The sequence below is a fragment of the Phoenix dactylifera genome, chromosome 13 (genome assembly GCF_051530095.1).
Source record: "Phoenix dactylifera cultivar Ajwa chromosome 13, Ajwa_hap1_PhDact_Kaust_v1.1, whole genome shotgun sequence".
Taxonomy (NCBI): domain Eukaryota; kingdom Viridiplantae; phylum Streptophyta; class Magnoliopsida; order Arecales; family Arecaceae; genus Phoenix; species Phoenix dactylifera.
The window spans coordinates 28,292,080-28,364,168 of NC_143202.1; the positions used below are offsets into that span (position 1 = coordinate 28,292,080).

The window sequence follows — 72,089 nt, forward strand, 5'->3', positions numbered from 1 at the left end:
GCCTTTTGACGTGAAGCTTGTCTTGGAGTCGACTCGAGCTGTCTGGGAGTCGACTCGAATCTCAGACTCGAAAACTGCTCTCTGACTTTTCTTTGTGTACCTCTTGGAGTCGACTCGTTGAACATTGGAGTCGACTCGCGTACTTCAGGAGTCGACTCGTTGACAGGTTCTGAGATGAGGCTTTCTGTTCTTCTTTCTATTCTCAGTCGGAGTCGACTCGTACTAGTCTGGAGTCGACTCGAGCTCGTGCCAGTGAACTTGATACGCTTGGAGTCGACTCGTGATACTCGGGAGTCGACTCGAGTCTCAGACTTTGGTTCAGCAGACTTCTTAACTTATCCAAAATACTATGAACCAAATCTAGAGACATTTGCATAGGATTTTCACTGAAACACTCAATTGAATTCATTAGTAATCACAAGATATACTCAAATGCTTTGAGCTCATCAAAATCAAATGGGGTTTTAATCAATCACTCCACAGAACTCCTGAGGCCTTCCTATTGTCGTTAAGTACACTTGCGGGGATCTAATAATAGGTCTCTGATCAGTCATAGTATGCATGTGTTCCTTGCCTTAATAGTTGCACAAACTCGATATGAAAATACATGTGCATTTGCTCAGAAAAGAAAGTAATAAATCAAATGCAAAAACAAAAGCTCCCTTTTTGTTTTTTTTTCATTCATTTTTTTTTGATCAAAATATTTCCGTCCCCCCAACTTAAACATTGCATTATCCTCAATGTAATAGATACAAGAAACAATATATGAAAGACAATAGAAAAAATAATATTGGAGAGAAGAGTAATACCTTGAGCTATTGATATCCAGAAAAGAAGACCTACAAAATAAGAAAAAAACTAGAAATAAAAGAAAAAAAATAATTCTAACTAATATACACATACCTTTGCCGTCATGCTCAGTCATAAGAAGGCTCCCCCAAGGAAAAGGAGTTCTCTTCATCTGCAAAATTCTCAAGAAAAGGTTTTAACCTGTATCCATTTACCTTGAAAGTATTACCATCCCGTGGATTCTCAATCTCAACCGCCCCATGTGGAAAAATAGTTTTTATAATGTTAGGACCTGTCCATCTCGATCGTAACTTACCAAGAAACAGATGTAAGCGGAAATCGTATAAGAGAACTTTTTGCAAAGGTTCAAAAGATTTTTTTAAAATTGATTTATCATGTAAGATCTTCATCCGTTCTTTGCAAATTTTAGCATTATCATAAGCATCTCTGCAAATCTCGTTAAGCTCGTTCAATTACAATTTTCTAGCTAGACCGGCATCATGTAAATCAAAATTCAATTTTCTAATTGCCCAATATGATTTATGCTTTATTTCTACAGGCCGATGACATACTTTTCCGTAGACTAGCCGGTAGGGAGACATGCCAAGAATGGTTTTGTATGCAGTACAATAAGCCCACAATGCATCTGATAGTTTCAAGGACCAATCTTTTCGTGATGGGTTCACCGTTTTCTCTGAAATACGTTGGATCTCCCTATTGGCTAACTCTACCTGGCTGCTAGTTTGCGGATGATATGGGGTAGCAACTCTATGGGTGACACCATACTTTTTCAATAAGGTCTCGAAAGGCTTATTACAAAAGTGCTTTCCACCATCACTAATTATGACCTTAGGTATCCCAAATCGTAAAAAAATATTTTCTTTCAGAAATTTTAGAACATGTTTGTGATCATTAGTTCTACAGGCAACAACTTCTACCCATTTGGACACATACTCAACACCAACTAAAATGTACTAATATCCAAAAGACGGTGGGAATGGGCCCATGAAATCGATGCCCTAACAATCAAAAATTTCAATAATAGTAATGGGTTGAAGAGGCATCATTTGCCTACGAGTTAGACTTCCAATACATTGATATGGATCACATGTCCTACAGAACTCGTGGGCATCTTTAAACATTGTAGGCCAATAGAAACCACATTGTAAGACCTTTGCAGTAGTTTTCTTATAGGCAAAGTGTCCACCACAAGCATCAGTGTGGCAGAAAGAGAGTACGCTTTGTATATCATGGTCCGGTATGCATCGTCTAAAGATTTGATCATTGCAATATTTAAACAAATAGGGTTCGTCATAGTAATAATTCTTCACTTCGCGCAAGAAAGTTTTTCTATCTGTCGACCCCCAATGCTCCGGAATTCAGTTCGTAACAAGAAAATTTACAATGTCAGCGTACCATGGCATAGTAGAGTGTGCAAACAACTGCTCTTCAGAGAATGAGTCCTTGATGGAAAACTGTGGTACCGAATCATGAAAAACTAGCCGTGATAAATGGTCTACGACCACATTTTTTACCCCCTTTTTATCTTTGATAGTAATGTCAAATTCTTGAAGTAGAAGTATCCATCGTATTAAGCATGGTTTGGCCTCTTTCTTATCCAGCAAATATTTTAACGCTGCATGGTCCGTGAAGATAACAATAGGAGCACCAAGGATATAAGAGCGAAATTTGTCTAATGCAAATACTACTACAAGCAATTCCTTCTCGGTGGTGGTGTAATTCATTTGAGCATCATTTAAGATTTTGCTTGCATAGTAAATGACATATGGCTTATTATCCTTACGTTGTCCTAGGACAGCTCCTATCGTATAGTCGCTAGCGTCACACATGATCTCAAAAGATAATGACCAATCGAGTGGTCGCACGATGGGTGCAGTGCTAAGCATAGACTTCAATTTTTCGAATGCCTCTTGACAGATTTCAGTCTAATTGAACGGTGTATCAAGGGATAGGAGGTTACATAATAGTCGAGCTATGATACTAAAGTTTTTGATGAACCTCCTATAAAATCCGGCGTGACCCAAAAATGATCTAACATCTCAACCATCTTGGATGCAAGTAGCTTGGCGATTAAGTCGATCTTAGCTCTATCAACTTCCATGCCCTTCGATGAAACAATATGTCCTATGACAATTTCCTTTGGCACCATGAAGTGGCATTTCTTCCAATTCAGTATCAATTTTTTTTCCATACATCGAGCTAAGACTGCTTATAAATGTGACAAGCAATCATCAAATGAGTCACCAAAAATGGAGAAGTCGTCCATGAACACTTCCAAAAACTTCTCGTTCATGTCTTCAAAGATGCTGAGCATGCATCTTTGGAATGTTGCAGGCGCATTACACAACCCGAATGGCATCTGACGGAAAGCGAATGTGCCAAAAGGACAAGTGAAGGTAGTCTTTTCTTGATCTTCTGGTAAAATTCTGATTTGGTAAAATCCAGAATAACCATCGAGAAAATAATAGAAATCGTGCTCTGCAACTCTCTCCAACACTTCGTCTAGAAAAGGTAGAGGAAAATGATCTTTTCTGGTGACCAAATTCAGCTTTCGGTAGTTGACGCACATGCGCCAACTCGTCGGGACACGAGTTGGAACTAGTTCACCTTGTTCATTTTCTACTACCGTCAAACCCGACTTCTTAGGAATGACTTGAGTAGGGCTTACCCACTTGCTATCGAAAATTGGGTAAATAATACCTACATCAAGCAACTTGAGGACTTCTGTTTTAACCACATCTCTCATCGTAGAAAACAACCTTCGTTGCATTTGCCTTGTAGTTTTGGCATTGTCCTCCAAATATATCCGGTGCATGCAAATTAAGGGGCTAATCCCCTTCAAGTCGGCAATAGACCACCCTAAGGCTCCTTTATGATTCTTTAGAACATCAAGTAATTTTCTTTCTTGGGCATGATCAAGATCGGATGAGATGATTATAGAAAAAGTGTTCTCAGGTCCAAAAAAGGCATACTTGAGTTCCTTCGGTAACGGTTTCAACTCGAGCTTAGGTGCTTGTTCATCGGATCGTACTATCTTTGCCTCTCGAGATAGCAGCTATTCAAAATCTTCTACTTTTGGTCTCCACCCATTGATTATCATGGCATTCGAATAGTCCACACTAGGTGTGACCAACAAATCATCTTCATCGGAGCCATTGGAACACCAATCAATTAAGCCATCGCCGGATGGATTGTTAAATGCTTCAGCTAACAAATATTCTTCCGCGATGGTTTCAACCCAATCAACCTCCTTATTCTCTTCGTGATCATTGGGTTGCTTGCACACATAAAAAATATTCAATTTCAGGATCATGTTACCAAAGGAAAGCTTCATGACGCCATTCCTACAATTAATCAATGCATTAGAAGTTGCAAGGAATGGACGTCCTAAAATGATCGGAATCTGAGACTGTAAGTTCGAAGCCGGATGTGTGTCCAATATGATAAAGTCGATAGAAAAGTAGAACTTGTCTACTTGGACCAATACATCCTCTATAATCCCCCTCAGAATCTTAATTGACCTGTCAACTAATTGCAAAGTGACGGAGGTTGGCTTCAACTCACCTAAACCAAGCTGCTCATATACAGAATATGGCAACAAATTCACACTCGCCCCTAAATCTAACAATGCTCGCTCTATCCTAAAGTCGCCTATGATGCATGAGATAGTTGGGCATGAGATATTTAGGGAGAATGTTGTGCTGCAAAATAGCACTCACATTTTCAGTCAAAAATGCTTTCTTCTTAACATTTAATCGGCGCTTGACAGTACACAGGTCTTTCAAAAATTTGGCATATGAGGGTACTTGTTTGATTGCATCAAGAAGATGTATGTTGATCTTTACCTGCTTAAAAAGCTCAAGAATTTCAGAATTAGGTTCGAGCTTTTGCAACGGCTTTAACCATTGTGGAAAAGGTGGAGAAAAAGGGCATTCAACTTTCTCGGTAGAAGTTGGGAATAATACTAATTTAAGTAGCATGTAGATCGCACTTTTGTGCTCCGAGATCGAATCCTCGGGGAACGATATATATAATATTAGCATAATTTTAGATGTAATTTTCAGTTGATTTTCAAAAATTAAAAGCAAAGAATAATACGAAAATTAACAAAGTTCAAAAAAATAGAGATGGTTAGGGATCTGGAATCCCCCTTGATGATATTATTTTCAACAATTAAATTCTGTGATTCTTGATTCAGGATCAATCAGATAGAATAGTTCTAATCATGGAGTATATAATTTGAAAACATAAATTCAAGATCTAAGTATTTATCGTGCCTTTTACGTCTACAACAAATCAAATATCGAAACAATCCATGCATCAATAAATATAAACCATAAAAGATCTACCTAATAGATAAGTCTGCAAGAATCAAAAACATATTAATAGATGTAAATCAAAGAGATCAATCGTTCAGAATTTACTTGAAAGAAAATAAGACATCAAAGATTCCTCCATCATCCTTCACCTAAGAAATCAGCCTCTCATTAAAGGCATTAGCCTTCCTCTATTTTTTTCTTATATTTTTTGAAAACAGAGCATTGCTCTGTTTCTTTTTCTTTTTTTTGAATGGCAGCCTCTCTGGTTTTTTTCCCCGAATGAGAGAAGATAGACCCCTTCCCAACCGAGAGAGAGATAACCCCTTGGCCTTCGACCCCCCCTGATCGCCCGCGGTGGAGAGGAACTGAGAACGGACGCCAAGGATCGTGCGTGGGAGGCTGAGAACACGGAGTGGACGAGGAGGGGAGCTGAGACGCACGTGGACGGCTGGATAGCGAAAATGAGAGATCGCAGGGCCTTGGATGCAGAGGATCGGAAGATTTTTGAAACGAGAAAGAAACAGGTGTGGGAGATTGCACGCGGGCGGATCTAGGCGGAAGAAGCGGATGGATCGGAAGGAAGCACGGATGCGGAGGGGTGGATCTGGGATCGGAGGGTGCTTCGCGGACGACTAGGACTTTGCTGGGACTCGGATGGACGTGGATCCGGATGCTTCGTGTGATGCTAGGACATACTGTGAACTGGGACGCGTGGATGGATGAACGCGGAAGCGAAAGAAGCGGACGCGGTGGAGGAGGCGGATGGCTGGGCTTGATCGTGAAGAGTGCTGGAGCGTGGACGCTTTGGCATGTATCACGGGAAGGAGATAACAGCGGAAGATTGCACACGGGAGAAGGAATTGCTGAAGAATGAGATGCTGGGACGATCACGAATCCGAAAGCAGGAAGCAGGGGACTTGGGGGATTTCTGATTATGTGGCCCAATTGAGAAGGATCAGGATCTCTTCCATGCGGGCGGACGCGTGGGATTGAACGTAGACGGCTGCATCGTGATCTTCTTCAAATGGATGCACGGGATGAGACGAGAAGGAAGCTGGACACGCTGCTGATTTCTTTCTTTATTTTGAATTCCAATGCAGAATTCCAATGCACTCTAGGGACTGTGACATGTAGACAAGTGTTGTTCGGGTGCAAGTGTGCTTGACTAGGTTCAATTCTGCTCCAGTGTAATCAGGCTTGAAGTCATAAATCATCCCAATATGTACCAAATGCACATTTAAACTCTGATTTACGATAACTTGTGCTAAATAAAAATATAATATTAAATCAGCAACTTTATCGTTATCTGTTGGCAATAATACTAATTTAAGTAGTATGTAAATCACACTTTTGTGCTCTCATCACTTAACTCAAAAGAAAATACGGCTAGATGACCGGAAGAAGAAGAGAGGAAGAGTGGCTCGGGTCTTATTTCAGTCCAGCGATGATCTGGCGAGGAATCGAAGGAGAAAATCTGAAAGAAGGCTCGAGAATCGACGGCAATATCTTAGGTTGGGATTGCCTCAGGACTCCCGATGTCCGGCAATATTAGAGGAGGAGGAAGATTGCAATCGGGAGTCTTCTCCTCCTTCGTGTGCAACAAGGCGTCCCAAGCTTGGGCCTGGCGTCTTCAGGCCAGCCCACAAGCCTAAGGGTTGGGCGCACAAGGTTGGGCTGGGTTTGGCCACTTGGGGCCAGGCCATGAGCCGCAAATTTTTTTCAGGTTATTACAAGTATGGCATGAGAAAAGAAAACGAAGGAGAGAATGAGAGTTGTCCTTCTTGTTGAGGAGTAAGAGAGAGTCTTTCTGTGTAACTCAATTTCTTACGGATCTCCGCCCGAAATCTAATGAGGCTCGGCTTCAAAGTTTAAAGAACGAGATTGGTTTTCTCAAACAAGGTAATCTTATAATCTCTCAATATATTTTGTAAAGAAAAGAAATTATTTGATGATCTTGGTATGCTTAATCCAAACTCTCATTATGATGAAAATAAACAGCATAGATTATTAGTTCGTGGTTCGAACAAAGACTATTAGTTCGGAGGGCGGGTTGGTGACTCACCTCCGAAGTCCGGGAGCTCGAGGACAAACTCCGGAGGAAAGAAGAACTGGGATTGAACCGAGCCCAGATCTTCATCACTCATGAGCGAGCCGGTCCCATACGGACCCTGGCCCACCTCGAGCTCAGCCTCCTCCACATCGGAAGAAGCCTGGGCTCGAGATGAACCTGCATCAAGGCCCTCGCAGGCGAACCCATTGCCTTGGTCACAGAATTATAAAGAAGGGAGAAGACAAAAAACTCTCCAAGCAACCGAGAGAGAGATAAAACGCCTACCGAAAGTTCGCCAAAGAAGATGATCGGGGAAAGGAAGGATGATTGCCGGGGATCAAAAATAACATTCGACATAAAGGTCGACAGAAAGCTCCCAAAACCACTAAGGAGAAGCTTGAACACCCCGACAATGGCGGCCGAAAAGAAAGAAGGTAGAGGCAGAAAGGATCAAATAGCGACCCTAGGGTCCCCTCCTGGCCTTATATAGCCCACTAGCGCATGCAGCGATCCTGGATACAAAACTGGCGGCTATGATCGGATAGCCTAAGCGATCAGACGAGATAAACTCCGCCACGTGGGAGGCCTCGAAACGACCTCAACAAATCTTTCCGGATCACAACACTAAATGTCGATCATTATGGCAAGGTGCTCCGGAGAGCAGAACATTAATAACCAGCCTCTCGCATTCCATCAGGTGAGGCGCTTCGAAGAACGGAACATTAATAGCCAGCCTCTCGCGTTCCATCAGGCAAGACACTTTGGGGGACAAGGCATTAATAATTGCCCCCTTCGCGTTCCATCCAGCAACCCCTCGAAAAGGAGCGCGCACGTGGAACATTAAGAAGCTCCCACAACGATTTTTGCTTAGGGCAATGTGGCAGCCTAAGCCACCTAAGCCGGGCTCCGAAAGCCCGACTCAAAACCCTCAGCTATAAGATACACCAAGTGTCCCCTACTCGACACGTGCATCTTCGCAAGCGCTTGGCCACACCGCAGGACGACCAATAATCCGACTACTTTCTTCGCCCGTGCCATAGACCAACTCGACCTCGAAAGTCGGGGGGCAAAATGGATCGTCCTGCTCACAACAATGGGACCACTCAATTTCGGCCAAATAGGCCCCAGCACCGACTAAGCCGGACATCGACCCCGCTAAGAGCCAATCCGAGCTCGGACTTCACCGAAGGCACGGTCGGCCTCGGCCGAATCTCTCCGCTGCCACGACCTACAACAATCTTCTGATGCTTATGATGACGTCCTGAGTTCGAGCTCGGGATGCCCCAAAAGCTTCTTCGACCAAGCTCGGGGCGCCTCCTGTATTCGCCGACCCGCCCCGACCAAGCTCGGCGCACCTCCTGTATTCGCCGACCCGCCCCGAGCCTCGAGCTCGGGGCGCTTTATTGAGAAAGCTAAGCTGACCTCATCAAATATGTGATGCGACCTCTCACTGAGCCCAGCCTCGCCAACAGCCGCATCCACTTGCGTGCTTACGTCCGCTTGTGCGGCCGTACATTGTAAACACCTTCGCGCCATGCTTTGCTTGCTTACCAGCGACAGTCAAGGACAACGCCATGCTACTCCTGCCATACCCTGCTATGACTGTCAATGCCTTATCGCTTACAAGAACGGACTACACCGTGCACCACAAGCAAGCTCTGGCTGCGCGCCATTTCCGCTCATGATGAGAACGGGCCATACCTCTGCCACCTGGGCGGCCCTACAGGGACTATAAATAGCCCCACCAGGTAACGCCTAAGGAATTTTTGGCTGGATCAATTAAGGTCCACTCTAACTTGATCATCGGAGGGCCCTCACTGGAAGCACCGATTAGGTTTTGTGCAGGTACACCGTCGCACGGGAGGTGGCTCTCATCCTCTTTCTCAACACTCTGGCAGCTCCCTCGACTCCTCCGGCATGGTCACACTCGGGCCGAATTTGAACCACAACAACACTATTGAACACTACAAATCTAGGATTGTAGCAAGAGGATTTTTACAAAAGTATGGACTTGATTTTGATGAGACCTTTAGCCCAGCTGCAAAATTAACTACTATCAGAGTGCTTATTTTCTTAGCAGCAAGCAAAAGTTGGTCATTGTGGCAGATGGATGTCAAGAATGTTGTCTTATATGGTGATCTTGATAAGAATATTTATATCTTGCAACTCCTAGTTTTGTTGACTCCTCTCATTCTAAATTTGTTTGCAGACTTAAAAAAACTATGTATAATCTCAAACAAGCGCCCATAAAAAATGCAGAGTATTTGTTATTTTGTGGTTATTCTTTATCTTATGCAGACTCTAGTTTATTTGTGAAGTAGACTAGTAAAGGTATAGCAATTGTTTGCCTTTATGTTGATAATTTGATTGTTACTAGTGATGATATTGATGAGGTCCGTAGTGTTCATGGATAACTATTTATACGGTTTGAGATAAAAGAACTTGGTTAATTGAAATATTTCCTTGGCATTGAAGTAGCTAAGCTTAAGGATGACTATCTTATTTGTCAAAAAAAATATACTCTTGATTTATTGAGTAAGTATGGATTGGCTAATTGCAAGAATATGCGGACACCAATTGAATCAAATTTAAAGTCGAGTACAGAGCATGGCAAACTTCTTGATGATCCTACCACATATAGATAGGTTGTGGGCAGTTTGATCTATTTAACTATCACAAGGACAGATATTTCTTATGCAATTGGCATTGTCGGCCGATATATGCAGTGTCCTCAACGACCACACCTTAATTCAATTTTACTGATCCTGAGATATATTGCTAAGATTGTTGATTATGGTATTTTATATACTAATAATTCTTCAATCAAGTTAATAGGTTTTATAGATGCAAAGTATGCTAGTGATGTAGACACACATAGGTCTCCCACTAGTTATTCTTTTAGCTTGGGATATGGTATTATTTTTTGGTCCAGTAAGAGATAGCCTACTATTACATTGTCTTCTATAGAGGCAGAGTATCGTGCGACCATGATGGCAGTTCAGGAGTTGACTTAGCTCACGAGGTTGCTTGGTAATTTAGGTTATGATACTAACCATATTTTTCCTCTTTATTTTGATAATGAGAGTGCAAGCCAATTGGGGAGAAATTTGGTATTTCATGCAAGGACAAAGCATATTGAAATTCATCATCATTTTATGAAAAGGTTGATTTGCTTCTAGTTTCTACGAAAGACCAAGTAGCGGATATTTTCACCAAAGGATTGGCGGCCGAGCAGTTTGAAGATTTGTGCAACAAGCTCGGCATCATGGACTTCGTAATGAGGGAGAGTGTTGAAAATCATTGCTTATCCTACTTATATTACAATTCTATTCCTAGTTTTATTTTACTAGAATTCTTATCCTTTAGTATTTGTTGCTGGAAATTGGACCCGGGGGCAGTCGTCGGCTGAGAGGGCAGAGCTCCGGTGAGAACTGGCTGGCGGCGATCCGTCGGCGGGCGGTGTCCTCCGTAGGGCCTACAAAAAAGTCGGTGGCCGGGGTTTCCGGCGCCGACCCATCGATGCCTAAGTCAGAGGAGGCAAAGATATATGGAAGAAAATATGTCCAGAGTTTCAGTGTCCAACCCCCTCTAAGGTGGGAGGGTTCTCCTTTTATAGAGGGACCTCGGATTACCTGTGATGTGACGGAGCGGAGTTTACCGTATGATTGAGCATGTCGGCTGGATTAATGCAGGATCGTGTGCATTAATGTCTTGCCGTAGGAGGTTAGGCCGGGGCCAGGGAGTTGTCACGGCTGACCAGAGGCAGCCGAGCTAATTTGCCATGGAGGGCTTGAGATCCGTAGACAGCAGGAGCCATGCGCATTAATTGTTGAGTAAGCCGGGGGTCTGCAGAGTCCATGCGATTAATTGTTGAGTAAGCCGGAGGCCTGCAGAGTCCATGCGCATTAATTATTGAGTAAGCCGAAGGCCTGCAGAGTCCATGCGCATTAATTGTTGACGGCAGTGGCAGGGGATGGTCTCTGGTTGAGCTGCAGAAGAATGTGATCGCGGCGAGTGGATGGCGAGGTCAAGCTTCCGAGGTTGGGAGCTTCCAGGTCGGGCGTTTCGAGGTCGAGAGCTCCTAGGTCGGTCGTCCGAGGTCGGACGCCAGGTCGGTCGTCCGAGGTCGGGCGCCAGGTCGGTCGCCGAGGTCGGGTGCTTCCAATCACGTGCTTTGGGGGGACTTGTATTTTTCTCAACACTACCCCCCGACTTCCGAGTCCGAGCTGCTCGCGAGCTCGGACGTGGGAAGTAATTGCTTTTATTGCAGTGGTGGGGGCTAGGGAGACTTAAATTATGCCGGCGCTCCGCGCGCTTCGGGGTGCTTTTAATGAGGGGAGAGGGGGCGACGCCCTTTCGTCCTTCGAGGCCGTTTCGTGTAGTGGGCTCATGATAAGGCTACGAGATCCGACGGGACGGCGCCTCGATTCCGTATTCGAGGCATCCGCCCAGAATAAATGCACTGCTTCGGCTTTCGGGGCCGACACGTGGCGCAATCCGGACGGGGGGCGGATTCTAGCCCTGCCGATCTGGACCGTCGGGAGGGTCTATATAAACCCCCGACTTAGCCCTAGAAAGGTCTCGCTTGTTTGTTATTGCTGTCATCCTTTCTTCTTTTTCTCCTGGTTGCGACCGAGCTTTTCCAGCGGCGTTCAGAGGCGATTTCTAGCAGTGTTCAGAGGCGATTTCCGGTGACCCCATAGTAGGTCGTTTTCCCACACTGGCTTGGAAGTCCTTTTCTTTTCTTTAAATACCTGCTTTCTTCCCCTTCTTCGTTTTCGTTTCTCGCTTTTTCCTTCATTTTCCTTTTTTTTCTTTTGAGATGGGTCTTGGTCCCGGTGAGGTTGGGTCTACCTTGACCGAGCAGGAACTAGAGCTGGTCCGTTTCCGATTTTTCTTCCAATTCGGGTTTCGTCTCGAACTCGCAGGGTCGGAAGACTGCGTGACTAGACCTCCGCCAGGTCAGATCGGGGTGTACATCGATGCACTCTGGGCCGGCCTGCGGTTCCCCCTTCATCATGAGTTTGTGAATGACTTGTTGGTGGAGTACCAACTCGCCCCAGCATAGCTCACTCCAAACACATGGAGGACCATTGTCGGATTCGCGTCCCTCTGCCTTGCGCATGGGATTCCGACCTCGGTGAGCATCTTCCACCGGTGTTTCATGTTAAAGACGAACCCGACGGACGTAGAGTGGCTGTATTTCGCCTGGAGGAGCGGTATGTCGCTCTTCCGAGGTACCCCTTCCTCGATTCATGAGTGGAAGGGGAGATTTTTCTTTCGTTCTTCCGAGCTCTCGTGGGGTTCGATCCGAGGTGGGGGCGTCCCGGGTTGAAGGCCCTGAATAGGCTTAGTGGTCTTTCGGTGGACGAGCAGAGGGCTTTTGATGCTCTGCGAGGTCTCGGGAGGGACATCCTTCTGACCGAGTTTCTGACCGAGGAAACTCTGGTAAACGTCGGCCTGAGGCGGCGCGCCCCGAGGGTAAGGGCAGTTGTACTGCTCCTTCATTCTTCAGTTTTTTGCTTTATCTGTTCCTTTCCTTTGTTCTTTTGATGTTGGTCCGATACTTAGAAAAAATTTCTTCCTTTCTTTGTTTCAGACATTCCCCACGTGCCGACCAGCAATGCATCTCTCTTCGCCCGACTGAAGAGGAGGGCGGCCGAGGTCGGCGGGGCTCTCCCCAAGCCCCGAAAGAAGGCTAAGTTGGCTGCTACTTCTGCCCCTCCTGAGGCGAGGGACTCGGGGGCCGGAGTTTCGGGATCTTTCCGGGGGAAGAGCTCCAGTTACTGAGCGTGCGAGCTCGGGTTCCGGGGGAGCGTCGAGCTCGGCGTCTCCGACCTGCCCCGCTCCCATTCCTCAGCAAGCGGGCCAGCCAGTTATCCGCCTGCGGCGCTTAGGGCCAGAGCCAAGCAGGGGCCCCGAGGTCCCGAGCGCATCCTGGCCCGCTGCCACGACCTCGGGGGGGGGGGGGGGCAAGTTCTTCGGGGGCCGAAGGGAGAGTGTCGGCCGAGCCGGAGTCCCCGATGCGCAAGGGTAGCTCGGCCTTCCGAGATGGTGATGTTATGCGCGAAGTATTCCGCCGCGCAATGCTCCCGACGGACCGGGTCGAGTTCAGAACCCTCATGCAGGAGGAAGTTGTCGATCAGACCTACCGTAATACTGTTCGAGTAAGTCACCTTTTCATTTTGCCCTTAGTCATCAGTATTTTCTTTATTTTTGCTTATCGTTGCTTTTCCTGCAGCATATCCACAAAGTCGATACCCTGGTATTCATTGCCTCGGAATGCCAGGAGGAGTCCCGGCGACTCTATAGACAACTGGAGCCAACCAAGAAGAGGGTTGCCGAGCTGGAGGCCGTGTTGGCGGAAGCCGTAGCGCAGAGGGAGGCCACTGAGGCGAGTCGGCGAGCTATTGTCGACGAGCTCGAAGAGGAGAGGATCGCACACTCTTTGGCAAGATCAGCGCTGCGCGCCTCCGAGGCGCATCTTGCTGAGGCCCGCTCTGAAGCCGCCGACCATAAGTACGAGGGCGGAGTCCTCCGCCTGAAGGTCGAGCAGCTCGAGGCCCAAGAGAAGAGGGCACTCGAGCAAGCTGAAAATGCCGTGGAGCTTTTCAAGGAGTCGGAAGAGTTCCGCGACATGCTGGAGGAGGAGACCGTGGACGGGTTCCTTCGGGGTTTCGAGAATTTTCGAAGGCAGATGGCGCGATACTGCCCCCAGCTCGACCTTTCGGGGATCCGTCCAAGGATGGGGATAGGCGCCGAGATCGAGGCCGACGTCCCCACAATTCTTGTGGCCGAGGAGGAGCTCGCCGAGGCCGAAGCTGACATGGCCGGTCAGGCGACGTTGGGGGCCCCTCCTGGGGAGGTTGCCAGGCCGCTGGCGAGGCCCTGGCTGAGGCCACTGCGGAGGGTTCCGAGCCGACGCCCGTCGAAGACCCATGGGTTATTGTTGTAGATGATCCTGAGGGTGACACTGGTGCAGCCGCCGCCCCCTAGAACTTTATTTTTCCTTTCGCTTTCCTTTTTGTAAGTGAGTTCGGCCCTTGAATACGGCCGAGCCTTAATTTTGTACTCGACCTCCAAGCCTTTATTAATTTTGTCTCGTTTTGCATAGTAGGTAAATTTTTACCTTGGCTGTTTAAATTAAATTCCTCTTTTGCAAATTTCTCTAAGGTAAATCTAAGTCTCGGCTAGGTCCGTAGACTTAGATTCTGGTGGCGTTGCTAGATTATCAGGCTTAGCTCTGATAGGGATCGCGCTAAGGCTCTGTGCTTAGATTTTAGGAAAATTCGCTAAGCCTTCGAGTTCGGGCTCCGAAGATGTCCTGCTAATCCTTCAGACTCCGAAAATTCGGCCAAGTCCTTGGGCTCGGTTTCTAGGGTAAGCTTGTTAAAGCTCTAAGGCTGGATTCCGAAGAGATCCTGCCAGACCTTCAGATTTGTCTTCTGGAAAATTTTGCCAAGTCTTTGGGCTCGGCTTCCAGAGTAGGCTTTAAGGTCAGACTCCGAAGAGGTCATGGACCGAGGTCAGGCCATTGTCAGGGCCTTCATGCCCATTAATCTCAAACTCGGTTGGAGTATCAACAGGTAGAATCCAAACTTACGGTGAGTGTTTTGGTGCCTCCGGGCTTAGCCGTAGCATCATTGGGCGGAGCTTGAAGTTGTCCCCACAAGCCATCCCGGCTTGGGTTAACGTTGGAAGTCGGCCGGTGTCACGACCCCCGCCCCGTTCCCGGCGGGCCGCCGCGACGGTCCTAGGGTGCGGGTAGGCATAAGGCCACCAGCCACCACGTAGAACCCTACTACCTATTAATCATCAATAAATTCTAAAAATTTTGGCATGATGCATGCACAAAATGATCACCTTTCCTATGGTGACCTGTCAGGATTATCTCAATACATACAACACACTACCTGTCAGAGCAGCAATCACATAATCCGTCACATAATGAACCTGGACAATATATATCAATACATCATCTCAGGCATATAACTCATCTGTATAAAAATCTGGTTCCCATTCCATCCATGGTCAAACCCATATCCACAACAGGATCTATGACTGTAACTATACACTATATACAACAGAAGGTTTATAATACACCAAAAGGGTATAAACCTCTATCTACATTGTACTATACTATACTATGGAGCGGCACAGCTAGCAGGCAACCACTAATCCTGCTCCTCTCTATACAATACCTGCCCTGCAATCAAAAATATCAAACTGGGGAGTGAGTATATAAATACTCAGTGAGTGGAGTAGAGAGTACTATGCACATGAGACAGAATATAATCATGGCTCGAGATGAAATCTCAAGATCAATAACAAGATGAACATGATCTCAACATAGAGAATATGGAGTAAATCATCAATATCACCACAATCAATATCAACTCATCTGAAGCATATATGGAATAATCAAGTCAACATATATGCTACTCATGAATATGCTCAACAGGTCATAGTACTGAATCATATAAATCAGGTGTCAATAGGCTGAATCATCAACAAGACAGCTATCGGGAGGTGGGTTTTACGCCCCAGGCGAACCAGCAACAACTCCCTACTGCCATATGCATATATCGAATATGACACCACACCAATATGTAAATCATCACTAGACAGCTGTCGGGAGGTGGGTTTTACGCCCCAGGCGAACCAGCAACAACTCCCCACTGTCACATGCATATGCAGGATAAGACACCATATCGATAATGTAAATGCTAGACAGCTATCGGGAGGTGGGTTTTACGCCCCAGGCGAACCAGCAACAACTCCCCACTGTCACATGCATATGCAGGATAAGATACCACACTGATCATGTAAATGCTGGCCAGTATCCAGAACAGAAATCCATCTCACATCTACATACTAAACGGCACCTCGCGGGAATTCTACATCCGCGGAAAGCCATACTGCACCTCGCGGGGTCTTACTATGCCCGGCGGCAAGCAGAATATAAGTCGTAGGACCGGCCGATCCTACGCCTAGGGCCGTGTCCCCCCTAGGAAGGGACTGGGCTCCGCCTACCCAGAAGGCTACTATGTGCACAAAGGCCGATGTTCAACCCCCATCGACTATAGGTGTCCTGCAGATACTGCCAAGCCATGCATAAATGCCATAATGCACCCTCCCAATACTCTACTAAAAATGAGTATAATCAAGACTACCACTCACTTGATCATGACCCAATCATAAACTAACATCAGGGTTAGGAGTGAGGGTCAAGGAAGTGCAATACAACTCAATATACCACTAAAAAGGCTCTACAAATCTTTGAAATAGAGGAAATGAAATCAATTTACAAAAGAAGTTATTTCACAATTTGGAACCAATTTAATTACTCATAAAAGAGTATAATCAAGCTACGACTCACAAGTCTTTAAAATAGAGGAAATAAAATCAATTTACAAAAGAAATCATTTCACAATTCAGAATCAATTTGATTACTCATCAACCCCTCGTAATTCCTCTCAATGTTCCCTCAAATGCATGTACAGAATAATCAAGCATGGAGAATCAAAATATAGAGAAATATACAACAACAATTAATCAATAGGCTCAGGTGGAATCAATTCACACCTGGCGACATTCATGAAAATGAATTAAGGATGCTCATGGTGCAAAGTACATGACTCCCACTCATCTGTCAATCTGGCACAGCCCTGATACGCCTCCAAAACTTTATGGTAGGCAGTAGGGGCTTCTTCTTCTTGCTCCCTAACTTCTTGCCCAACTGTGACATGCATTTATAATATATTTAGTTTTGTATCAAGGGCTATAATCTACGTGCCAATTATAATATAGAGGACTTTAATTGATTCAACTCCCCCGTTTCCTAAATCTTTTCTTTTCTTTCTCTTTTCTCTTTCTATTAATTAACTCACCATTTATGTGTATTAGGGACTCCCTTGCATGAGTACAAGGTCCCCTTAGCTTAATCTGGGCTTAATACCCTATTATAGCATGAAATCCCCCATTTTTCACCCGGATGAACAGTAATCCGGACCGACAGCCGGTTACTTCATCCCGAGTTTGATCCACTTTCAGGACTCCAAATTTGATGAAATTTTTACCTAACATTCTACACTCATAGGAAATTCTAAAGAGGTAAATGCATTGCTATCGAAGGTCGTTTGACCCCCTAAATAATTCACCGAAGTTGGGACTTCGACACAGTTTTTCCGTAATGCCAGAAAAATTTGTCAAAATCCGTTTCTTCCTCTTTTAACCGCCTCTACAACCCTTATCCGACCCCTCTAGACTATATCCACCCTTTGTATAGCCTAATGTCATCAAAAGACTAGATAGGGATGGATATTTACCTTTTTCTTTTTGGAAATCGAGGTCCTTGCGTAGAGGGGAAGGAGATCTACGTTTTTCCCTTTAGCTGGAAGTGCAACCGGAATCTCTTTCCTCCTCGAATCCCCTTCCTCTTTTTCTTTCTTCTTCTTCTTCTTCTCTTTTTCTTTCTTTCTTTCCTCTGTTTCACGCCTGAGAACCCCCTCCCTCTTTCTCTCGGTTTCATTCCAGCTCAAACCCTCCAATTAAATCACATCAAGATACTATTCACCCTTTTTTTAATATTATTAAATTCCCATTTTGCCCCTAACACTTCAACATATCTACCGTTATGCCATTAACTTTTGATTCCTTCCAATTTTACCCCTTATATCAATTTTAAAGGACTATTCTATCCCTTTTTATATATAAAAAAAAATTTTGGGGTTATTACAGCCGGGCCCTCGCTCGGAGGGGTCCGGAATAAACGAGGACCGAGCCGTAGATCGGTGCACGGGGTCGAGAAGACCTCGGCTCATAGTTGGTTCAGAAGAGCATCCCAACCTCGGTTGGGATTTTATCGATCGTTATGGTATATAACAAGTAGATGCAATAATGCAGGTGCTAGGTGGAAAGTACCTTTTGCCCCGTTGGAGCCGATCACCTTACGTTGAGGTAGGCAGTTCCGCTCTACGGTTGGTTCTTCGAGGCGTTCTTTGGCCCGTAGTTCGCTTCCGTAGGCGATGCCATCTATTGTGGAATAAGATGGCGCTTTGATCGGGGCCTCGTGCAATAGAGTAGCTCGCATCGGCCGACCGGGGGGGATGCTGTGTATTTGGTGTCCGCTTTAGGCGCGCCTGCATGCAGGGGGTCCGCGTAGGGGTCACCCCATCGTCGAAGGCCAAGGGGTCCACAAAGGTCGGGGTTTGGGACTCTACGATCGACACACGGGGCATTCCGACCTTGGTCAAGGTATCGAGCATGAGGTCGAGGGAGCTGGGGCTCGCTGTCGACCTGGTGACGCTTTCCGAGGTCGAGGAAGTTTGGGACTCTACGGTCGACACACGGGGCATCCCGACCTTGGTCGAGGTATCGAGCACGAGATCGAGGGAGCTGGAGCTCGCTGTCGACCTGGTGACACTTCCTAAGGTCAAGGAAGTTTGGGACTCTACGGTCGACACACGGGACATCCCGACCTTGGTCGAGGTATCGAGCACGAGGTCGAGGAAGCTGGGGCTCGCTGTCGACCTGGTGACGCTTTCCGAGGTTGAGGGAGTTTGGGACTCTACGGTCGACACACGGAGCATCTCGACCTTAGTCGAGGGATCGTGCGCAAGGTTGAGGGGTCTGGAAACGCAATATCGACCTGCGATGCTTCCCGAGGTCGAGAAAGTTTGGGACTCTACGGTCGACAATCGGGGCATCCCGAACTTAGTCGGGATCTTTGAGGAAGATCGAGATCGGGCTCGATATCGATGCGGCGAGGCGTTTCAGGCTCAGCTGGGGCATCCGAACTTGGTCGGGCATCCGAGCTGATTCGGGTAGTCTGAGGATCACAAATGTCCCAATATCAGGAGAGACGTAACATGATTAAAGGAGAACTGTAGATGAATTATCGTAAGGAGAGGACAGGATTCATGTTCCCAATCACCAAGGACCCCTTAGGGTTTTACTGGTGATACATCCGCAGATTCTCGAAATTCCAGCTTCGTGGGATGAGGGTTCCTTCGAGGGATTCCAGCTTGTATGCTCCGGGTCGCTGGACTCGTGCGATCCGGTAAGATCCTTCCCAATTCAGGGCTAGCTTCCCTTGCTCGGTTGGCTGAGAGGCTTCAGCTCTTCTGAGGACGAGATCCCCCACTTTGAAAAGCTTGAGCTTGACTTTGGAGTTGTAGTATTGGGCCGTTTTTTGCTGATATCTCGCCATGCGGACTCGAGTGACTTTCCTTGTCTCTTCAATGAGGTCCAAGTTGTCCTGAGCTGAGAAGAATTGGAGTCGGCGTCATAATGCTCCACTCTCGGATGACAGTCTCTGTCCCGTATGCCAGGTTGACCGATTTTCAATGGGATGACAGTCTCTGTCCCGTATGCCAGGTTGAAGGGGGTTTCGCCAGTGGGTAGTCGGAACGTAGTCCGGTAGGCCCAGAGAAAGTTGTATAAGTCCTCGACCCACTGTCCCTTGGACCGATCAAGCCTGGCTTTGAGCTCCTGCAAAATGGTACGATTTGTTACCTCGGTTTCTCCATTTGTTTGGGGATGGGCGACCGAGGTGAAGCGGTGGTCGATGCCGAGTTCGGAGCAAAATTCTCTAAAATGAATGTTGTCGAACTGGCGGCCGTTGTCGGATATGAGGATGCGAGGGAGTCCAAATCTATAGATGATCGACTTCCATATAAAGTCCCGCATTTTCTGCTCGGTGATCCGGGCTACTGGTTCAGCTTCGACCCACTTAGTAAAGTAGTCGATGGAGACAAGTCGATTCCCCACTGGGCGAATGGCCAGGGGGCACTGATCGAAGTCAGCGGGGCCGAAGGTCGGCACTGGATATTGGCGTTCCACTGGCATCGGTCGCACCTTCGGACAAAGTTCGTTGCGTCCTTTTGGAGTGTGGGCCAAAAGTATCCTTGGCGCAAGATTTTATGAGCCAGTGCTCGGCCTCCCAGATGGTTCCCGCATATCCCTTCATGGACCTCTCGTATAGCATAGTCCGCCTCTGACGGGCGGAGGCATCTGAGGAGAGGAGAGGTGAAGGATTTTCGGTAGAGCTTGCCTTCATATAATTTGAATCGGGAGGCTAGACGCCTAATTCGGCGAGCCTCGAGCTCGTCATTGAGGAGGACTTCATTTTGTAGATAGTTAACGAGCTCGTCCATCCAGCTTGGTTCGATGTCGATGCACATGGTCAGCTCAGGTTCTTCTATGCTAGGTGTTTGAAGATATTCGAGTACCATCGCCTTGGGGAGCTTGCTCATGCGGGAGGTCGCCAGCTTCGACAGTTGATCGGCCCTGAGGTTTTCTGTTCTGGGGATATGGTGATGATAAGTGCTAAATAATGCATAAATTAATATCTTATTCATAGCACTTATCATTATTTTAATTCATATATTTTATAAATTCAACTAAAAAATGTGTTACCTTCATTATTGCATTTTAATAAATTATTAAAGGTAATTCAAGTTTTACTTATTTACTGATTGAGTCTAATGTATGCAGGTTGAGTCAAACTCATTTGAGATGATCCCTGAACCCAAATTACATGCACTTCGTGAATTAAATCCTCTCAGATTCCCTCTTCGGCCGTTCATCCCAATTCTACTATTTTCGTCACATCCAATTCGACCTTTCGTTCTAACATTTTGAACCTGTATCATGGATCAGCCTTTATGTGCAATCAGTCATTCAAGTTTTCCTTCTCCTCATGTGTTCACCCATAAGGACTCTTTCCTTCCACATAACCAAACTTTCCCTGTTTTAGCTTTAAAATAAAGCCATCTTCCAACCAGTTGGAGTCGGCCCACGTCTTCCCGAGTCGACCCAATCTCCTTCATCTCACGTTCCAACGTCTCCCCATCATATCTTCATCACATGCTAATCTCCCACGGATAAGCTCCAACTCCCAGCCGAACTTCATCCAGATCACTTCACAACCACGGATCCAGCGTCATCTCCTCCCGAATCACTCGCGACCGTGTTCATCTCCCAGCGTCCTAACACTCATCCTCCGCTAATCTCACGCACGTCTCTCTTCCCTTCTGAATCCAAGGAACAGAGTCTCCCCATGTATCAAATCCCTTATATCCGGCGATTCATCCTCATCCTCAAGCTCCTCCCAACATCCAAGATCTTCTTCCGGACTCCCAGCTTCCACCGTGAAAATCTTCATCCCGTTCGCGTTCGGATATGCTTGATTCAACCATCCACATGAGAAATCTCACACGGTATCTCCCCTGTTCTTGCAATCAACCTTATCCCAACGTCTCAGCAACCATCCTTTACCGTCCACATCATCCTAAATCCCAGCATCCCCTGTTCCCAATCGGATGAACATTCCAAACAACCACTCCCAGAACCAAGTTCAGATCCCATCCTCTCCACGATAGCTTCTTTCCGAGCTTCACGGCAACCAAATGTATCCTCCCCTGTTTCGGAAACAGAACACAGTCATCTTCCCATTTCCGTGGATCACATCCCAACCAACCAACCCATCTTATTCCGTCGGATGGACTCCAGCAAACTTTGTGAGCATCGATTTCCTCTCAGCCGAATCAAGCCAGCCATCATCCAGATTAATCCCAGCCGAATCCAAACTCCCGTTCCAAGTTCATCTTTATCTCAGCACCAAATCCTCTCCCACTGCATCCACAGCAACGGCAGCATCTTCGAATCCCCTGCATCCTCATCCACCGACTGCAACAAATCCACAGCATGCAACCCGTGTTCTCGCCAGCAAGAATATCAAGCTTCAACAGTCACGGATAGACTCAAATCCTCTCCCACCGCGTCCAAGGATCAAGGGATAGAAGTCATCTGTTCATCTTAATCCTTCATTCGGAACAGAGGAGCGAGAGGGAGTTGCAGCCTATAAAAGGCTTAGGCGTGAACCGAGGAGGGGCATTCTTCTCTTCCATTCATTCCTCCCCCACCGGGGGGGGCATTCCCTCTTCCCCCACTGGGGGTTGCTCCCATCATCTCTCGGAGGCCACATCCCACGGGAAGAAGAAGAGGAAACAGGGGAGGGAGTGAGCCACGGGAACATGAGAGAATAAAAAAATAAGAGGAGAGAGAAGAGTTTTGTTATTTTGGGAATATTTCAAAGAAATAAATCATGAAGGAAGAGATGGGAGCCTGCTGCTGTGCTGCTGCTGCCGTCTCCAACTCCATGCAGGGCTGATCTCTTCTCCAGGGCCGGATGTAGCCCTAACAAAGGGCCAAGGGTTTTTATATTTTTAATTTCTATTCTTGGAGTTGTATAAACCTTATTCTGCTTCTAATGAATATTTTCATCTCATATTTAATTTCTGTGATTTTAAATATGAAGTTTATACAACTGCTCTTCATGATCATTGAAGTAAAAATAAGATAGTTCATGCTTAAGGAAGATGCGATGTGCTACCACTTTAGATTAGGGTAGACATTTCATGCTAAACTAAAGATGGATTATGCCTAAATTACTTCTGTGAAATTTTATTCGAATGCTTATTAGGCTTGTAGCCAATTTGCATGTTAATCCAAGAATGAAATAAAATATAAATAACCCTTGTTCTAATGTTAGTGGTGAATTCCTTGCCCTAGGTTCTCCCAAATTGATATCATTTTAATTGCATTTTTTTTATTCAATTGCTTAGTTTAATACTCTTCACAAATTCATCATTTTAAATATTTTTTATTTTTAAGAAAACAACTATACCCCAATCCCTGTGGATCGATACCCGTAATCACTATCCTACCAGATACGTGCTATTGCGTGGTCTTTAAAGTTGACTATCAGGTGAATATTGAAGGAGCCTAGGGCGGATGTGAGGTCTCGCACCTTTTGGAGATATTTCTGCATTGATGGCTCCTTCACTTCAAAATCTCCCAAAACCTGGTTCACGACCAGTTGGGAGTCACTGAAGACCTTCAGGTCTTCTGCCTTCAGCTCCTTTGCCAATTTGAGCCCGGCAATGAGCGCCTCATACTATACCTCATTGTTCGAGGCTGGGAACTCGAGGCGCAGGGCCTGCTCAACCACTACTCCATCCGGGCTGGTGAGGATGAGACCTGCTCCGCTACCTCCCGAGGTCGAGGAGCCGTCCACATATAGGACCCATGGCGGCCTCGGGGTCTCCTCCATTGGCATGAGTGGGAGCTCGGGATCATCTGGCAAAGTGCACTCCATGATGAAATCGGCGAGCGCTTGGGCTTTGATAGCCGGCCTTGGTCGGTATTCGAGGTCGAACTCCCCGAGCTCAACTGCCCATTTGGCAATCCTTCCGGCACGGTCTGACCTCTACAAGATTTGCTTCATAGGTTGGTCAGTTAGTATGGCCACAGTGTGGGCCTGAAAGTAGGGCCGGAGTCTCCGAGCTGAAGTGATCAAGGCGAAAATTGTTTTCTCCAGTTTAGAATATCGGGTCTCAGCATCTCTGAGAACCCGGCTGGTATAATAGACAGGCCTCCGAAGCTTGTCCTCTTCCCGAACCAGGACTGAGCTTACTGCAACCGGGGAGACGGCCAGGTACAAATAAAGAATTTTGCCTTGCTGAGGCTTGGTGAGTAGCGGAGGGGAGGCGAGAAGGCACCTAAGCTTTTCAAAAGCTTGCTGGCATTCCTCCGACTATAGGAAGTTCTTTGGTCGTTTAAGGATCTTGAAGAATGGGAGGCAGCGCTCGGCCGACCTGGAGACAAACCTCCCCAAGGCCGTGACCCGCCCGGTAAGCCTCTGCACCTCTTTGACCGTCTTTGGAGGTACCATTTCTTGCAGCGCTCGGATTTTCTTGGGGTTAGCTTCGACTCCATGCTGGGTTACTATGAAGCCCAGAAATTTGCCCGAGGTGACTCCGAACGCGCACCTTGCAGGATTGAGCTTCATTTGGTACTTCCTGAGCTTGGAGAATATTTCATTGAGGTCAGCCACATGGTGCTCTGCTATTCGGCTTTTCACCAGCATGTCATCCACGTAGACCTCCATGTTTCGGCCTATCTGATCTTTGAAGATTTGGCTGACCAGCCTTTGGTATGTAGCCCCTGCATTCTTCAATCCGAACGGCATCACTTTGTAACAATAAGTGCCCTTGTCGGTGATGAAAGCCGTCTTCTCCTCATCTTCAGGCGCCATTCGGATTTGATTGTATCCCGAGAAGGCGTCCATGAAGGTCAGCAGCTGATGTCCCGAGGTAGAATCGACGAGCTGGTCGATATTGGAGAGGGGGACTATCCTTCGGGCAGGCCTTGTTCAGGTCGGTGTAGTCCATGCACATACGCCATTTCTCATTGGCTTTTTTTACGAGGACCACATTGGCGAGCCAGTCCGGATAGGAGACCTCCCGGATGAAGCCGGCCTCGAGGAGTCTGTTTACTTCCTTGGCCGCCGCTCGCTGTCGTTTCGGGGTGGAGCCCCGCTTCTTTTGCCTCACGGGTCTGTAGGTCGGTTTCACCTGGAGTCGGTGAACCATGATCTCGGAGTCGATTTCTGGCATGTCGGCGGGCGACCAGGCAAAGACATCCATGTTGGCCCGGAGAAATTCGACCAGGCGCTCCCTTTCGCAGGAGCTCAGGCCGGAGCCGACCTACACGGTTAGTTCTGGGCAATTTTCTTGTAAAGGGGTTTGGGTAAGAAGCTCACCAGGCTCTACCCGTTTCTTCCAGAGGTCGTTCCGTACGTCTAAGGTTTCAATGGGCATCATGCGGTCCATTGCTTGAGTTGGCGCCTCGGCCAGTAGCTCCTGTTGGCTTGATGCTTCAGCCGGTGGTTTTGCTATGTAGGTCGCCATGTAGCACCGCTTGGCCACCGTCTGGTCTCCACGAGCTTCGCCTATCCCATGATCGGTGGGGAACTACACGAGCAAGTGGTAGGTTGAGACCGCAGCCTGGAGGGCATTAAGTCCCGATCTTCCCAGAATGGCATTGTAGGCTGAAAGCAGGCGGACTACAAGGAAGTCCGTCCTCACGGTGTTTTCTTGGGGGGCGAGCCCAACTGTGACAAGAAAACTGATCTCGCCCTCAACCGGGATCGAGTCCCCGATAAATCCAACCAGTGGAGCGTTCATCCTCCGAAGTTGGCTTTCTGTCAACCCCATTTTTTGGTAGGCATGGTAGTACAAAATATTTGCCGAACTTTCATCATCAACCAAGACTCGTTTTACATCAAATTTATTTACAATCATAGAGATGACCACAGCATCATCATGAGGGGTTTCAACCCCTTCCAAGTCCTCGTCCGAGAACGAGATGGCTTCAGAAGTGCGCAGGCGCTTTGGGGAAACCCCTTCTTCGGCTGGCTCTTCAGCCGAGCTTCCTCCTCCAATGACATTGATGGTGTCGGCGATGGGCCCGTTGTCATTTGGATTTCCGGACGGCACAGCATTTTTCACTGGCCTCCTTTCCTCGCACCGGTTCCGCACGAACCGGTTGAGTACTCTGCGGTGGATGAGCGCCTCGATCTCATCTCGGAGCTGGAAGCAATCCTCCGTATTATGGTCGTGGTCCCGGTGGAAACGGCAATACTTCCTAGGATTGCGCCAAGCTCCTGTGTCCCGTATTGGGGGTGGAGGTCGAAAATAGTCCCAACCTTCGATCTCCATTAGGATCTCAGTCTGGGGTGCGTTGATGGAAGTGTAATTCTCGTACCTCCCCGAGTGCATTCGAGGCCGTGGCGGGGATCTCGGTCGAGGCGGGGACCTTGGTCGAAGTCGTCCCTACTGTCGAGGTGGGCTCCTCAGCTGAGGCCGGTTTTTATTTCGGCAGGGAGATCAGCTTCTTAGGCGGCCGCACTCCTCATGGCGCTTCTTTTGCTTCTTTGAGGCCTGCTCGATCGCGCCCTTTCTGGAGGCGATAGCCTCCTCGGCCTTCGCGTACTTCCGAGCTCGAGCCAGCATTTCTGTGAAGTCAGCGGGGAAGCTCTTCTCGATGGAGAAGAGGAATCTGTAAGAGCGAGCCCTAGTCTTCAGTGCCGACATGGCTATCGACTGGTCAAGCTCGCAAACTTCCCAGGTTGCAGCGGTAAAGCGGTCGAGGTATTCTCTGAGGGATTCCCCTTTCCTCTGTTTGACATTCAGGAGGGAATCCGATGTTCGCCGCTGGCGCCGGCTGGCAGCGAAGTTGGTGGCGAACTGCCTGCTGAGCTGCTCGAAAAAAGATACCGAGCTCGGCTTCAATCCAGAAAACCAAAGCCGAGCGGTTCCCCGAAGGGTAGCTGAGAAGGCCTTGTAGAGCACGGCCTCTAAGGACCCTTGGAGTGCCATAAGGGCTCGGTAACTCTCCAAGTGGTCGAGGGGGTCGGCAGTTCCGTTGTAGAGCTCCACTTGAGCCATTTTGAACCTCGGTGGGACCGGCTCGCCCTCGATCTGGCAGAAAAAGGGAGACTTGGTGGTAAACTCAAAGTCGCCCTCACGCCTTGCCTTCCTGCTATGAAGCGCTTCAATCTGGCGCTCCAGGTTCCCTACCTTCTTGTCGAGCTCCCCAGCTTGGGGGATTGTCGCAATAGTCTGCTCCGGCTCGTGGCGGTCCGGAGCTGACTCAGCCTCCGAAGGCTGCGGCCTTCTGTCCAGGCTTCTCTCCGGTAGTTCTCTCCGGGGGGAAGGTCGTTTTTCATTATTAGCCCTGGAGGAGCCATGAAGATTTTGGCCCTGGGGGATCGGTCCATTTGGAGAAATCACTGGTTGGACCTGGACCTGTGGAGGTAGCATAGGTGAGGCTTCCTCACGCCGCAGGCCTTGGACGGCGACGGCCAAAGCCTGGACCTGTTGCACCAGGATGTTGAACTGTTCCGGCTGGACTTGGGGAACCGGGTCGGCCGGAGGCGGCGAGTTCTGGACGGAATGTCCAGGACTTGGTGGAAGACGCTGGGAAGCGTTGGAGGCTCCTTTACTTCTCAGCTTCATGGCCACGACTCGGGCCCTTCCTCTAGCGCCAACTGTTGCTGGAAATTGGACCCGGGGGCAGCCGTCGGCTGAGAGGGCGGAGCTCCGGCAAGAACTGGCTGGCAGCGATCCGTCGGCGGGCAGTGTCCTCCGTAGGGCCTGCAAAAAATCCGGTGGCCGGGGTTTCCGACGCCAGCCCTCCGATGCCTAAGTCAGAGGAGGCAAAGATATATGGAAGAAAATATGTCCATAGTTTCAGTGTCCAGCCCCCTCTAAGGTGGGAGGGTTCTCCTTTTATAGAGGAGCCTTGGATTACCTGTGATGTGATGGGGTGGAGTTTACCGTATGATTGAGCATATCGGCTGGATCAATGTAGGATCGTGTGCATTAATGTCTTGCCGTAGGAGGTTAGGCCGGGGCCAGGGAGTTGTCACGGCTGACCAGAGGCAGCCGAGCTAATTTGTCGTGGAGGGCTTGAGATCCGTAGACAGCAGGAGCCATGCGCATTAATTGTTGAGTAAGCCGGAGGTCTGAAGAGTCCATGCGTATTAATTGTTGGGTAAGCCGGAGGCCTGCAGAGTCCATGCGCATTAATTGTTGAGTAAGCCGGAGGCCTGCAGAGTCCATGCGCATTAATTGTTGATGATAGTGGCAGGAGATGGTCTCTGGTTGAGCTGCAGAAGGATGTGATCGTGGCGAGTGGATGGCGAGGTCAAGCTTCCGAGGTCGGGAGCTTCCAGGTCGGGCATTTCGAGGTCGAGAGCTCCTAGGTGGGACGTCTGGTCGGGCGCCAGGTCGGTCGTCCGAGGTCGAGTGCTTCCAATCACATGCTTTGGGGGGACTTGTATTTCCCTCAATAATATTAGTGGGCGATAGTTATCCTTATCCTTTAGTAGTGATCAAGTTTTATCTTTTGTAAATAATAGTTATTCTTATCCTTTAGTATTAGTGGGCGATAGTTATCCTTATCCTTTAGCAGTGATCAACTCGATAGTTATCCTTATCCTTTTAGTAGTGATCAGGTCTTATTTTTAGTGGGTGTTGGTTTCTGAATTATATTCTATTTAAAGGGATCGTATCCTTTAGTGTGATGTGAGAGAAGGAGAAAGTGAGAGTTATCTTTCTTGGTAAGAAATGAGAAAGAGCTTTTTGTGTGGCTCAATTTTAATAATAAAATATTTTTCTCTCTCCTAATTAGTTTTCTTCCAATATCTCTTTTCTGTTTTTTGTTTGCTTGGGCCAGGATAGTCGATCTACTTCGTGTAGCGTACCATTCTACAATCTATTCTGTCTTCCTCTTTTGTTCCTTTTTGAAATTTTCTCTGATTTAAGCATCGAAGGGTTAACCAATTCGATGAGCTCTCACTCTTTGTCCATTATTTCGTAGATCTATGGAAGCGGTCCTTCTCAGTGCTTGGAGATCCATCGCCACATTTTTAAAGGTTTTTTTTAAAATTTTCTAGGCAGGACGCACGCAATGCACTTTTTCTCGCACATATGACAAGAAATATAAAAGAAAGATGGATTTATTCCTGGGCGTCCGTTTTGGGGTCATTTTGGGTCCTGAACATCTCTTCAGCGGCGGATACATCGTCGTCTCCCTCCGTCAAGTGGGCAGACTCGATGCAAATTAATTATCTTGACAGCTGAATTACTATTTTGGCTTTCTATCATAAGATTACCGAGGCAATCCGATGCGATCCCAACTATGCTGTTTTTCAGCCATATGCAACCTTCTGCTGTTGCTCTATTTTATTATCTTCTTGGTTTTTCTTTACACATCACTCGTTCTTGTTCTAAATTCTAATTTTGATGCGTTTTGCATTCGTTTGTTGTGGCTCGGATTCCATCTCCCATTTTAAGCCGCAGCGTGAAACATGCGGAGAGGAAAACCGAGGAGCACACCCATTTAGATTTTAGCCCTTGTGACTTTCTGGCACACGTCGGAGCCCATCTTCTATTAAAATGTTAATTTCCCTGCATCTGTATCTCGTGGTCAATTCACAATAATAATAATATGTAGATGGCTTGGGCTTTTGCAGCTTTGCGATAGCTCAGTCCTCCCGTCCTTACGGACCCACCACGCCATGTTCCGTGAGCTATCTTTTGCAGTCCGAAAGGTAAGGAACGTGATAAACTCGTGAATAGTGTGGAGAAAAGGCAGAAAAATAATCTCTCTCTCTCCCCCTCTATGTATATATATATATATAGAGAGAGAGAGAGAGAGAGAGAGAGAGAGAGAGAGAGAGAGAGAGAGATTTGGTCAAAGTGCAACCATGTTGAGGGGAAAAAAAAAGGCTACAAGTTCATAAAATGCAATTTGAATGAAGCCTCGGGCTCCCTGAGCTTCAACCTGACAATGACAGCATAAAATAGCAGCCCTTTGGGCTTAATTGCTTCACATTTTTTTTATGTTTTGTTTTTAGAGGAATACATGGATCTCTTCTCTTTCCATCGCGTCACATCACATCTGAACCATTGCTAAGATATGGTATTGCAATGATACAACATTTTCTTATACATGTGCCTGCATTGTGATGATTCCTCTAATATCCAACAATCATAGAATATGCAGAAGAAAGATTGTTTTATGGCCAAGAATAATATGATGAATGCCAAGGTGCAAATTAGTGAGCTGGAGAGTCTCAGTTTTTTTTTGTTCGGACACTTAAAGAAAGAGTAGGTGGGTACTCACGGGGCAGTGGCCAAATCCATGAATGATTTGCCTTGCATTTCTTGAATCACTGGTGTTGGTCCCAAGAGCGTAATCCGCACAGCAGTCACATATGAAACGAGGGGAACAATGGACTCCTTCTAAAAAAAAAAAAAAAACACACACACTTCTTTCAATCTCCTTGCTGAAAAGTTATCCTGCTCATCTAAAATTCTTACCTACCAAATTAGATGCTTATGAATATGGAAAGTATTTTTTTTTTCCAAATCAAATCCTTGAAGTAAACACTTCCTAGATCAGATCAAATCAAATTAAATCAGATCATACAGATAAACAGTTTCCTACCATCAGATATCGACAAATATTGAACATTTTTTTTTCCCAAATTGCAGATCATTTGCAGTATTGATTTGAAAAATAAAAAAATATTCATGTTTTCATTGCCATTTATCCCGACTCTCTTCTATCGAACCTCCAAGGTTGCAAGGTTCGTCAAATTCACGGCATCTACCAAAAGAACGCAGCGACGAAGCCAGAAGAAACCCGACCGCCGCTGGAAGCATTAATTGCAATCTTACTAATTATGGCGTCCCTGGAAAATGGCACAAACCGGGCCCATCTGTCAACCGGCGAGGGCAAAGTTGGACTTTTGTGAAATTCTGTTGCTTTATCTTACAAAAGAACGAAAAGCCGTCGAATGAACCGGCCGGTTCATGGCATTGGCGGAAAACGAGATCGCCGCCCAGTCTTGGATAGTTATATTTGAGAGCAATTTATTTAAATCTTCAAAGAGATAATTCCGGAATCAGGGAGGAAAGAGTCCCTCCGCCGCCCATTGGAACATGGAATGGAGCTGCGGGTGAAGCCAACCTTCCTGAAATTCCAAATATTTTTTTTCGAACCTACTGCAAAATACGTCTTACAAGAGTTATAATGCATAAGACGGAGAAGCTCTGGATCAGGTCATGGAGGATTGAAGTATTCCGGGCATCGCGAGGAGTCGAAGAAGCAGCGGGGGGAAGTCAGGTATCCTTTTATTATTATTTTTTTTCCCTCGTTGCCTTCTGATGATGGAAACCAAAAATAATCTCCGAGCAAATCGAATTGTTTTCCTTTCCTTCTTTATTTGTTCAGTTTTTCTGCGTTGATTGACTGATTAATGTATTTAAAAATTTATTTTATTTTATTTTATTTATTTTTGGGGTAAATAGTTTTCCGGTATGGATTATCACTTCTTCTTCTTTTTTTTTACTTTTTCCCTATCGATACATCAATTGATCAATTCCTTCGATTGATTGATTAATGTATGGAGACCGAAAAGGTAAAGATATGTGATAATCTATTTTACAGCGCAAAACTTAATTTTGTATCATTTAGATTTTCTATGTAATTTAATTTTTTTGTTCTATTCTATTTCGTATTGCAAATTATGTACATGGTTCTTTAAGATTTGTTCGCGATATGAGCCAATCAGAACTTTAATATTGATTAACAGATGGTAGAGTTTTTGGAGTTGGTACGAAGGATCTGCGTGGTCGAGGCCCGCCAGAATTTCTCCAATCCTAGATATATAAAAAAAGAATGATCAATAAATCTTTGAAATTATGGACTTCATATTTGCAGCCGCATGATGTCATATGTACATGTCTAAAATTGTTAACAATCATAATAATACTTGTAATATCGATTTTTTTTCTTTTTAAAGTCGAACTTTACACTTATTTTGTTCAAATCTTGTGTCAGTTGTTACTAATTGTTAAACAACTTAGTAACAATATGTTATACAATCAACTGCTTTTGAATTAATTATTCTTTTGTTTAATTAAACTTCAATACTGATATTTTGATCAAAGAAAAATGCTGAAAATTTTTATAGTAAATATTATTTAATTTTACAAAAAATACTTAATGCAAGTATAACAATTATTTTTTATATGTTGTTGCCTATGGTAACATTGTCGTATAGATAATTCAAGGTTATGAATTACAACAATTGTTACAATCGTAGTATTGCATTATATGAACTAATGATTTTCTAAAAATGTAGAGATATTTTTTTTTTCAATGTTCAAATTCTTTGTTAGCTTTTTTGTGATGCTATATCAACTAACTTTTTAAATTCATTTATTTATATTTCTTTAAGCTGCTGTTCTATTATTACCGCTTTATTGTTTTAAAAGCAATAGCTCAATTTTCCATTCTATGACATTTCTTAGCTCTTTTATGAATGTTTCGTTATTTGAAAAAAAAATAATGATAGCAATGTTCACTCTTTTCTTATTGACATAAGGCCAACACTTTTTTTACTCGGAGTATTAATATGTGTTACTTGATTGACTTCATCAATCCCTTTGTATAGATTAGATACTTGAACAAGATCCAATTAAAATTGATCCATCATTAGTTTGAGAGAGAGGTTATGTTAGAATAATAGACCTTAGGTCAAAAGCGAGGAAAACTCAGTGGACCAAAAAGAGCCTAATTTGACTTAAGAGAATTCTTGACCAGGTTGATAAGAGAAGGAGTAAGGACTAAGGCTTGGGATAAATTGCTAGAAAGCTACACTGTTCTGGTTATAAGTCATGGGGGTGAGGTTTGGGAAATGATTTAGGCGTTAAGTAGAATGGCTGAGGATAAATTTGTAAGTTAAGGGTTTGGATCTGGTAGGGAGATTGCTGAGAGTATGATTGTCTTGTTGGTCGCTCTCACTTCTCTCCTGCCCTTCACCATAAGAGGTCGCATGGTATTTGTAATGATGGTTTCAGTTTAGATGAGGGAGCAGCTGGTGCAGTGGGTATGGTGTTATTCTAGTACTTAGGTCATGAATGGAATTTAGAGCATGTTTGGGTGCTGGAAGATCTTTTTGAACTCGGTTCGACAAGATCTTATGGCAAGGGTTTCGCGTCTAAAAATGTAAGAGCAAGAATGCGACTGAAAGAGATGCATGGGAAGCTGAGAACACCTAATTTCTATGTTTTGAGCATAGGATAAATCATCTTGAAAAAGAGATTAATTATCCTTGAAAACGCGGATTGCTTACTCTATATGATAGCCCTAATCTCTTTCAAACCTTTTCCATGGTATGTTTCTAACGTGAAGGCCCACTAAAGGACTGCTTTTGCAAAATCTTCCCCCTTTATCTTCTTAGGTAGCTGGGCTTTGTGGGTGTCAAAGATTGGCTTTGATAGGCTTTAATTATATAGGCTTAGCCAATGTGATTGCATTAACTGGGAAGTGAATTGGCTTTTGAAAGGTTACTAGGGCTATCATATAGAGTAAGAGATTAGGGCTATCATATAGAGTAAACGAGCTACTTAGGTTACTAGGGCTATCATATATAGATTAGGGTTACTAGGTTTTTTATGATAGCGGATTACTAGGGCTCCTTGAGCTACTTAGGTTAGCTTAGGGTGTAAACGAGCTGAGCCAAGCTGGGTATCAGGCTACTCATGCTCGGCTTGGCATATCGAGAAGTGGTTCAAGCTCGAGCTGAGATCAGAAAAGTCTGTTGAAGCTCAACTCAGCTAAGTTATGAAACAAGCTTTAGTCGAGGAGCATCTTTTGAACTGATTTTGCAAAATATAAGTGTTCATATTTGAACTATTTTTGAGCTGAACTCTAAAACATATTTGTGCTCGGCTCATTTCCTACCTAAGATGAGCTTAAACAAGTTCTTAGCGAACCAAGCCTCGGGTGCTCATGAGCAGCTCCGTTCGTATACAACCCTAAGGTTAAATATGATTATAAGTTTGAATCGATCATGAAAGGTTTCAGGGAATAAGATTTGGCTCAGGATTGGGGTTTTGGTATGGAGAAGAAATGGACCTAAAATGAGTGGCTGCGCTGATTACCTCATTCACATGTATCGACCCCTTTGAATTCTGATGAGTGTCCGCAATAGATGAAGAACAAACAAAAATAATTCAAAAAGGCATAAATTTTGAGCTTTGCAATGAGACCAATATGCTGATGCAGCGTCCAAGGCTTAGGGCGACGCTGTTATGGTTACATTACTACAATGACATGATCCCCTATGCGATTATTCATTGTTCCACGGGTTTCTTTCCGCAGAGATGTCTTGCAGCTGGAGGATGTAAGTTTCATGTGCTTTCTTCAGCTCTTTTGATTTCATCATTTAGCACCACTCTCCTTCCATGTTCCAGCACCTTTTGCCTGTCGTGCAGTTAAATTGTTATGCAAGACAATTTGAAAGACGAGAGAAAAAAAAATAGAAGTCAAGAGGAGTTGAAGTTCCTGTTCATGAAGCAATCAAATATTGTCTCAGCTGACAAATTGTTGTATGATGACCACTGTGCAATGCCTCTCATCAAGTTCATGAATGGCAACTGAAAATTGATCCATACGGTACAATTCAAATGGTCGAATCTTCGTTTATACTGAATGGGAAGGATGGTGAAACAACAAATCTGTCCACCTGTTATGCTTTTTTTTTCCCGACTTCCAGGAAGAATAGCCCATTTTCGAGCATGAAATGAAAAAAAATAATAAATCATGTTACAGATTAACATCAGCTTTTCCAACCAGCCTGCATTTGTGACGATCGGTAGGTTAGAGAGGTGCCATAGATACATTTTGTTTCAGGTGTCCATGCTTCAGGTGATCGATCGTTGGCTGTTTTTCCGCATGGGGCTGCTCGTCTTCTTTTGCTGCGGCTGCCGCTGCCCTTCTATTCTTAGGTGCCTTGCTTGCTGGAAGGTGCAATCTTGCATAAAGGGGCTTCGGTGCCCTTGTTGTCCGGTCAAATCCCCTCACACAAACAAACCCTGCAAAACAGTTGTTCGATAAAAAAAATAAAAATAAAATAATTTGGTCGGGAGTTACTTCACAGGTATTTTTGCTTCTGTTGGCAGGAAGTACGCTTAGTCAAAAAGGAAAGTATGCAGTTTTGTTTTTTGGGGGGGGGGCTGAACTAATTAAAGCTTAAGATGCCGCTGTCTATCACTACTAAAAGGTAGAATTGCTATGTTTTACTTGAATAAAAGCTTGCAGAAATTTTGACAAGATCAGGTCTCCATGCGCCTACTTGGAGCGCCATCTCTTGACTACGAAATGCTCAAGCCAGTTTTTCTAGCAAGCACACAGAAACTCACCCTACCATCTTGTGGTACTGTTGTCACCAATAAATCTCAATATCTTTGTTCTGCCACCTGATGCTTGTAGATGCCTTAGTGCCAGACCAGTTAAGCAATGTACATTTCTGAGGCTCTATTTTATTGTACTTAAAAAGCTTAGGTATCTCAAGAGCAATTAATCAACCCTGGATGGGGTATATGACGGAGTGCGATAAAAACTATCCACAAAGGGCAGGCCCAAGAAACAAAACACACACACAAAAAAAAAAAAAAGAGCGAGCGCGCGAGACAGGACTACGCCTTGCTTATTATTATCATGGGAAGCCCGACTTTTGAACACTCCAGTATTTAATATTTTTTTATTTGTCAAACACGGAAGCGGAGTCCTATTTGTGCAAAACATCTCTTCAATTCATCTTTTGTATACAAAGATATGTGCAAAACCCTCGCGTGTTACAATTTGAGAATGCTTCGTGAACTCGAAAGATATCCATGGGACGATTTGATTCTTTGTACAGGCCAGGGCATAATGGGACCGGGGCCTAACGCGTAGGGCCCGAACAATAAGCCTGGCAAAAAAACAGCACATCGTTTTCAGATCCCCACAAGGAGCAGCAAATGCCAGCCGGATAATTCTATGTTGGAAGTTGGAACCAATCAAGGTCTGCCATATATCGAATTTGAGGGCAAGCAGCCTCTAATTAGAGGTTGTAACTCTTAAAAGTCTATAATCCAATGCAGAAAATATGTTTAGTTACTTTGTTTCTATTTTTTCTTAACAACTTTCATAATTTCTTAAAAAAGTAGAAGTGAAAAGAATTTTTCCTTCCATTTTTTTTAAAGTGGGTTTGCATCCCTCTCTTAGCCCCTCCATCCGACCTCCCTATGATCTCCACTCAACCTCTCCATATTTGCCTCATGCACATCATCAAGCACGTCACTACCGTTAAGCACACCACTACCATCAAGCACATCACTCACTCTTATTGCCAGTTTGAGTCCAACATCGTCCTCACGCCACTCGGCCCATCTCCTCTCTCTCTCCTTCTGTTCACCTCAACATGGTCGAGTGGCTCCTCTTATTAAAAAATTAAAAACAACCAAACATATTACCTGTCGTCAGAAATTTTTTAAAAATGGAAACAGAATTTTTGTTTCCAATGTTTTTTAAAGAAAAAGAAAGTGACAATGATGCCAAATGCAGACCACTTTTTTCTCTTTCCTTCTTTTTTTTTCCCCTTGAAAAGTTGGCTTTAGAAAGCTACAGAAGTCGCTTTAACATCCACACTATAAGGATAAAGTTGAGGTCTTCGGCCCCTCTTCACCTTAGTCTTTCCCATGTATGACAAGTCTCTCTCTCTCTCTCTCTCTCTCTCTCTCTCTTCCCCCCCACCCCTGGAGAGATCTTACTGGGTTTCGGTTCTTGGCTCTCTCCATTTCATGTCCTGGTAGGTGGAATCAGCATGGAATTGGGGAACTTCCAAAGTTCTCGATATATTTCCAACATTAAAATCGGAATCTAAGCTAACACATCCTGCAATTACTGAACTGTAAAACTAAATAAAATAGCCTGCAATCTGTTCTTAACTTTTTATATATAATTCTTTTCTTTTTATTATCTTATATAATATCTATTCAAATTAATGCTCATTTTTTAAGTACACATGCATTGCATGTGTCAGTGAACATGCAGAGTTTAATACCTTAGATCTTGGTAGATCCTACTAGGATCTGAGTCTTGACAATGCTGTTGGATCAAAATTTGTCTATTTAAAGATTCATACCATATGCATATATACCTCAACTCACATGTCAGTGATGTTGATGGATGTACTTCTAGCTGTTTGTGTACATGTTGATAGTGCAAGATTCTAAGAACATGTTGCTGTCTATGACTGCAAGCTTTATTGATGTATTCTAGGATGCACAAGAATTGCTGAATGTGGCTTGAGTGCTAGACAATTTAGAAACCATAACGAAATAGCTTGGTGCTAACAAGTAAGAGTAAAGGCATAAACTTTTCTAAGAAAAGTACTTGAGGGATGGGGTAGAGCTAATCATTGTTATGAAGAATAAAATTATAGAAGTTACTGGATGATTGTTAAGCTAATTATGTAATGATACCAAACCCTAGAATACAAAAGGATTTCCAAGGTACCCTTCCTGGCAAGAGGTATCTCCAATTAGTGTATCTCTCTTGAAAAATTGTCCATATACTGGGAGGTGCACTATAAACTCATGGGAGAGGCAGGATATCAGTAACTTTTGCAGATTGTTGTGTTATATTTTCTGAAACTTTTGCACATTCATTGTTACAAATTCCATTGAAGAGTTTCCATTAACAAGAAGGTAAGGGCTGAAGAAACAAGCTGAAGAAGCCTTGGGAAGAAGCAGCAGAAAACATTTTGGAGATGCTTTCTATTGGATGGCATTGGCCTTGAATAGGAATAAATGAAAAAGGAAAGTGCATATTGCTGAGCCCTTCTATTAAACAAACTATATCTTACACCAACTGTATCTAAGACATGCATAACTGCTGAGCAGAAATAGTGATTCGTTACCTGAAGATCTACAAACTAACAATCAAATGCACAAATTTAGAATTGGCCTTTTCGTACTGTTACATGTTATTATTATTAAAAAAATTATGGATAATACTCATTCTGCAAAGTCTACCAGCAGGTCAAATTGATCTTAACCTTTCCAGAACTTTGAAATTCAACTGCTTGTCCTATGAAATTCTCATTTCATTGTATTGCATTTCTTTGCAGTCATTCACTGTAGCATGATTTATTTTCTTGAAAGGAAGAAACTTACTGATTAAAACAATTTATATTTGATCTTCAATTTCAGAATAAAAGTGCCTTGATATAATTGTTTAATTAAATATCAGTGTCTCATTCTTATCTTTTCATAGTAGAGCTAATTGTCCAGAGAGCTAAAGTTTAGTATGCGGTAGTCATATTAAGGCAAACACCTGCTGTCCTTTAAAAAAGGATTTAATTCTTTTATTTCATTTTTTTAATCTCTTCTTTCACCTTTCTATGTTCTTTCATAGGTAACATCTTAAGGAACTAGTTACCGGTTCTCATATTTAATTTCTATAGAAGCTTTGAGAAGAAAACAAGCAGTTTTCATTACATACCTCTCCAAAAGCATTGCTGTATTTCTTCAGTTGTTAGACCTAGCAAGTGTAGAAACAAGGGATCAGCATCTTGTCTTAATCATTCTACATCTGTAAGCCATGTAGACTTCAAAATGTGTTTGCCATCATCTAATTACCTCTAAATATAGTTGGTATCGAGGTTCCACAATATACTGTTCGTCTAGGCAGGCTCCATATCCATTCCCTAGGAACATCAATTGGGTTGCGGCTAGTATCATGATCTGCAAATACCTGCATCAGAGTATTGGTTGTGAGAATTGTATGGTCTAATATAGACAGGGAGCCACAATTATTTACAAGAGAAAACTCACTTAATCCTTTGAATCTGTCATCAGAATAGTACTTACCTCGTTAACTTGAAAATAGGTGCCGTTGAGTGGAAAACTTCCTCTCATTGCTGTTCGACATGGAATCTGTTTATTTTATTTGATTAATAACATAAAACTGAAATTAATCTGGGCATAAATTAAATTTGATCATTAAAAAGTAATTTACATTTTTGCTTTTCCTTTTTTTTCCGTTTTCGTTTTTCATTTTTTTGCGTCTGTAGAGTTATATCTGCTTATAGTAAACATCTGCAAATTACCGCAGAAAAGCTGTAAACATTACCAAAAGTGTGCCTCTGACAGTTTGAGCTTGTGCTTCTCGTATACTATTGCAAGCAAAACATGTTTTCCTGTCGCATAGTTTGCCCGTTTCTTGGGAGTTGCAGAATGCCTTAGGTGGCTCAGTAGATTGTGCAGTTTCACCTATCTCACATTTCACATGAGTAGTCAGACTGTGTTTAAGCACAATGCTGCAATTATAGCTATTGTTGAGCAAATATTCTTGCCTGGAGTCCATATGGCCAGAAGATAGAAACAAGGATCATCAGGCTCTCTTGTGTCCAACTGTAATACATTCAGGAGCAAATGGTCAATGTTTAAGTATTCTTTAGATGATGCAAATTGTCATCTGATTAAAAGAAATAACTCACTCCTTCCAAGAGAGGGTGTGAATCTGGAAGTTCATAGCTGCAACAAGGAAAATGGTAAGTTAGCATACACAAACAGCACCTTGCAGTATTTGACCCTATACAATGAGTTTAACTGTCGTAGCCACACTGGAGAGACTCTATCCAGATTTCTTCGCTAGCTGGTGGGCTGTATATTGGGGTATCAAATGAAATGAGGAGTGCAAGCTTTCGGCTTGAGAAAATCTTGATCCAAGATCATTCCAAGCTAAACAAACCAAGCTTGAACCAACAAAGCAAGCTCCAAATAATTACAACCCAAGCCAAAAATCGACCCGGCTCGCTCAGGTTGATAGGACCTGAATGTATTTATATTATGATATATATATTATTTAGACAATTAACTATCTATTAGAATATCTTTTGTTTCCTTGAATCAAGTAATTGTTAATTTTGGCTTGAACCAAGCCTCAATCAAGCTTTAATTCAAGCTTGAACTAAGCTTGTTTCATGCTTGAATTGATTTCAGATCAACTTAGGATTGTCGAGTTGATTGATTAGGCTCGCCATTGGGCTCAATTGGAAATTAAGCTCGAAAACTAGTGAACAAATCAAGCTTGATCTTGGGGTTCAAGCTCAAAATTAATTTCAACCAAGATTGATCAAACCCAAGCTCAATCGAGCTTGGCTCATTTACACCCTTAACTGTAAAGGAGAGGAGCATAAATACATACACTTGATGTTCTGTCCGTAGGCGGCTCACATTCTTAAGTCTCGGCATGGGAATGGAAGCAGCTTCAGGTGTTATAGCAACTAAAGCTTTTGACATATCGCCATCTTGAATATCCATATTGTTTGCATGCATATAATTCTGTAAATTTTGTGCAAACTCTTCAAGATTGAGCTTAATAGTAGGAATTTCATCAGGCTCTTCAAAAAAGGCATCTTCAATTGCACTTTCTTCGGTTTCTAGGCATTCAGCTTCTGGTGTGGCTGGTTCTTCAATGATGGGCTCGCAATTATTAAAAATAGTTCTTTCTTGTGAGAATGTGCTCCCCTCAAGTTGAGGTAGGGGTTCTAGGTTGTAAGCAGGTGTACAACCATTCTCAGAAGCAACTGGAATTGTTGAACTCACTAAACTTTTCTCTTCCAGTCCCGGAAGTGCAAGCCTTGCACTGCATTATGTATGGATGCTTTAGTAACTTCCCCTTTTTGCATTATATGAAATAGTTAAAAATACAGCATGAAACCAAAGTATAAATTTTATAATCCAAACATCATACATTTGCACAGAAGTGTCTTTCCAAGGACTTTAAGGTGAAAACATAACTATGTTTTGGACTATAATGCAACAGACCCCAGCCAATATTATTTTCAACTACAGAAAAATAGAAGTGTATTCCTGTTTGCTCTCATTTTCACATATGCAGATTTTTCTCAAGGAAAAAAGTTCAAGATTGAATGCGACTTCCAGTTGGATTGACACAATAAATGAGCTAGATTTTCTAAATTCTGGAGACATTGGTAAGAGTGCTGCTTCTTTCTTGATCAATGTCAATTATGGAATACATATATATTTATGAACTTGATATCAACCATTATTTCTGTATGAATTCTACATTACTCCAGTGTTTTGCACATGCACTTGCATGATACCAATTTCATTCACCATGGGATGACAAACGCCATTAAAAAAAATCCCTTACATGCAAATATTACTGCTTGTATGGTAATGTATATTACTTCAGTAACAAACCTGGCAAAGGCACTTGCAAAGTGTTTGCACTCTCCTCTCATTGGGCATGCATTACAATTTGGCTTGCTTTTGGTACAGAAAACCTGCACAGAACTCATAATTCTCATCTCATGTTAGCACGTAAAGAGTAAACTATTCCCTCATATTTAAATAGAATATTTATTGTATAATCTATTATTTAGTCCATGAGCATTACCTTTCCAAAGGTAATCATTTGATAATGGAGCTCATATCTGTGCAGTCAAGTATATGATTAGAATAAGAAGGTTTAAAGGTATAGCTTTTATACAATAATAGTTAGAACAATTCTGCCATCCTTAATAATATTCTGCCATATGCAATACTTTTGAATACAAATAAATTTTTTGGAGTATGATTATGGAATTTACAATGTCCGCTGGTCAAGCTTACATAGCCGAGGCCAGAGATACTTCTGAATGGTCTCCAAAATAGGATACCTTTTAGGGAAAATGAAAATAGGGTTAGATTCTTCATATTGGACATTTGCCATATGCATTTATTATGTGTCTCATGAATCATGATAAAATAAATAAACAAAAATGTATTAGCAACGAATTAAACATACTTACAGCTCTAAAAGATGTAACTGAAGGGACTCGGGAAGGGGCTGAATTGGTACCCATCCCAGTCTTACACATATGCGGCCAACATTTGTGTCAACCTTGTCAGTAATGTGGGAAAAAGTACCCCTGTAAGATTTAAACTCTGTACAGTTTTCTCTGCAAAGGAATTGTTTAAAGAGAGAACTTACTGGAAAAGCTAGATGATGAAGCGTCAAAAGGCGAACACATTCCACACTTTTCAGTCCCAATCCCCGTATACTTAGGAGGTAGTCCCTAAATGCAGCAAAACATTTAGATTTCTGTAAGTTCCAAATCAAAATTATCGTTTTCATGGGGTTGGTCAGAAATATCTATATTCAATGCTGAAGATGATATCCTTAATCAACAGCCCTGTTTTGTATATTTAGAAGGGGTTTTCCACATTCTCCTTCACCGTTCTTTTCTACTATAACCTCTGCTTATGTCACTATACTGATTTTCGTGTGGCTACACCTGGCACCCTCTCTTTTGGCAAATTCTGGCCCCTCTTTTTTTCACAGGCAACAACGTACCTTACCCTTATGGGTCGGGTCAGTACATGCTGCCCCGTACCACCTGGTACTGAAAACCCACAGGGTCTGGTTCCGAGACTCCAATCCTTGGTTGTAATAGTTATAACAGTAACCATAGTCAATAAGCTCTTATTGCGTTATTAGGAATCTTTGCCATTCACTCAATAATAAGCCACATCATCAATCAAACCAAGCCTGTACAAACTCCAGGACATGTTATCGAAGTTACTGAATAAGTAGAAGTTGAAATCGACTAGAAGGTATTAAAAAGGCCAAGTTGCAAATATGTCTATTTCGCTCATGTCTAAATTCCTAGGTTCATGTGTGTCGTAATGAGAATACCAAGCACATTTTGTAAAAATATTTTTCATCTTACTTTGCTTTTTCTGGTTTAACGTCTCTTAACCATTCAAGGTTGATGCTTCCATGATCTCTAACCAGTCGGATGAGAAATTCCTGTGAAGAAAACAATCAACAATGAGTAGTATTCATACGTCTTCTAAATGCATGGATTAAGCAGTTGACTTTGAAATAATTTTTATAAAATCTTTTTTTTAATAATTTTCTTTTAGTTTGTTGTGAATCAAATGAAACATCTGCAACTGTATATACAATTTGTATACTGCGCCATAGAAAAGTATGTTATGATGTATTTGTGACAAATATGGACTTACACATACTAACTTGTAATGCTTTTCTTCTAGTAAAAACTTAAATATGTATTGTAATGCTTGGAGATAAATGTCATTATCTGTAATAGATATAACCTTGAGCATCATTTCAGCATTAAGACTCCAGCTTATCACTCAAATCACAATAATATTACTTTAAAACTTTGAGGCGGTGATTCCAGACCGATAAAATTTTGTATTGATCTTGAATCTTGGGGATAAAAGAAGTTGCAATGTGTCATTATGGACCTTAGCTGAATCAAGGCCTTTTACTTGACATGCATTAGTTTTGATGAATTGTCCCTTATCCCAGCCGTCATCAAGAGACTTATCTGAAAATATCAACAATTGAGCTGTCTGGAAGCATACCTTAATCCGCTCTGCCAGCATGTTGTTCATTCCACGCTCTCTAATAGTTTCAGATATCTCATTTACATCTGCACACTTTACTGCTTCCCAGTCAAGTGAGTCCATTGTCTCATGGCTTCTCTCTTGATTGGCACCTTTGTTATATGCCTCTTTTCGCAAGCTATCCCAGTCATAGGTCTTCTTTTTTTCACTCTCAACCTTTTTCTTCTTTGCTTTTATTCCATTATTTTCTGTGTCAGATGAAACCTTTTGGGAATTATGGTTTTCATTTTTAAAATTTGATTCAACTCCCTCTGCAACTTCCAATGCTTTCCTTTGATTGTTCTGTAATTCTGGAGAGGTTTGCTGATTCCGAGAATTCTGCTTCTGACATAGTAGAACTTTCTCTGCATTTTGAGTGTTTTCAACTTCGAAGTTTGCTTCTTTTTCTTTTTGCTGCAAGTTCTGAATAGACTCATCTTGCAAAGACAAGCATTCGTGAAAAACTGATTTACCTAATGAGGCCCCAGTTCTCTCCCTTGGGGCATTGTTATTAGAGCACTTTCCAATGCAATCTGCTGTTTCTAAGCTGGTTAATGGTTGCACAAGTTGCTTGCTTATTTGTGCATATGAATTAACTGCAGGTACTGTTTCAGAAGTTATTGTCAACTTCTGACTTATAGCTTCAATTGCATTGTTTGCAGAGGGACCACAATCCGAGTTGAAATTATTTGTGTTGGTTATCCCAGAAGCAGTTGAGGATTGATGAGATCTGCTCTCACGCCTTACTATTTTGGCATTATGCATTCCCACCAATCCAGAATTTGTGAAATTATTAAAATTATAAAGCATGAAAGGAGCACATGACGCCCCCATAAAGTCGCACTCTGATTTATGGAAATAAGAATCAGATGTGTGCACTGATGGACATGCACCTTCCAGTTTTTCAGATCGATCCAAGACTGTTTTTCTCTTGTCAACATCCAATCGTGCAAGCCTCTTGAGGGAATCTGTTGAGAGAATCCTTTCATTACCATGACTTCCAAGTTCTGCTATCTGTAGAAGCTCAGTAAATGAAGTTGAACTGTCCATACCGTTGCACATACTCCCAATTACCAATTCTTCTGCTTCAAAGTTGGACAATGAGCTTGATCCATTCAGATCAGCTGTCTGAATTTGGTATTCTGAATAGTATTGAGATGAAATAACAGAGTTTTGGGATGGAGCTACATCCTCCACTAACCTTTTCTCTTTGAGTTCTGCGAAACTTGTATTTCCTTTCACTATAGCTGGAATGCCTCTCCTGCTATCAGACGATTCATGACCATGTTCTAGCTCTCTTTGATGTGCATTCCAACATTTTCCTTTTGAATAGTCCGCTGTAGCACCTCCTTTATTGCTCCCATATGATTCATTACCGCTAGCCCTTTCTTTTTCTCCAATAATCAATACAGAATCTCGGTCATATGATTCTTTACATAACATGTTTTCCTGCCACTTAGTGGCATTTTCAGAAGCATTAATGCATCTTTCTTGCTGCTCTTCAGAAGTGTTCATTTTTTCTGCATCCGACCTCCAATTATTGGCCCTTGACTTTAAAGGAAATTTTGCAGCAAGAGCCATGAAGGCAGAACTGGAAAAATTAATAAATAATAGTGAATAAATAGTTCAGGCAAAAGAGAATGCCAATAATCAAGCTTGTCATGCTGTCTCATATATTTCTATAATTGCCCTTACCAGCCATTCCAGAATGTTGATCTTACCTTGAAAGATGGTCTGAAACATTCTGAGTAAGAAAGACACCAACGACTGAGTCTACAACAGATCCTTTCCATTGAGAGAAGCGTCTGTCGCCTGCCAGAGAGCACATTTTTGCAGGAAGTTAACAAGACATGCTCAGTTAGTTACATTGGTCAATAGTAGTGGGTAACAGGCCACGGGTATAGAAAACATTCTCACTTGTTTCAACTTTACTGAATGGAATCTCTTTCCCTTATCTATCAAATATAATCACTGTATACTGTGATTTAAGATGTCCTTAGTTTGTTAGCTAAAATATTACCATTTCAAGTTCCTATTTATATCTTTTCCCATTAAATTGTTTGGCCAGAGATATGACCTGCCTCCATAGAATGAACTAATATAACTAAGGACATCATTGCTAATAAATATTTTATTCAGTCACAACTGGGATACATGGAGACGTGCATCTAATCACTGCACATCTTTGCAGTTCCAATGGGGACTCATGATTGGCACTTTGAGGGTACCAAAATGAATCTCTTCAATGCAATACACAAAGAATCAGCACAGATAGATACTTTTTCCCATAGTTTAGCAACTATTGATTTCTATTTTTGGCAGTCCACTATCCATATGAACTAACATTGAAGCATTCTCACCAGAATGATCATTAAACAATTTGGTATAGCATAATGAGTAAAAAAGATTGGGGAAAAAAAGAAACTTACTGCAATTCCAAACCTTACTCCTCCATGTGATGTGGAGTGATTTATTCTGAGGTAAAAGTAGTTCTTCTTTTCATGATACCCACTTTGTCCTCAAAACTAACAGCCTACTTTTCTTACATTTGGCGGGTCATAAATGGAATAAGCACAGTAAAGGGGTTCACTATAACCCAAAGTAAGCACGGCTTTTAAGTCAAACTAAAGATAGGTAACAATACCTTGAACAAGATGCATCCGGGCAATGAATGAGTCTACACGTCCACAGAAAACTCGCCTTTCTTCTTCCCACCACTTCTCTTTATCCATATCTGTTCCCTCATCGCGGCCTTCCTTTCCCATCAAAAGCTTCCATACCCTATTTGTCTCTGAATCCAGATCAACTTTGGCACGAGAGCAACGTTTCCTAGCAAGATTGAGCAGGCCCTCATATGGAACGATTACACCACCTCTTCCATCATAAGGAATGAGAGCGTTTTGTGCTTGAGTTGTAGCACCATCACGGCCCCTGTTTATATTTAGACATTTCAGCTTCTGAATGATATCATCTAAAGGATTGCCATGTGGTACTACTGCTCCTAAGATTCCACTGCCATTAACTGATTCATTGAAATTGCTGCTGCTTTGGCAGTCATGAATGTGACTGGGTTGGAGAAATGAATTTTTCTTTCTTGAATTTCCTGAAGCCGGTGCAGTTGGCTGAGCACTTTTTGTTCCAGGTGAAGATTCAGAATCGTATGTAGCAACCTCATGGTCTTGCAAAGATATTCTGTTGGTTTTTGAGGATTTGGGATTGACTGGATGATCTTGTTGCTTCTTTGTATGCTTTTTTGGTTTCATTTTCATGTTGGTCTTTACAACAATGGCTTCCATGGAAGGCTGCAGTTCGCAAATCTCACTTTCCTGACTATCATTGCCTCCTAAGGGCTTTCCTGGAGATGATGGCTGGTTGTAATCCGCACAAATGTGTCCAGTTTGCTTTACAGGTGTTGTTATATGTGGGCAGTCCATGCTACTGTATCTTACAGGTGTTGAACTGTAGTTGCAGTCCATAGTGGCACTAACAAATGTTAAATTATGGGCCTGAACTGATGCTCTTGATCTAATGTTGCTTTCTGATCGATCAAATGACAGCATGCACTCTGAAGCTTGCTGTTTATCGAGGGCAATCAACCTTTGTGCATCAGCAAAAATAAAGACTTCAGAATTATTTGGCATCACCTGATTTATTCTCCAATTATTCAGGGGCATATGTGTCATGGAGGAAGCACTGCTTGTGAATCTGTTCTGTCCACTTTGCTCATTCTCTATTCTCCTTTTTTTGCAATTCTCAGAAAAGTAAGGGTTGTTCCTGCCTTTATCATGACATTCACTAACCCAGTCCATCCCGTTATTGGCATGTGTGAAATTTATACTTGCTGAAAATTGAGGATTATCAACATAGTTAAGGTCTCTTTTTGTTCTTTTCATTATCACATCCGAGATTTTTTTATGTGAATCGGGCTTGCTCTGACCAGTTTCTTGAGACCTCTCATGGTTGGCAGAAATATTCAGGTACTCATTCTTCCTAGCCAATTCGTGTGGACTTTCTCTAATCAAATCTCTTTTAGAAGGCCGAGGAGATATGGTCCTGTTTTCTGGCATTATTCTATAACCATCCAGCATTTCATTTGTCCCCATCATCTCTCTTCTACAGGGTTGAAGAAGTGGTGTTGGGTTTTCAGCCAAGTTTGCATGCTGATTCAGCATTTGATTCGTTGAACTGTTGAGATCAAATGGGGTTCCCGTTTGAGAGTTGCCCAGCACTGCTTCCGGTCCTTGAGAATGTACAGTTGATTCTGTGCTTGAGGTCATAGTAGGCCCTGCAACACATTTCTCTTGAGCTTGAGATTTGGCATTGCATGTAAATGCTGATGCTGATCCTACACAGCCATCTCTTGCTTGCAAATCTTCTGAATCAAAGTTCAAACACCGTCTGACAGATTTAGTCCTGCTTATATTGACCAGATGAGCAATTTCGCCTAAAGCACCTGTGGGGTTATCCATAGAGTTTTGGACCCTGCTCTTTCGGACATACTTCCTCTTACCCGATGGGTTTTCTTCTTTATTCTTGGCTCGCTTAGGGGTCCGAGGCTTGGGGGTTACTGGCTTTGGTGTTCTGGCCTCTCGAATAACCTTGGGCCTGTGCTTCTTCCTTTTAGGCTTCTGCTGCGGTTTCTTGTTCAAGTCTATTCCCTGATTTTCTCTCTCACTATGTTTCTGAGCATCCAGTTCTTGGGCAGGGGCTTCCTCAGATGATATAATTGCATTGACTTCACTTTGCTTTTGATGGGATGGAGCTACCTGAGATGGCAGTTTGGGCTCTGAAGAAGATGTACCTACAGACTTCAAAAAACAAAGCTCCATCTGGTTCTGCACTGGAGGCTGCCATTTCTGAACCTCCTTGTCCTGCATATCTTCCTTCATGACTCTTTGTTGCAGGGAAGAAATTGTATGTGATGTCATTACATGCTCCAAAGAAGATGGTACTGTAGGCTCCAAAGAAAAACCTGTCTGAGATGGCACTGCAGGCACAGGTGAAGATTTCACTCTAGGCTTTAAGAAGCATGGAATCTGCTTTTGTGTTGGGGATTGCCAATTCGCATTTTCCTCATGCACAACTCCCCTGTCAACCGTTTGTTGGAAAGATGCTATTTGTGATGGCACTAAATGCTCCGAAGTATATGACACTACAGGCTGTGAGAAGCATAGTTCTGCCTGCTTCCCTACAAGAGGTTGCCATTTCCCTATCTCCTGCATATCCTCCTTATTGACTGTTTCATTTACCAAATCTATGACTTCCCTAGGGAGGCGATCTTGAGAAGTTTTTTTCTTCTCCACAATCATAGGGGTGGAAGGCATCACCTTGCTCGCATCCATGTTTATTGTGTTCTCCGGGAAGGAACTAAGATTTGGGAGAACAGAAGCAGGATATCTATCTGTCAAGATATGAGCAGGAGAAATTAACTACAAGAAGAAGAAAATGGATGATGGGTTCTCATCTTTACATCCAAAAAAAACAAATTAAAAAAAATCACATGAACCTAGAGAACCAGCTAACAGGCAATTGATTTTGATTACAAATTATTATTTTAAAAGGAAAAAGAAGTCACTGAGGTTTTGATGCCAGGTGGTTGCTACCATTGTAAATGACTGGGTTCTGTGACATCTTCCCATTTAGTGAGAATTGATTTGGGGGAACAGACAATTCCTGACTGCCATTAATCTGTGCAAACATAAGCGGAGTTACAAAATGCTATCTTGCTTGCAATGGCTACATCTGATGGCAAAGGCATCACTCTACTCACACTCATGCTTACTGTTTTCTCTGGCAAGGAATCAAGATTCGGGAGAACAGAAACAGGATATCCATCTGTCAAAATACAAGCAAGAGAAATTACTTATAAGAAAAAATAGGAAATGGATGTTGGGTCTTCTCGTCTTTACATCCAAAAATCAAAGAAACAAACCACATGAACTATACAAGATAACTGTCTATTGATTTAGATGACAAATTACCATTACAAAAGAAGGAAAAAGGAAATTAAGGGGGGGAAAAAAGAGACTTACACTGAGGTTTCAGTGCTGGGCGGTCACTACCATTGTAAAGGACTGGGTTCGATGACGCCTTCCCATTCAGCAGCAATTGATTTGGGGGCACGGATAATTCTTGGCTGCTGCTAATTTGCGCAAACATGAGCGGAGTGAAAGATGCTATCTTGCTGGCAACCGCTGCATCAGATGGCGAAGGCATTGCCTTAATCAAATCCACACTTACTGTTTTCTCTGGCAAGGAATTAAGATTCGGGAGAACAGAAACAGAATATCCATCCTTCAGGATACAAGCAAGAGAAATTAACTATAAGAAAATGGGAATGATTGATGGGGTTTATCCATCTTTAAATCTGAAAACAAAGAAAAAAAAATCACATGAACCTAAAGATACCAGCTAACTAGTTACTGATTTAGATTACAAATTATCATTAAAAAGGTAAAAAGAGAAGTTAAGGGGGTACAAATAGAGACTTACACTGAGTTTCTGGTGCCATGCACTTGCTACCATTACAAAGGACTAGGTTTCCTGATACCTTCCCATTCAGTAGCAATGGATTTGGAGGAACAAAGAGTTCCTGGTTGTCACTGATCTACGTGAATATAACAGGAGTGAAAGATGCTACCTTGCTTGCAACCACTGCATCGATGTGATCTGGGAGGCTTTTGTATGGCATTTGTATCCATCTTTTGGTGGGATTACCAAAGGCCAATGCTCGTGATTCGACATTTTGATAGGAAACTTGAGCATCATGAGCTTGGTTTGCAAAAGCCAATGCCACTGCCACACTGTTCTTGAGATTCCGCAGCTGGTCAGCATAACTCCAAGAGTTGGAGGAATCTCCATGGAACACACTTTCTTGAGAGAACTTGCCTATACGGAGTCTAGTGGAGGCATCCATAGATTTCGGCCAATTTCGCCTAAAATGTTGGTTCCTTTGGTTGTTATTTGGGATCAAGGACCTCTTTATTGGGATAGGCTTGAAAGGTGTAACCAGAACCTAAGGATTTTGGATCTAAAAATCCCTCTATTGTTCAAGGGGAATGCCTTGTCCAAAGTCCATGCCAAGCTAAAAACTCGGAAAATATTTAATCTTTCTATTTCTCTTCCACCTCCTACTACAAACTATCATTGATCTTGCCAACGAGAACATCAGTGCCTCCTTCATCTTCATTACAAGCCATCTGCCCTTCTTCAAACTCCATTGTCTAAACCAAGGATTGCCGAACCGGGCCGTACCGCCCATTCGGGCCGAACCGAGCCAATCCGGTCTCTGACCGGGTTGGTTCGGGCATGGAAAACGGTTTCAGCCCCATAGGGGCTGGAACCACAGTAATTCCGGCCAAAACCAGTCGGTACCGGCCGAAACCGGATGGTTCCGTCCGGTTCGGCCAGGACTCGGTGCGAACCGGTCGGTTCGCACCGAGTCCGATAAATTTTGCCACAGCGCGCGCGCCTATGGCATTTTTTGGGAAGGCCTTCTTTGGCTTTTTGGCCTGCGCATTCGGCTATAAAAGTCGGATGGCATTGCGAGGGAAGGAAGAAGGCCTTCCTAAAATTGATTCAGGCCGAAGAGAGTGTTCTTCTCTTTCCAAAAAGATACAAATTATATTGATTCAGGCTATCAGAAGGAAGAGCCAAGGTAATTAAGATGTGCTTTCTTTCCCTATCTTCTTTCTTCTTTTTTTTTAGGGGCTTTGAAAAAATAGCTCAAAAATTGATTTGGGCTTGATTTTTTTATGTTGTAGATCTATGGACGATGTGTATGCTGACATAAAAAAATTATCGTCCTCATATTAATATTTTTATAATTTTAAATAATTAATAAACTAGCGTACTTGATCGATCTGGTGTAGAAATAGAGCCATCAAAGAAAAAGAACCCCCCAGAGCATAATATTGGCTAGAAGCATAGGCAAATGCTAGAGAGCCAGCACCAGTGGTAGTGCAACTAGTGCCACCAGCAGTTCAAGAAAGGAGGGGTAACCAGGCTGAAGCAGCACTTTGCTGGTAATTACTCCGATGTAGCTACGTGCCCCAAATGCCCACAGCAGGTTCGGTTGCTAATGAGAAAGAACCTCGCTGATTTCAAAGAAGCGAAGGAGAGTGCTGCCAGGAAGAAGACGGAGGTGGAACGCCGAGCGGCAGAGCCACCTTCCTATCACTCCAGGGAGTCAGAGGAGGCCTCCCCTCCAGATAACGAGAAGGCACAGATCCAGGCTACCATGCAAACGGGTCTAGATTATCAGTGACAGCAGGAGAAGGTGGCCAAACATAGGGCTCGATTTGGGCCCCCGTTCTATGAGTCGGGCTCCGGTTCTGCAAGAAGCATGCCAGATCCATAGTTGCAGAAAACCTCCTCAGTCAGGGAGGGCGTCAGTAGAGACGGTGACCGGATTGAATCTATCCTGGGTGCTTTTGGTAACCAAAAAAAATCATCCAGAGGGATCCACCAGGAGCTATAATCCATGATTTAGATCCGCATGCATTTTCCAACAGAGAATCGAAGCAGCATAGGGTTGACTCAACGCTGAAGAAGGATAAGAAGAAGGATATGTGGCAAGCTATTGGATCCTGATTCCATTTTAACCACATCCCAGCGAATATAATAGACAATACGTACTACAGATCTGTCATTTTCTCCATACATGTTGTCGGTTCCAGTGTAGATCCTTCAGGCCCGAAGAACATCTACGATGAGCTTCTTGACAACAATAAGGAGCTAGAGAAATGGATTGCCTCCTACAAGAGCAAGTGGCCCACATATGGACTGACTGTGATGTGTGATGGTTGGACCATTCCTACCAAACAGAGCATCAACTTTCTGACATACTATGATACGAAGACTTTCTTCCACAAGTCGGTTGATGTTTCGGATCAGGTGCACGACTCCACATATATCCTCAAACCTATTGAGGAGGTGATTGATCAGGTAGGAGAGGAGAATGTCGTGCAGATCGTCACTGATAATGGATCACAATATAAGATCGCCGACGGGATCTTGATGGAGCGGCGACCACATATTTTTTAGACCTCATGTGCTGCACATTGTATCGACCTCATGTTAATGGATATTGTGAAGATCCGTAAGGTGCAGCATACGGTGAAGATAGCCCAAAGCATCACCAAGTATATTTATAACCATAGTTGGGTCCTTTCACTGATGAAGAGGTTTACAAAAGGAGAAATTTTGAGACTAGGAGTCACACAGTTTGCTACCAAATACGTTGCACTTGATACCCTTCTCGAGAAGAAAGCAGCCCTACATCAGATGTTTGTCAGTACCGAGTCGCAGAAAAGTAGATATGCCCAACATGGCACCGAAGGAAGCAAGATTGAAGGCTTGGTGACGAAGCAGACATTCTGGCAGCGGGCCATTGCGATAGTGAAGGCTATCAAACCATTATATGAAATGCTGCGGACCATGGACAGTAAGAGGTACCCCAGATGGACTTTCTGTATTACGTGACGGAGAGGACAAAGGCTCAGATCATGAAGGCAGATCTAGCCCATGCTCAGGAGTATATCGACATCATTGAGCGGCGATGGGACTACCAATTGGGCTAAGACTTGCATCTAGCAGGTTAGTAAGAACACTAAAAATTAGACTGCTCCTGTACGTATATAATTTTACTAAGACGGTCACCTCTATGTGCAGCATACTATCTGAATCCCCAATTCCAATACAACATACCTAGAATTGATATGGATGACGAACTTCTGGCAGCACTGCGTAAGTATACCGGTATCTTATATTATTAACATAGTACAACATAGTTTTTTTTCACAAACCAAATTATTTAGAGAGGGCAGCACCAGCTTTGGACAGCGAGCAGCTATTATGGATAAGACAACTATGAATCCAAATATGTTACATATCAGGAGGACATTCACCTGGCGTTAGATAGTTACTAATATGGTACTAATATCTCTTTTTCTTCAATATTGCTGTAGCTGAATGGTGGATTCATTTTGGGCTGACCGCAAAAAATCTTAAGCGGATAGCTATCCGGATCCTCTCTTAAAAGGTCTCTTCGAGTAGCTGTGAGTGCAACTGATCCACCTTCGCCCTCATCCACAGCAAGTAAAGAAACCGTTTGACATAGAAGCGCCTCAACAATCTTGTATATATCCACTACAATCTGTGGTTGAGGCTAAAGTGCATTCTGAAAGAAGTGAAGCTCAAGTATATAGATCCGATCCATAGGGCTTTCGTCGATGATAACGATGATCCTATGAGCGGCTAGCTAGTGGGCCAGCAGGAGGAGCTGGAGCTTGACGAGGCAGGATCGCCTCCACGACTTGCCAGCTTCATAACCAGCGAGGCTAGAGTCGATGCAGAGCAATGGGATAAGCACAATATTCCATGCATTCTCACAGCTAATCAACCGCAGCCGCAGGAGAGCCAATCACCTACTTTTTTCTCGTTTGAGACATCCTCTCAAAGAGATGATCGAGAGATGCTCAAACGAGGATACTACGGTACTCGATCGACTCGATCGGAAGGGCGACATAGCCAGACAAAGAGGAGCACGAAGGGTAAAAAGACAGTTACCTAGCAAACCAAAAAAAATAAAAGGCCTCAATGGAGAGAAAGTGAAGGACAGAAGACCATTGCTTATGAGATACAGGCATACAGCCGAAGGTTGGTTTTCGATACACCGGTGAGTCCCAGTTTACGCACGCTACACAAGATAGGGACCACAGTATACGATCTGTAGAGCCCGCGAGGATACGATTGCATATAGAAGACAGACTCCTCGAGATCATTCAGGAGGACACGATGCAGCTGCAGAAAATTTCGCATGTGGAGTAGGATCAATAGACGTATCAAGTTCTGAGTCGTATACTAAATCCTATTATCTGCAGCCACAAGCAGCCTATAATCCATATGGATGTGGATATGAATATAGTACGTCTGAAGCATCTTCAGGTGGCTACTATCCTATGCAATCCGAAGCATCTCACTGGTCGAATTTTGCTGCCGACATATTCAGATAGGCCCTTCCGCAGCCGTATTATCAGTTAGAAAACACCTCTCAGAGCCAAAGTTTCAGCGAGAGATCCGAGAGTGCTTATAACCCGATGCGCGTTCCTCATGGTTTGAGCATACAAGACTACAACGCCGCTTGGTTAGAAGGGTAGGTTGATTTACGTCCTTATTATGCTGATGATTCGGATATCTGCGAGAGGCATCGCCACTCAACCTGATTTTAGATATCCAAGAGTGCTTTAAAAGTATGTAATTGATTGTATCTTAATTTGAAGATATTTTATGTTGTTTATTTTATGATTTGTATCATTTTAAAGCAATATGATGCATCATCTAGCTTAAATCGAGATCATAAAAACATCAAAAAACATCAAAAAAATTCAAATTATACTTAAATTTATAGAATAAGTTTGAAAAGAGAGAAAACTCCCAAAATAAAAAATGGGGCCAAGAATTGTCGAACCGGACCGGGCGCCGACCGGTACGGTACCCGATACCCGTTTGGCAATCCTTGGTCTAGACTAAGCATGTAAGAAATCTTCTAGCATGTCGACATTTCCATCTACAACCGAAAAATGCTCTGTATCTGAACCAAAATAGGAGAGGAAGGATCTTCTCCTCCTCTAATTTTTCCACTTAGAGAAGTACAGAAAAGTGACTTGAAAGGAGATCTGCTGCCCAAAGAAAGATCACATTCCAAAGTTCAGCACTATCCCTCGACATTAAATCCTCAAATCTCTATGCCCAGAATACAACTCCCCCTAAAATCTCCAAGTGGCATTGAGCCAGAGAAATTTAGAAACAGACAATTCAGAAAATTTGACTAAATTAAAAAAAAAAATGAAAGCTTTAATTTCGGCAAATCTAAGAGGTGAGGAAAAAGAAAATTGATAATAATTTCCATGGGCATGGGGAAGGAATAAAGAAGGGGCTGAATGTGGCATCAAAATAGATCAAAATTTTGACCAAGTCCAATGGTCGCCCACATCATAATTCCAACAGCAGAAATAGCAAACTAAATGGCAAAAAAGGAAAGTAATTGATATAAAAAATGAATTTGATTCATTTTTTCTGGTCATGGGATTAGGGCATGGGCAATCACTAGATTGGTCAAAATTTTAATCTATTTTGATGCCACATATAGCCCTTTTCTATTCCTGACCACATCCTACAAAAATTATTATTTTTATTTTTTCTCACTATTTTTTTTGCTCAAATTCGTCAAATTTAAAGCTCCCATATTTTCCAAATTAATCAAAATTTCTCATTTGGTTATATCTAGATTTCTTTGGCCTGGCATCGAATAGAAATTTCAGGGTTAGTTGTATTCCAAGTGTAGAGATCTAAGGGTTTAAACACAAGAGATGGTGTCAAGTTCGACGCATAACCTATATCTGAGCAATAGATCTCCTTCGTGCTTTTCATTTCTTTTTTGTGTGCGGATGAGTCTAGGAGGAGGAGAAAAGGGTACTTTCCATCCTATCTTTGGTTAAGGTACAAAATGTTTCTTGGTTGTAGATGGGAAGGTTGACATGGTGGAAGATTTATTACAGGCTTGGTTTGGATAATGGGGTTTGAAGCAAGGGCATATGGCACTTTGACAGGGTTGAAAATTAGGCACTGAAGTTCTTATCAGCAAGATCAATTGTAATTTGTAGTAGAAGAGGCGAAAGAAGAGGTCTAGATAGAAAGAATAATTTCTTTTTCTATTTTCAGCTTTGGATGGACTTTGGACAGGACATTCTCCTCCAACAACATAAGGATTTTGAGATCCAAAATCCTTGGATTCCAATTATACCTTCAAAGCTCATCTCCATGAAGAGGCCTTTGATCCCCAGCAACAGCTATAGGAACCATACATCTAGGTCAAATTGGCTGAGCTCTGTGGATGCCTCCACCAGAGTCCATGGTGGCAGGTTCTCTCAAGAAAGCGCATGCAATGGAGGCTCCCCTGGTTCTTAGAGCTTTACTAAGTAGCTGCAAGACTTCAACAGAAATGGAGCGATAGAGTTGTTCTTCTTGAAGTTCTACATCGCGAGCAAAGTAGTATCTTTTATTCCACTTCATTCATGTCTGCACTGCTTAGCGATAACCAGCAATTATCTTTCCTCCAAATTAGTTGTTACCGAATGAAAGGGTGCCACTAATCATAGTTTGTTGCAATGGGTAGCAACCACCAAACAATGGTTGCATAGGTCTCTGTTTTAGCCCCCTTAACTTCTTGTTGTTTTTTTTTTAAAGATGTTTTGTAATCTAAATCAGTAGCCAGTTAGCTAATGTATTTAGGTTTGTGTGAATTCAGGTATTATAAATTATTTTAGTAAATCAAGATTTGAAATAAGAGAACATATAATTATAGAATAAGCTATGCCCAATAATTGATACATGTGCCCAACTAATCTTTCAAATTGATCAAAATTAATCATAGAAACATAGATCACACTAACTACAAGCCTAACGCAAAATCTAAATGCCTCGACCATAATAAAACAAATTTGATCCAATTTCTTGGACAATTATAAAGGGGAATTGCATTCAGAATTACATACTTCTAGAGAAGAGTTAATAATGCCTTTAAAGAAACAAATTGAATAGTATTTCAGCTGAAGGTACAGAATAAGAAGATGGAAAAGGAAAAGAGAAAGTTTGCATCTAGTCTAGATGACTTTATTGAACACATTCAAAATTTGTTTGTTAACCAACCGAATCCATTTGAAGAAAGTTACCGACTATTATGTCTACTATGTTCATTTTACCCACACAAAGTGACTTTATTTCGAATAATGGAAGGGTATTATAAGAACCTAAGTAGCTTTGACCTACACCAGTATGTCTGCTTATCAAATTAAGAAAATCAAGGAGTCCCCTTTCTTTCTTCTTTGCAAGAGCAAAAGGTCAAAGAGTTAAATACAACTTATTGAATCCCCTCCAATAAGATCCTTTAAAGACTGAGGGAACATCAAGGACCACTGCTGCACGGTGTTAACCAACTAACAATCCAGTATTTAGTAGAAGGAATCTTCCATTTAGGTTAGCACATCCACTTCAAAATCTCCTCAAAATTTCGTTCCTGCACCTGTTTCCTAAGCATTTCTTATTAAAAATTCTTTATGTTGCTATCTTGTATGCGCACTTCACACTTGGGCCTGTTTCTAGTAACTAAGGTTTGGCAAATCAATCCATGAGAATAAGTATGCGATCAGTGCAGATCACCTTCACATCTCATTGTGTGTCCTTCTGTGAATAGACTTAACTACAGTAAATCATTCTGTTCTGCATTCAACAAAACTGTCTTGATGCTTCTCAACCACAAAAGCCACAATTTGATATCAATTTACTGTTATGCCAAAGCAAATAATCTCATATATGAATACACAAATAACCATAGTAATCCTCTGCCCTAGAAAATCTATGATACTAACAGCTTGAATGTGATATGGTAGTCAAGGAATCCACTTGAAAGACTTAGACTTTTGACTGTACTAATGAAAATTCGGTGGAGCACTTCCTGTCAGAAATTCAAGTTTGCACTAACACGATCTCTTTTAAGTTCCTGCTTTTCCTGACAATGAATTTCTATCTCTACTTGTAAGACATTATTGAGAAGTCTATTATTAAAGTGATATTATTGTCAAAACATTTCCAACAAAATATAAAACTAAAACAATTTGGAATGAACAGGACTCCAGATCAAGAACAAAATGCATCATAAAAATAGGATTATAATTAACATACTATGGATCCAACAATAGGCTGAAATTGGATGAAAAAAATGCCGCATAAGAAGCAATCCCATACCATGGGTTAGAAGCCTATTGTCTAGGCCCATTAATGGCTTAAAGGATGAAATAGCAAAGTTTTTCAGAAAGTGATTTTTCTGGTATTTATCAGTTGTTGTATTATTTCCACCTTTTCCATCATAATTATCAAAACAATATCTTTAAGGAACAATGAGTGTCAGTATCAGCAAAATGACACTTGTTATCGGTGCTAGACCATAAAGATAAGCAAGATATAAGACTAGCATTCCAGATTATAAATGCAGTGAGAAATGTATGAAGCACAGAGCTGACCACAGGGGTGAAAAAAAATCCATAAAATCACAGTGCGAGCAAGATTTAAGAGTAGCATTCCAGAACATAAATGCAGTGAGAAGGGTATGAAGCGCAGACCTGATCATGGGGTGTAAATGTGAGCTAGGAAAGGCACCAACTCAAGGGGGGTGGGACTCAAACAATAAAGAGGAGAAATTGCACACAGGTATGTCACTGACCATATGCAACTCACAACATATTCTCAAACATTCAAGAACAGTTTATGTATGTCAACTCCCATTACAGCAACAGAGGATAAACAAAAGCAGAGGGTGATTGCATGTTTAGTAGGTAGGCAGTCCTCCATAATCAAGCCATAATGAAATGTCGTTGTTCAGCTTGAAAACGGCCATGACAATTTAAATTGGTGATGAAACTTGAGCCTAAATGAAAATGTTGCTCCCCTCTTTTAATCAAATTGATAACTAGCCATCTACAAATTTGCTGTGTGGAGAAATTTATGAAATTATACATTTTTTGTATCAGCTCGCTAAGGTAGGTTTTGTGGATAACCTCTGTGAGCATGCTCGAACGGCACAGCAGAAACTGCATGTGAATATTCCCATGAAGTCCCAGAAATTAATGAAATGGCAGAGAAGGAAAAACAGTAGCGCATAAAATGAAATAAATTCCATACCAATTCACTCTCTATCAAGCAAGAAGCAACCGTGATACACTATCAGGTTTTCATTTTTCATAGATGATTCTGGGTTTCATATACCACCAATTGTACGAAATGTTTTGGGATTCTGGTCTCTGTTGCAGAGATCAGAATGGTAATCCCATGGAAAACGGTCAAAAATTATTCTAGGGTTTGGAGCAGAGTGCAAGGCAGGGCAAAGGGATCCATCAGGCGTGGCTTAGGGCTCAGGGCTAGGAGGGGGATAGGCTGCCGGTAGTGGCGCCGGAGGAGGGATTTGGTGGTGGTGGTCGGAGGCTGGCAGGAGAGGGAGGGGGTGGGGGGAGAGAGAGAGAGAGAGAGGGGGGGGGGGGGGGGCATACCGATGGAGGTATTCGGCGGCGGCAGCGGCGAAGGCTGAGAAGCCGCTGGAGGCAAGGATGAGGCGGAGGTCGACGGCGGCGAAGATGGAGCGATCCAACTCCAAAGGGGCAGCGAATCTTGGATATAAATCTAAGAGGTCGAGGGTGGAGAAGGGCAGCTTCGCCGGAGTGAGAAGACCTCCTTGGCGACGGACCGAGTATCCATATAAAATTACAAGCACAAGCCACAGCAATGGCCGCCCATGGCATTAAACCTTACGACACGAGAATTGAAAGTTTTTGGTTTCGTCGGCGGTGCTTGACTAGTTCATGCGATGCGATGCTGGTGATCTGGTAGGGTGAGGAGGGGTGTTTGATTTTGGAGAGAAAGGAGGGCACGAATGGACATGAGGATATGGCAAATAAATAGGAAAAATTCCGCAGCCGCTCAAAGGAAAGGAGGCTCCTTTCTCTACACACCGGAGGCCATCAATGCCGGCATCGGAGATGGAGATTCTTTCTCTATTTTTCCAGTTTCGAAGGAAAGAGAAGGGAAGGAGAAGAGAGAGAGAGAGCGTCTGCCTTCTTCCTTGGACTCGTCTCTTTCAATTTCTTTTAATTTAATTGCATTAGTACACAAGGCAATTGCATTAAATCCTGTGGATTGAAAAAGAAACAGCGCTGTTGGCTTTTACCGGTGGTAGAAAAATAGTAATAAGTATGCTTGAGGTGCCAGAAAGAGACAGAGTATTTTGTCGGGCTTATCTCGTATTTTGCTTCCGTTTTTTATTCGTAGAAGGAAAAATTACGATTGTTTCGTTCCTTGAGAGGAGATACGAGATATTGAAACGGAGCGCTCTATGATAAAATATCTTTCGCTCGCTTGCTCGCTCGCTCTCAAGGGGCAGGTAAGAGCGCGACGACCCGCGCCAAGTGATGATTGGAGGCGGATGGCCGCTACGTTACTTTTTGGTGCGGGGCCCCTGTCATGTCAACTTCCCGGCCTCACTCCCCTTCCCGGCCTTTGGTTTCGGCTTTTCTTTTCTTCTTTTTTCGTCTGATACGCTCTCCAAATCCTACCCCCACCCCCTTTTCTTTTCTTTTCTTGTTTTTTTTTTTGTCTGATACGCTCCCCAAATCGTACCCCCACCACGGATGAGTAGGAGGGGTTTGAAAACAAACAATCGGATCCTGAGCCGGCTGGGTTTTGGAAGGCCGGGGGATTGGACAGGGGCTTTGGCTCCGTAAAAACAAACTCCCGCTTGGGGACGTCAACGGCTTTTGCCGGGTTGCGCGCTGCCAGCGGCTCCCTGCTCGCATCCTTAGACTGAACTCCGCATCTACTCTCCCTCTCTCTCTCTATGTTTTTTTTTTTTTTTTTTTTTTTTGGTGCGTGTAGGATCCCTCTCACTAACCCCGCCGGCCTCTTATTTTGATTGCATTTCTTTCAGCTGCGTCCGAATAGTCCCTCCTGACGGCCCATGATTTACTTGGTGATAGCCTTGATAATGACCTACTTATTGGCAAAGCTGAAGCACCTCTCTTATGAGACAATTTTTTCCTAGACTGACGCATTTTTCTATCCACCACAAAATTATTGTCAAGCAACCGATAGCTTGACATAACTATCCACCTACCTGATCCCAGATAAGTCACCTCCTCCAACAACTCCACTGTATACTCATCAAATGATTAAGTTGCAATATTTGTGAGAGAAGTTCTGTTAAAACAGATGTGACTTAGGTTAGCACCGTCTCGCAAATCATATTAATAAGCCAACAGCCAACACTCTTCCAATTTTAAGATTCATGTTATACACGATGCATTATTATGAAATTGTTCAAACATATTATGTATTCCCTTATCTATATTGCATATAGCATTTCTATTGCTCAACAAAACAAACTAGATTTTTAGAAGAAAAAAAAATTACGCCGGTAAGAGTAATTTTGCCATTTTCACTATCAAATTTATCATGGACAACTCTCTTTTAATTTCTTAAGATTTGTCCGTAGGAAGTTTTATTATAAATATGGTATTCTACCTGACACTTCTTATGTTTATCATGCATTAAAGAGTTTTTCCCCAGATACAAGAGTCGAAACTATTTATGTCTTTTTAAGAGGCTCCTCCCTGTCATTTATAACACAAAATAAATTTTGTATTTGATAAAACATTCGCCTCTCTTATTTACTTTGAAGACATATTAATAGAATAATGCACCAAAATTCTGATGTTATTGGTAAGATTCATAAGATGCTCACAGGCTAAAACTTGGAGATATTAATAATCTGATATGTTATATCTAGCAATATGACATGCATTTAGAATAAATGTAGTAACATGCTGTCTTGCAAGTATGTAATTTAATATTCGTCCTACTAAGTCATGGAATAAATTGCTTATGCAGCTGAGTTGTATAGCCATCTTCACATGATTATTAATAATCACTTCGACCAACAAAAATGTATTGTTTATTTAAAGAAAGCATACTACTGTGTTTCACTTAAAAGGTTGAATCCATTTGATTTTTTTTTAAATGTGTAGGCTTATGAACTATTATTATATATCCAAGTTAATGCACATTATATTCAAGACTTATATGAATTCTGCCCAACTAAAGTAATGCATGATGCAACTATGATCATAAGTCTCTCTTAGCACTAGCCATTGCATCTAAATTGAAATTAGGTTTAATTCTAATAGGCTCGATTATCTTCTTTAAAATAGCTAAAATTACGGTGAATTAAGACTTTTCTCATTGTCACACCCCTTTACTTAAAAAACTAGAGGTTCTCGATTCAATTCTCGAATTGTTTATCCTCGAAAATTTACACTTAAGTAATTATAGGATAGATGGATTTCACCCTTCTCTTTATGAAGAAAAAAAACAATGGATCAAATACAGCATTCACTTTGACTTCATATACATGGTTAGGCATGGGTATATATTACTAAACTCTAATTGATTGAAACATGAACTTGGTAAAACTTTATCCGCAACCACTAAGTAATTTGGTCAAATGTGATAAGATGTGCTTATTAGCTCTATTGGTAAAGTTACTTAAGATTGGGTGTTAGTAATATGGGTTGGAGTCTCAACTTCACCATATCTCATGATGTTAATAAATTTTGATAGGTTTTGCCTAGGTATCCATATATCAGACTTCGCATGTCTATATTTATTTGGTGCGCCTTGGAGCTTTTAGAAAATCATAGATATGTCAAATCAAGATATAAGTTGAAAGTACACATTACGCTTGTTAGTCCTAAATTTACCGGTCGAAATTGGATAACTAAATTTATTAAGCCTACATCTTGTCCTACAAGCAATCCTGTCTCCAATGAATCTAGTTAAAATATTATAAGACTTTAATATGTGGCACGGCCAGTCTCCCCCCTCCTTTTTTATTGGAAGTGTCTCCAAGTCTAAAAGTTGGGGTACCATGTTATCTACAAAAAGAAAAAGAGAAAAAAAAGAGAGAAAATATAAAAACACGATGCTATATTTTACGCTCTATTTTCTCTCTAACAAGATGATGACATGGCAATTAACGAATGGCTGAATCTCATGACTCAGCATCAATTCCCTCATGCCATGTTAAACTCAGCAATGATGAGTACAGTGTTCAGTAGTATGCACTGTGTTGTAGTTGAAATGGAGGGAAAGCTTATTTCATCTAGCTAACCAGGTAGAGCAGCAGAAGAACCTGCCCAAACTCCAAAGGAAACAATATCTATCTACATCTCTGACCCCCCAAGACCAACCCCTCCTTTTTTTTTTTATGCTGTAAAGACTAACCCCTCCAATGCACGTGTTTCTGTATGCTAGTTGGATCCTTGTTGAGCTTTTCCTCCCTTCTCGACTCTCATTTATTTACCGGAAGGAAAGGTTGTTTTTTTGTGTCGGGGCTGGGGGGTGGTTCTACAAGCAAGGTGTTTTAAAAGTTTAACTCCACCCCTTCAACTCACGAGTCACATAAAAAGTTATCGCGATACCCGTTTGGCACCAAACTCGAACTGAGATTGAAATAAGTCCGGATGAATCTTAAAGACTGGCCCCGTACCAGTGCCATATTTCAGAAAAAATAAAACCAATCCACATGGTGGTTGCACCGAGAGGAGGGGAAAACACTGAGTTAGATTATGGATTGCGGCCCGGGCAGTCACAGCATTCCATGTGTCCATCACCATCGTCTGATGCCTGTAATCTTCCACTATTATTGGATCATTAATAATGCCTAGCCAAATCACATCCACTCGATGACTAGAGATCCCTAGGGCAAGGTCACAATGATAGGAAGCTCCCTGACCTACTTCACTTTTGATAAAACACTTCTTTTGAGCACTGATTTAACTAAGTTTCACTCGCATATGGAATAAGCTCATTGTACATATTCTAGAGATTTGTTTGAGTACAAAATCACTCTTTTGTGAGTACCAAAATTAAAATTAAAAAAAAATCGAATTAGTCACTGCTTTGCAGGATCCTAACTTTTTTTGAAATCGTTGAATGCATTTAAAATGGCAATTTCTAGTATCCCGAAAATCTTGAGACCATAGAATTGTCAAATATATTTTTCTCTCATCTTCATTCCTTCAATACCTTCCCACTCAACCAACAGCATTGTGTGAATAAGTTGGTTACTTGTCCAGGTGGTAATTATGATATAAATTCTTGATAGAAGAGTTGATGTTGTTTAACTTAAATAGATCTAGTTTTGCAAGTGGCAATGATGTATATCATGTGTGGTTTTGGATGACCTTTACACCTCACATGATATTTATCAAATAGTACTTGCATCAATAAGAACTACCAAGGTAAAGATGTCCACATTAAAGTCACTTTTTAATTTTGTGATACAATTGCTGAGCAAAATAGTTATTACTTTCTCGAACTTGGATTCAATAAACTCAAGATTCATCATGTTTTAGATCTTAAGCTAGATCCTAGACTTATCATATTTGGATCCGCCAAGATCTATATATAGCTAATCTTACAAGCAGATATATGTAATATCAAAAATCTATGCTCAGACGAATAAAGCTTTTTCGATCCAGCTTCTAGGACAGATCTAGAGTTCCAAACTCTAATTCTTTACTTCCTCTTTTAATTTCTCTAGATATAATCAAGAAGATAGCACTATTATAATAACTAATTATACTAGTCTAGCATGCTAATGTATCCCTTGTATTTCATATTCAAGCTTATTTTTATAGGTTATATGAAGAAAAATATTTAAGACATTCTTTTCCTAAAACTCTAGTCCTTCTCCCTTATGAGAACAAGCTACAAGCAATGAAGTTCAACCCCAATTATTCATGTGTAACCTAATAATTCATAAAAAGAGTTGAAAGTTAACTCTAGAATTTTAAGAGACAACTAATTATCATAGTTTTTTATTGGAACAAGTCCATTTATTTTACCGCGAGCAACAATGGGATGCTACTAACTTCGCTGCACCTAAATCATATTTGTTGCTGGAAATTGGACCCGGGGGCTACCGCGAAGCCGGGGAAGGAGGAGCTTCGCTGCAGGGACGGTGGTCGGCGGCGCGCCGACTGGTGACGTCCTCCTGGAGGGGTGTAAGTCCTGCAAAAAGCCGGTGGCCGGGCTCCCCGGCGCCGGCCCTCCGATGCTTAAGTCAGAGGGGGCAGATATGTGGAGAGAGTAAGGAAGAGAGTATATGGAGAAGACAGTAGGAATATTTAGATAAGATGAAGAAGATGAAGAGGGTGATATCCTCCATTGTGTCTGTGTTGTTTGCTTCTTTTCACCCGGTCCAGGAGGGTTCTGTCCGGGCGGCCCCCCATCCTTTTTCCCCCAGGTTTTCTTTTATAGAAGGATTTTTGTTACCTGGGAGGTGACAGGAGGTTTGTCCTCTTTTGTAATAATTGGGCACGATTTGGCCCATTAATGGCGTAGTGGAGAACGGGACCGAATCGGACCGGAATCAGGGAGTTGTCACGGTCGATCGGACCTATTGGAGTGGTTGAACCGCCGGCTGTGGTGGGCCTGGGGTCCGTGGATGGTAAGTGCATTTATTACCGAATGAACCGGCGGTCAGGGAGAGCCATACGCTCTGATGGTTCAGTGATCCGGAGATCGTCTTGGCCGTGCTCATTAAATGACTGGGTGCATCGGAGACTTGAGGGAGTCTCATGCATTAATGGCAAGTCGTGCCGAATACCTGCAGAGATCTTATGCCTTGATGGCTTGGAGATAGTGGCAGGCTATAGTAGAGTCGCGTGTATAGCCGCCGGACCTTTCGAGAAAGCTTGGCGGGGAGGAGTATTAGTTAAGGCATCGGCTCGGCAAGAGTGCCGAGCCGAGCTGGTCGCCCAGAGGGGCGCCCTGTGGCGGGGTTGCTTCTAGTACTCCTGGTCGGCGCCCTTTGGGCGAGTATCTTCTAGCTGAGCGCCTCTATTTGGCGCTCTCTAGTCAGCGCTTTCTAGTTGAGCGCTTCTCTGGTCGGCGTCCGCTAGTCGGCTCTTCCCATCCGAGCATCTCTACTTGGGGGCGCCTCTTGGCGCTCTCTCCGGTCGGCGCCCTTTAGTCGAGCGCCTTTCTGGTCGGCATTCTTTGGCCGAGCATCCTCCTGGTCGGCGCTCTTTGGCCGAGCGCCTCCGTGGCGGTATGACTTGGGATTTTTCCCCCAACACTACCCCCCGACTTCCGAGTTCCAGTTTTCTAACAGCTGGAGCGTGGGAAGTAGCTTCAGTTGGGTCATTACGGATTCCGAAAATCCTAATTTATTGCGTATTTTGAATTATCGAGCGCTTTGAGGTGCCTTTAATAGGCGGCGTCTCTTCTTTCCCGAAAAGTCTCATTATTGGGACACTTTTTGCGAAGCGTCCTCGCGTCATGGGCTCATGATGGGGCCGCACGATCCGATGGGGCGCTTCGGCGTCCGAAGCGCTAGCCCTAATTAAATGCGTCGTTCTGTCTTTTGGACCGACACGCGTCGCCATCTAAACAGGATACAGCATTTTTCTCGCTGATCTGGGCCGTTGGGGAGGTCTATTTAAACTCTCCCCTGGCCCCTTGTCCTCTTTCTATTGTCTTCTGCTTTCAGCTTTCCTTCCAGTCTTCCTCAGACCGAAGTTCCTTCTCTCCGGCATTTCCCTCAGGTCCCTCTTCTTTTTGATTTCTTTTTCTCGCTTGCAATGGGTTCTCTCCCTAGCGAAGTTGAGTCCACCATGAGCGTCCTGGAGGTCGAGATGACCGAAGAGTGGTTCTTCCCTCTTCACGGGTTCCGTTTGGAGCCCGCCAGGCGGAGGGACCGGATAACCGATCCTCCGGTAGGCCGGATCGGAGTGCATCTGGAATCGCTCTGGGTCGGCCTCCGATTTTCTCTTCACGGCTTCGTGAATGAGTTGCTAACGGTGTGCCAGTTGGTTCCGGCGCAACTCACTCCGAACGCCTGGAGGACGGTGGTCGGTTTTCTATCCCTGTGTTTACTGCAGGGGATTCCGACTTCTGTCAACGTCTTCCGGCGACTTTTTATTTTTAAGTCGAATCCGGAAGACGGGGAGTGGCTTTACATCGCCCTTCGGGCGGGTCGGCCACTCTTTCATGGTGCCCCCTCGTCCATTCATGGCTGGAAGAAGAAATTCTTCTTCCTTGGTTCTGCACAGTCCTGGGGGTTTGACCCACGGTGGGGACCGGCTCGGCTCAAGTCCATCAACAAACCCCCCAGACTTTCTCCACGTGAGCAGGGGATCCTCGACGCCATCCGCAGCTTCGGGGACGGCATCTTACTGAACGGCCTCATATGTGAGGACGCTTTGGTAAACGTGGGCTTGAGCTCGGCGCGTCCCCATGGTAAGAGTAATTTCAAGGTGTATTTATTTCCTTACTGTTCTAATGTTCTAATCCTTTTTGCCTTTGCAGATATCGCAAAGATGGTGACAAAAAGCGAAGTCCTCTACGCCCGCATCCAAAAGAGGGCAGCCGAGCTCTCGGGCGAGCCCACCGAGCCGAGGAAGAAGCAGAAGGTCTCGGCTACCCCGGCGACCCCGGCGCCTCCGGCGGCAGCAGTGGCCGAGGTGGGTCCTTCTCGCCCCGCTCACTCCGAGATGGGTCCTTCTCGCCCCGCTCACTCCGAGGCGGGTCCTTCTCAGACGCGCGCCCCGAAGCTAGTCGGAGGGAGGGCGCGGATTCCGGGGGCTCGGGCTCCAGAGGAGCCTCGATGGCGCCCCCATGCCCGGCGCCCTTGACGCAGATTTCTGGTCGGTAGGACGCTTCAGTTGCCGACCAGGGGAGGAGTTCTGCGGGTCCCGTGCTTGCACGCCCCGCCATAGTTGTGCGGCGGTCAGATCGGCCGCTTGTGCGACCCCAGCCCCCTAGCTCCGAGCCGGGGAGCAGTCAGGGAGCCTCGGGGTCGGCTCCGCCTAGGCCAGCCGATGCTGGCCTCCCGGGCCCATCGGGCTCGGTGGAACGGGTGCCCCTTGCACCCACCTGGTCGGTGTTCGAGGGTGATTCAGCCCTCGAAAACCCTCGAGTAGCGCTTGAGATATTCCGGGTCGCGCTGCTCCCAGCCGACCGGGCCATGATGCAGTCCATGAGCTATAATGCTTTCATGGACTTTACCCGCTGCAACGCCGTCCGGGTAAGTAAAATTCTCCACCTGTGTAATCTGTATAGATTTTCTACTAGTGGCACCTTATGTTTTTCTTTTCGTCTCTTTTACAGCATTTGCACGAGACGGAGATGCTGATGCACCTAGTACAAGAATACCGAGAGAAGGCCCGGAGGTGCCAGCGCGGGTATGACGAGGCCCAGACGAGGTACACGGCCGCCGAGGTGAAGTACCAGGCCTCCGAAGCGAAGTACCAGGCCTCTGAGGCCGAACGACAGGCGCTCCAAGAAAAGGTCGAAGCATCCGAGGGAAGAATTCGAGCCCTTACCGCCGAGCTCGATGAGGAAAAGGGCGCGCATGCGTTGGCGAGGTCCGAGCTGCGCGCTGCTGAGGCTCGATTGGCCGAAGTCGAGCAGGCGCTGGCCTCCCGCGAGCAGGAGGTGGGGAATGCCCGCCTCCGACATTTGGAGGTCGAGCGGGAAATAAAAACCCTCGAGAAGAAGGCGACCTACCACGAGGCTCGGGAGCTCGAGGCTCGGGAGCAAGCTCAGAGCGCGGTGGCGCTCTTTCGCGAGTCGGAGGAGTTCCGCGACCTCCTGGAAGAGGAGGGCGTGAATGGGCTGATCCAGGGCTTCCGGGATTTCCGCAATCAATTGCGGCGGCTCCTTCCAGATTTTGACGTGAACTTGCTCCAACCGGGAGCAGGGGTCGAAAGGCCGGATGCGGAGGCGGATGCTCCGGAGGCCGAGGCGACCGAAGCCGCCCCCGAGGCTACTCCCATCGCTGCCGAGGCCGAGGAGGTCCCGACTGCTGAGCCCGCCGCTCCCGACACTGCCGAAGCCGAAGTGGTCGGGCTCGGGCCTTAGAGTGTAATTTTGTTTTGTTTTGTAAAGTCGGGATGGCCTCCCGTACTTGCAAGGGTCGAACCCGAATTTTGTACTTAGCCTACGGGCCTTTTTGAAATGAATATACATTTTTTTTTTTTGGAAACTCGTCTATCGTAGTCCAAGTTTCTCTACTCGGATCTGTTTTAGGTTCCGAGGATATGGGCTCTAGGGCCTGAGCATTACCCGCCACAGGGTTTCAGTTTAAGTTTGGCTTGCCGAGCTCCATTGCTCGGTCCTTCAACCAGTGGTATAGCACCGCTTGTGCTTATACCAAGGATTTGGGCTCGGAGAGTCTTCCCGAGCTCAGTCCAGAATTCGACCGAGCCCTAAGGCGGTCTCTAGGACGTAAAATTTTTGCGAAGTTAGTGAACTTCGATCCTCGCGTTGCCGGGGCGGACCAGATTCGTTTCCAACGAATGGGTCGAATGCTCGTCAGCTCGTGACGGAAATTCACCGGACTTAGTATAATAATGTGCTGGTGTCATGAGCACTCCTTCGCCGAGGCGATTGAAGACGCTCCTCTGCTCGGTGTCCGTTCTTTGAGGACATCGGCAGAGAAAATCCAAGAACAGAATAGATAATGTAGAAACATTAAATAAATGGGTACCTTGTACCGTGTGCGTCCTTGCGCCTAGGCGACTGAAGACGCTTCTCTGCTCGGACTCCGTTCTTTGGGGACGTCGGCAGAGAAATCCAAAAATAGAATAGACAATATAGACATTAATGTAGAAACATTAAGCAAATGGGTACCTTGTACCGTGTGCGTCCTTGCGCCGAGGCGACTGAAGATGCTTCTCTGCTCGGACTCCGTTCTTTGGGAATGTCGGCAGAGAAATTCAAGAGCAGAATAGATAATGTAAAAACATTAAATAAATGGGTACCTTGTACCGTGTGCGTCCTTGCGCCGAAGCGACTGAAGACGCTTCTCTGCTCGGACTCCGTTCTTTGGGGACGTCGGCAGAGAAATCCAAAAATAGAATAGACAATATAGACATTAATGTAGAAACATTAAGCAAATGGGTACCTTGTACCGTGTGCGTCCTTGCGCCGAGGCGACTGAAGACGCTTCTCTGCTCGGACTCCGTTCTTTGGGGATGTCGGCAGAGAAATCCAAGAGCAGAATAGATAATGTAAAAACATTAAATAAATGGGTACCTTGTACCGTGTGCGTCCTTGCGCCTAGGCGACTGAAGACGCTTCTCTGCTCGGACTCCGTTCTTTGGGGACGTCGGCAGAGAAATCCGGCGATGGAGAACAAGCCGAGCTCGTCGGCTGGAGCCGGCTGACAGGGAGCCGAGCTCGTCTTGGTCAATGAAGACCGCATCCCAACGCATCGGGGCATCCCGATAAACCGGGGCATCTCGACGTCTCGAGGCATCCCGGCCGAGGTCGGGGTAGGAGCACGAGCCGAGCTCGTCCGGTCAGAGAGGACCGCTACTCAATAGTCGATGGAGCACGAGCCGAGCTCGTCCGGTCAGAGAGGACTGCTACTCAATAGTCGATGGAGCACGAGCCGAGCTCGTCCGGTCAGAGAGGACCGCTACTCATAGTCGATGGAGCACGAGCCGAGCTCGTCCGGTCAGAGAGGACCGCTACTCAATAGTCGATGGAGCACGAGCCGAGCTCGTCCGGTCAGAGAGGACCGCTACTCATAGTCGATGGAGCACGAGCCGAGCTCGTCCGGTCAGAGAGGACCGCTACTCATAGTCGATGGAGCACGAGCCGGGCTCGTCCGGTCAGAGAGGACCGCTACTCAATAGTCGATGGAGCACGAGCCGAGCTCGTCCGGTCAGAGAGGACCGCTACTCATAGTCGATGGAGCACGAGCCGAGCTCGTCCGGTCAGAGAGGACCGCTACTCAATAGTCGATGGAGCACGAGCCGAGCTCGTCCGGTCAGAGAGGACCGTTACTCAATAGTCGATGGAGCACGAGCCGAGCTCGTCCGGTCAGAGAGGACCGCTACTCAATAGTCGATGGAGCACGAGCCGAGCTCGTCCGGTCAGAGAGGACCGCTACTCATAGTCGATGGAGCACGAGCCGAGCTCGTCCGGTCAGAGAGGACCGCTACTCATATCTCGACGTCTCGAGCTTCCCGGTAACCGGGGCATCCCGACGTCTCGGGGCATCCTGACCGTGGCCAGGGTAGGAGAACGAGCCGAGCTCGTTGGTTGATAGAGAGCGCACCACGAACTCACGGACATCTTCAGGGAGTCCACGCAGGTACTCCATCATCCCGAGGCATCGGGGCATCCCAACCGTGGTCAGGGAAGAAGAATAAACCTGATGCCATGAGATAATCAGGAAAATTGGTGAGCTCGGAATAAGTTCGCAAACCATCAGTTTATTGTGAAATGAAATTCATAGAATGAAATTCAATGGTTGAATAATGGGGAACCCCTTAGGGTTCTACTGGTGGTACACGCGGAGATTTTCAGAGCTCCAGCTCCGCGGAATGGGAGTCCCATCTAGAGACTCCAATTGATAAGTTTCGGGTCGGCGAATGCGCGTGACTCGGTATGGTCCTTCCCAATTCGGGGCCAGCTTCCCTCGCTCAGTTGGTCGGGAGGTTTCAGCTCTTCTTAGGACAAGGTCCCCTGGTCTGAAAGATTTGACTTTGACCCTGGCGTTGTAGTACTGAGCTGTCTTTTGCTGGTACCTCGCCATACGCACTCGGGCGACCTCCCTTGTTTCCTCGATCAGGTCGAGGTTGCCTCTGAGCTGCGAAGAGTTGGAGCTGGCATCGTGGTGCTCGACTCTTGGAGAGGGGAGCCCAATCTCTAGTGGAATGACGGCCTCCGTCCCATATGTTAGGTTGAAGGGAGTCTCGCCGGTGGGGACGCGGAACGTAGTCCGGTAAGCCCACAGGACATTGTATAGGTCTTCGACCCATTGTCCTTTAGATTTGTCGAGCCTGGCTTTGAGACCCTGCAAAATAGTACGATTTGTTACCTCGGTTTCTCCGTTCGTTTGAGGGTGCGCGACCGAGGTGAAGCGATGGTCAATGCCAAGCTCGGAGCAGAACTCTCTGAAATGGATGTTGTCGAACTGGCGACCGTTGTCAGAGATAAGGATGCGGGGAAGCCCGAATCTGCAGATAATGGACTTCCAGACGAAATCCCGCATCTTCTGCTCGGTGATCCGGGCGAGGGGCTCAGCTTCCACCCACTTTGTGAAATAGTCGATGGAGATGACCAGGAACTTCCTTTGTCCGGTGGCCAGTGGAAATGGCCCGAGGATGTCAATTCCCCACTGGGCAAAAGGCCAAGGGGAGCTGATAGAAGTCAAAGGAGCCGAGGGCCGGCGCTGAACATTGGCGTTCCTTTGGCACCGGTCACATCTTTGGACGAAGCCCATAGCATCCTTCTAGAGTGTCGGCCAATAGTATCCTTGGCGTAGAATTTTGTGGGCCAATGCTCGCCCTCCCAGATGGTTTCCACAAATCCCTTCGTGGACTTCGCGCAGGGCATAATTAGCTTCCGTTGGGCGAAGGCATCTGAGGAGGGGAGAGATGAAGGATCTCCGATAGAGCTTTCCCTCGTATAGTATGTACCGGGTGGCGAGGCGCTTGATTCGGCGAGCCTCTCGTTCATCAGCGGGGAGGGTTTCGTCTTGCAGATAGCTGATGAGTTCATCCATCCAGCTTGGCTCGAGCTCGGTGCAGAGGGTCTGCTCGGACT

General features: G+C 44.1%; 1 protein-coding gene and 1 long non-coding RNA gene across 2 annotated transcripts; one reads left to right on the top strand and one right to left on the bottom strand.

Annotated features, from left to right (window-relative positions):
- The first annotated feature begins 28,158 nt into the window (after positions 1-28,158).
- On the top strand, positions 28,159-34,150 carry LOC113463422 (uncharacterized). The gene is made up of 3 exons (XR_005513583.3): positions 28,159-29,143; positions 30,090-30,723; positions 33,769-34,150. It is a non-coding gene; the product is annotated as an uncharacterized LOC113463422 (long non-coding RNA).
- Positions 33,929-59,564, bottom strand: LOC103717691 (protein ROS1A). The gene is given in 22 exon segments (XM_089926872.1): positions 33,929-34,367; positions 34,369-34,481; positions 37,936-37,974; positions 38,073-38,187; positions 38,304-38,369; positions 38,566-38,705; positions 38,789-38,846; positions 38,933-38,969; positions 39,643-40,083; positions 40,665-40,747; positions 40,861-40,897; positions 41,054-41,122; positions 41,255-41,346; positions 41,437-41,521; positions 42,176-42,255; positions 42,840-44,451; positions 44,582-44,672; positions 45,505-48,261; positions 48,464-48,548; positions 48,631-48,695; positions 48,893-49,154; positions 58,964-59,564. Coding segments are annotated over 22 exon segments (6,633 nt in total). The 5' UTR covers positions 59,213-59,564; the 3' UTR covers positions 33,929-34,310.
- Between the last annotated feature and the right edge of the window lie 12,525 nt (positions 59,565-72,089).